Source organism: Bufo bufo, chromosome 7 (assembly GCF_905171765.1).
Source record: "Bufo bufo chromosome 7, aBufBuf1.1, whole genome shotgun sequence".
Taxonomy (NCBI): Eukaryota; Metazoa; Chordata; class Amphibia; order Anura; family Bufonidae; genus Bufo; species Bufo bufo.
Genome location: NC_053395.1, coordinates 126685556 through 126757255, shown reverse-complemented (window position 1 = coordinate 126757255; position 71700 = coordinate 126685556). Strand labels below are relative to the sequence as shown.

The 71700-nt window shown below is 47.6% G+C and overlaps 1 protein-coding gene across 5 annotated transcripts; it reads right to left on the bottom strand.

Moving 5' to 3' along the window:
• Positions 1-37784: 37784 nt before the first annotated feature.
• Positions 37785-44480, bottom strand: LOC121007639 (gamma-crystallin 1-like). 5 transcript variants are annotated; one of them, XM_040439717.1, is made up of 3 exons: positions 43164-43421; positions 41406-41663; positions 37785-37802 (listed from the first exon to the last, which is right to left on the bottom strand). In XM_040439717.1, exons 1-3 carry the CDS (start codon positions 43419-43421, stop codon positions 37785-37787), a joined length of 534 nt encoding a protein of 177 aa, XP_040295651.1. The 5 variants fall into 5 exon arrangements, with proteins under 5 accessions (XP_040295651.1, XP_040295654.1, XP_040295652.1 ...); XM_040439720.1 differs by lacking the exon at positions 37785-37802 and adding an exon at positions 44472-44480 and having other exon boundaries at positions 41388-41656; positions 43160-43406; XM_040439718.1 differs by lacking the exon at positions 37785-37802 and adding an exon at positions 44472-44480 and having other exon boundaries at positions 41388-41663; positions 43164-43406.
• Between the last annotated feature and the right edge of the window lie 27220 nt (positions 44481-71700).

Genomic DNA, 71700 nt, shown 5'->3' with positions numbered 1-71700 from the left:
GGAGGACATCTAGCTTAAACACCAAGTATGGCGGTACCCACTCAGCTGACACTGGCGACCATTAATGTCGCCAGCATTAAATCTGATGCGGCTCGTTACACAGCCTTTGATTTTTTGAGCCGAGTTGAAGCTGATGTTTTATTTTTGCAAGAGACCAGACTGTCAAACTTGGCAGAAGTCCATAAAGCGAACAGGAAGTGGAGATCTGGGCCCTCCTTCTGGTCTCTTGCGGCTGAGCCGTATAGCGGAGTGGCGGTTCTTTTTACCGTACCGGTAGAATGCCGACGGGTGGGGAGGTGTTTGATCTTGGATATCCTCAAGAAGGGACAGGAACTGCGCCTGATCAATATCTAGGGGCCCCAGTCCAGGTGGGGCAGGAAATGTCTCGTTATGAGGATTAAGCCTTTCCTTTTTACGAGCCGGCAAGTGGTCTTTGGTGGGGACTTTAACACTGTCATAAGGTCCCAGGATAGGGGAGGCACCAGAGACCGGCTGGCTTATGATAGTATAGCTCTAAACAGCATAGCTAGTGAGGCTCGTCTGGTGGATGTCCACATTAGGCACACCCCAGACCATGGTGGTTTCACTTACTACAGAGGTAATAAGATTAGGTCTAGAATACATAGTTTTTTTTTGAAGGAGGAGGCTACCTTCTCGCCCTTAAGGGTTGTAGAGGTAGAATTCTCCGACAACTGTCTGATTATGTTTTCTCTGAATATTTCAGAATCCCCCCAAATGGGAAGAGGTTACTGGAAGCTGAATGCGGGAGTCCTGGAGGAAGCAGAGGTGAGACAATCCTTTGAGGACTTTCTTCAGAGTCAGGTAGCTTTGCTGGATCTCTGTGACACTAAGTCAGAGTGGTGGGAGATATTCAAAGACCGGGCCGCAAAGTTCTTCCGCCAGCTCTCGAGCCTCAGGTCTCTGGACAGGTACCGCCTGTATCAGAGTCTGAGGAGGAAACTCGAAGGTCTGGTCTCGACTGGAGGTAGCCGCGAGGATGTCTCCAGAATGAAATCTTTGCTCAAGAGGTGCCAGTATGATAGGCACACATCTTTAGTTTTTGAGAGGGACTTCGAGAGGTACCGCTCGCCCGACCCCTACAGAAACTGTAAGATGTCGGTGAAGAGTAAGTTAATAACAGGACTGGTTGATAGTACAGGATCTCTGAACAGGTCCAGATCAGGGATCCTGGAAGTCGTCAGATCCTTTTACTCGTGCCTCTTGGGAGAGGGGGATCTGGATCGGGAAAAGATGTCGGCTTTCCTGGCTGAAATCACCCCTGAGTCAGAAGCTCACCTCTCTTTTGACGTTTTAGTAGAAGAGATCAGGAAGGAGGAAGTTATCCTGGCGGTGGAAGGGTTAGCTCTGAAGAAGTCGCCAGGCCCGGATGGCTTAACATCCGAGTTTTATAAGACCTTTAAGGACTCTTTATGTCCCCTCTTGACTGAGGTATTCAATGAGTGTCTATCCTCGGGCACTCTGCCTCGGTCAATGAGGAGGTCAGCCCTGATCCTTCTATCAAAGGGTAAAGATCCGAGCCGTATTGAGAACTAGCGTCCCATAGCACTTCTCAATACGGACAGAAAGATTCTGGCCAAAATACTGTTTAACAGGCTGGTGAAATTTGCGCCTCAACTCCTTTGGTGGCTACTCGACTGTTTAAGGAGGGTAGACAGGGACTGGGGGTTCCCTCCCCCCGCCTTTCCCTTTATAGTTCTTTTAGGGCATTTTGCTGGCCCCTGTTTGGGAGTTTAAGGGTTAGGAGTCAGGGAAGGGTTAATAGTTAGTGCGGCAGGAAGAGGAGGTGGGTAGTGGGAGGGTACTTATGTGCCAGTCCTGCCCATTCTCTCCCTCTTGATCGGAAGCGCAGTGCCTGGTGAGTCGCATCTGCGTTCTGTCCGCACAAGAGAGAGAGATGGCTGCGGGTGATGCCCGTCTGAAGGAGGTCTTGCAGGCGCGCATGGCAGAGGGAGGTGAGGGATGGCTGCGCTCGTTTTTATGCAGCCTGGGTTCTCCTGATCCCTCACCCCCTTCTGTTAGTGCTCTGGCTGATGATGTTTCTGTGCAGCCTGGTGTTGACTCGGTCACCCATGCGGGGGGCAGGCGGTCTTCCCGGCTCATCCGCCCCCCCGTGCGTCTCGGCCATAGCCCCCCTCCTTCCCCACTTACTTTTGCCGCTCATGTCAGCGCTGCAGCAGGGACGCTGGGGCTGCAGACTGTCAGCTCTGTGCAGAGGGCGGTAGCTCCGCCCCTTCCTCCCCCCCCACAGCCTCCGGCACTTCCCTGCTCACAGGAGGTCAGGGGAAGTTTAAGTGCACATGCTGGCAGCAGGATGGGGTCTCATGTTAGCAGCTCCTCTCCCCAGAGTTCCCCCCTCACCCCCCCTGCCACTCAACTCACTGTGCCCCCTGCCATTAATGAGTAGCAGGCAGAATCGATTTACACAGCTCCTGCTCTGGCCATGCAGCCTACAGTGACCCCTGGTGGTGCTGTGTTACATGTTTCCCCTATCCCTGAAATGGCTCAGCTAATTGCTCCCCCTCCCGCCCCCCGACGGTCACGTGCCCGCAGAGGGAGATCCAGCTCTTCATCCTCCTCAAAAGTGCCGGAGGCGCCACGGATCCCACAGGCGCCGGTCACGTCGCCGGTCCGGTGATTCAGCGTGGAGCAGACGATCCAGATCCTCTAGGTGGCGGTCCCCGTCGTCCTCGGAAGGGTCCGTTGCCGCGGCGGGGGAGTCTGGGCGACGTTCGCGGGTCCAGCGCAATAGACGGTCGTCTGGTCAGTCTTCCAGGGCTCTGAGCCTGGTTCCGGCGTCATCTCTCCAGCATGAGGTTCCTGTACCTGGTCCTCCGGTAGCGCCAATGCCGCCTCCGTCCGGTGAGTACCAATTTACGGGTGCATGGGGAGCGGGTGGTGGGGTTCCGGATATGGCTGCACTGTTAAAACTGCTAGTGGATCGTTTACAGCCTACCACTGACCAGTCCCATCTGCCTCCTCCTGCTAGGCCAGCTCCGGTGTTAGCGGGGGTGCATAAAGAGTCGTGTTTTTGTGGGGTTAGTTTTTTGGGTGCCCATTTAGACGAGGCCGTCCGGGAGAAGGTTTGGGCTAATCAATATGTGGATATTTGGTCTCTCATATCAGTGGACCAACATACCATTGACAAGGAGAGGCGTTTTACGGATAAACCGTATGAGCGCAGGCCCAAAGTCGCCAGAACCATGAACAATTGGTTGCAGGCTTTTTCGGTATTGGGTTGCATTATGGGTCAGCGTCACCCCGAGCGTTGTTCTGAGTTATTTGTTTATCAGGACATCATTTATAGTGCCTACAAATCCCATGGGGGCAGCGCTTGGTGGCAATATGATGAGGAATTTAGGCGCCGCCTTGCTTTGCAGCCGGAGATAGATTGGGGGGTAAAAGCCACAGATGTGTGGCTTAGGCTGATGGTGTCTCAGAGACCTTCCCCCTTTCCAGGGGCGGCCGCTGGTTCAGGGGGATCTCCTTCGCCGGGACCGGTGGCCGTCCGCCGACCCGGGTCATGCTGGTTATTTAATGAGGGTAACTGCAGGTTCGCATGGTTGTGCACATTCAAGCACGAGTGCTCGGCCTGCAGTGGTTCCCACTCGGCTAATAAATGCTCCCGCCCCCAGTTAAGCTTTCCAAGCATTTTGAGCATGGGGCTCAGAAGGATCCCGGGGAGCGTGGCAGAGATGGGCCCCTGGCTAGACAGGTACCCCAATAGGCAGGCGGCTGCTCAGCTCCGTGTTGGTTTTTCGTTTGGTTTTTTCATCCCTTTTATTCTGAACCGGTCCCCGTATTTTTCGGATAACCTGAAATCGGCCCGTGATCTCCCCGAGGTTCTCAGGGAGAAGGTCGGTAAGGGAGTTTCTCTGGGTAGGATCCGGGGCCCGTTTACTGAATTGCCATTTCATAATCTGAGGGTCTCCCCGTTGGGCGTGGTCCCCAAAAGAGAGCCAGGCAAGTTCCGGTTGATCCACCATCTCTCTTACCCTAAGGGTTTGTCAGTTAATGATGGCATCACTCCTGAGGATGCGTCCGTGTCTTATGTATCTTTTGACCGGGTGGTTTCGTTGGTCAGGGAGGCGGGTAGGGGGGCCCTGCTGGCCAAGTCAGATATCGAATCGGCTTTTAGGCTTCTTCCTGTTCACCCTGATTGTTTCCATTTGTTGGGTTGCTGCGTTGATGGCCTTTTTTATTATGACATGTGCCTCCCTATGGGTTGTTCTATTTCTTGCCATTATTTTGAAATGTTTGGGTCTTTCCTGGAATGGGTCGTTCGTTATGATTCAGGTTCTACGTCAGTTTTGCATTATTTGGATGATTTTCTTTTTGTTTCCCCTGGTGGTGGTGGTGGTTGCCTATCCCTATTAACTATTTTTCTGGAACGGATGTCGCAATTTGAGGTTCCCATTTCAGCCGTAAAGACTGAGGGCCCGGTCACACGACTGTCGTTCTTGGGCATTGAAATTGACACGTTGGATATGGTTTTCAGATTACCGCAGGAAAATTTGCAAAAGCTCATGGGGTTGATTGATGGTTTTTTGTCAGTTAGGAAGGTTACCTTGCTTCAGCTTCAGTCCTTGTTGGGTTTGTTATGTTTTGCATGCCGAGTTATGCCCATGGGCCGGGTTTTTGCCCGCCGCTTGTCGTTGGCCACACGGGGAGTTAAATCTCCGTGACACCGCATCCGGCTCTCCAAGTCCATGAAAGAAGACTTGGGGATCTGGAGGTCTTTTTTGTTGTCTTACAACGGCCACACGTGTTATATGTCCAAGATGATTTCTAACGCCGAGTTGGCTTTGTTTTCGGATGCGTCTGGGTCTTGTGGTTTTGGGACCATTCTGGGAAAGGACTGGTGCGCTGCTGAGTGGCCTGAGTCGTGGCGGTCGTCTGGGTTGTGTAAGAACCTTACTCTGCTCGAGTTGTTCCCCATTATTTTCCTTCAGGGACCCTTTGGACCCGGGATTTAAATATTTAAGGTTCAAATATAATATATAACATATATATCTATATACTTCAGTTTTCTAGGTTTCCTTTTTATATACAGATATAATTTGATGCTAGATGAATGCTGCGAATGAAAAACCTTCATTCAGTCCATAAGGACTCATAGTATTTAGTCTATCAATCCAACGAGCTTCATATTGTAACAGTTTTTTGTCTAGATTACCTCCTCTTGGTCCCATGGATACCTTTTCTATTCCCCAGAATCTTAATATAGAACTCTGGTTACCATGTATATATTTGACGTGTCTAGCCAGAGGGGTATCTTTGTCTGTTTCAATTGTGCTCAGATGACCTGACATACGACGTCTCAACTCCTGTATAGTCTTACCCACATACAGTTTTGGACATGGGCAGGCGGCTATATAGATAACTCCTTGTGTTCTGCATGTTATCAGTTGTCTAATTTCATATTCTTTCTTGTCTCCAGGGTTCGTAAATTTCTTGATACGAGGTATGTATTTACAAAAGGAACAGTTTCCACATGGTGATGACCCCCTATATTTATCCCTTTTCTCAGCAGGTTGAGTTTTTTCTTCTGCTAGATGACTATGGACCAATTTGTCCTTGAGATTTGGGCCTCTTCTGTAAGTTATAGATGGATATGGGGTGAGGACCATACCTAGGTCTCTATCAGATCGTATTATATGCCAGTATTTTTTTATTATCCGACATATCTCCCCTCATTATATCCATCATAAGTTCCAATACATCTGATGACTTCACTTTTTTTGTGGATTGTTGTTTTTAATAGTTCTTCTCTATTCAGGCTTTTGGCTCTATTATACGCCTTCTTTAAAGGTCTGGTCGGGTATCCTCTCTTTTTAAACCTTTGGAACAGTTGTTCACTTTCTTTTCCAAAGGAGATGTCATCCGAGCAGTTCCTACGTGCCCTTAGATATTGGCCAGTTGGTATTCCTCTTTTTAGGGGAGGTGGGTGCCAGCTGCTCCAATGTAGATAGCTATTTGTTGCGGTCACTTTTCTATGTACCTCTGTAATCAGCTGACCCTCTTCCGATTTCCTTATTTTTAGATCAAGAAATACTATCTCCTTATTTTGAATTTCAAAGTTGTATCTCATCCCTATATTATTATTATTAAGTCTCTGAGTGAATTCTTGAAATAGTATGTGACCACCATCCCATAGTATGAGAATGTCGTCAATATATCTGCCCCAGAAAACAATGTGGCAGACATATGACGACATCTCATCCGTGAAAACAAAATTATTTTCCCACCACCCTAAAAATAAATTTGCGTACGTGGGGGCACATGACGTATATAGATATATATGTAATATATAAAAAAAATAGAAAAAAAATAGAAAGGAAGAAAACTGAAAAAAGAATGGCCACTCACCATCTTGGATAGTATCATCTGCAGGAGCACCAGCAGTGCAGTGTGCGTCCTATGACCTATGGACTAAAGGCAAATGAATTAGACATCAAATATATTAATGTCCAAAAGAAAATATGGATTATCCATTGAATACATCATATATTAATGAATAGATAAAATATTAATGAATATATAAATAGGACAAGAATACATAAAATAATAAAAAAGATTATGAAGAAGATCAGTCGATGCAGGTCATTGATAAGAATATAAGACATAACAGCATTATATGTTTTATAAAAGGAAGAATCTGAATCTTCTGTGGAACACAAAGTATCGAAGTGACATTCCACTAGGCATAACAACATTATATATTTTATAAAAGGATGGAATTGAATCTCCTGTGGAATATGAAATGTCTATAGGGATTTCCTCTCCCCCCTCCCCCCCTCCTCTATCTAGAAAATCATATGAATTTTTATTCATGTGCTGGAGCTCTTTTAATCTCCCTTGATTAAAAATCGGAGAATACGTGCAATGTATCTGAAGTCCCCTAAAAGTAATATGGAGATAAGATCCAAGAACATATGTGGTGAAAAGTATATATTCAAAATATTTAAGCAGGGACATGTATGCACAAGTACATCGATCGGGGAGTACTTTGGAGGCTCAGAGACTAAGTCTGTGGGCATGCGCAGTAGGCACAACTCATGAGGTTTTGATCGGAGTGTGGACGCATGCGCCCAGACTTGGAATCTGTAGAGGAGGTGGAGAGCAGGATCGGAGATCATGGAAACCTTTAAGTATGGACACATGCGCATAAGCGCTTGGACCTTGGATTATTTTTGAGGTTCCTGAACTAAGTCAGTGAGCATGCGCAGTAGGGATAACCTATGAGGAGGTTGTTCAGAGGTGCGGGTGCATGCGCCCAGACTTAGAATTCGTACGGAGATTCGATCTTAGCGAGAGATGCAATTTTGAAAGGATGTCAGGACAAAGGTATAAGTTCTCACGCAGGCGCACGCCCCCTGCAAGCATTGGTAAGTCCACTGACTGACCTAAGCACTGGAAATGTTATCCATTGGCCTAATAATGTGACTATCAGTTGATCGCTGAATACCCATTGGCAAATAGGAAAGGAAAGATCCGCCTATATGATATTCCATCACCAACTCACATGGCGATCTGGTTGATAGTAGCTCCATTGCCCCTGAAGACGCCACAGCCGTGGTGAAACATGTTGGGGGAGCTACAAGTTAGGTTTTAAGCAAGTGCAGTTGTACCTAGTGTTCGGCTCCTGGTGTGCTGCAGACACGAGGCAAGCCGACACAAATAGCAAGGAGTAGATGATACCTTGATCCACAAAGATATAGGAAGGGATAGATTAATAGATACATATAGTTACTCTGGTATAGAGCTGACAGAGAGCAGTTATCTCGTCATACTCCTACAAAACCGGAGTAGGAAAATAGAATAGGATCGAATCCCTGAGGATAGATTAATAGTAAAATAAAGATAAGTGACTGCAAATATAAGCAGTAATTAATAAGAACATACTCCATTGCTGTAGAGCACAGCTGCACTTTAATTTTAAGACAATTTTTTTCTTTTTTCTTTATTGTCTTCCCGTATATTTTAATGTATGAAGTAAATGCTACGTTTTAAAATTAGTTCCCCATTATTGTGGCAGTGGAGCTGTGGGGGAACAGGTTGTCCAACAAACATGTGTCTTTCTGGACGGACAATATGGGTGTGGTGTATTGTGTCAACAGCTTATCCTCCTCTTCTCTTCCTGTTTTGTCTCTACTGCGTTACTTGGTGCTTTGATGTCTCGAATTAAATGTTTATTTTAGGGCCCGTCATGTTCCGGGGGTTGAGAATAAGGTTGCTGATGCTCTTTCTCGTTTTCGTTGGCAGGAATTTCGATCCTTTCTCCTGGAAGCGGAGCAGGAGGGCCAGGAATGCCCCTCGCACCTGTGGGATTTGGTGGACAGCAACTGATGTCGCTGGTCAGATCCTCGGTTTCCCCTGCTACTTGGCAGGCACACGGTAAGGCGTGGGATCAATGGTGGGGGATGGTGGGTGTGCGGGATGTTTGCGCGAGAGATGATCTGCGGTTGGAGGTGACGGTCGAATGGCTGTTGCCATTGCGATCTATGCGTGTTTCTGCAGCGGTTGCGCAGCGTCGACTGTCGGGCATTGCTTTTCACTTTAAGTTGCGGGGTTGGCCGGATGTTACCAAGCAATTCATTATCCGGCAGGCTTTGAGGGGTTGGAGGAAGGAGTATGTTTCCAGGGAGAGTCGACGGCCTGTCTCATTTAGCCTACTTGGCAGGCTTATTTCCCTGCTTCCCGAGGTTTGCTCATCTCCCTTTGAGGTTGCCCTGTTTTCTGGTAGTTTTAGTTTAGCCTTTTTTGCGGCCCTTAGGGTCGGCGAGCTGGTGGCTCCTTCCGGTCGTAAACCTGGGGGGCTTTCTGGTGATGATGTTGTCCTGGGGAACGATTCGCTCAGGGTCCGGGTTCGGCGTTCAAAGACGGATCAATTTGGTAGGGGTGCCTGGATTCCCCTCCACCCGGTTCCTGGCGTGTCATGCCCGGTTCATCTGATATCTCGGTATAGTTCTTTGCGTTCTCCTAGTTGCAATTTCTTTGCGCATGCGGATGGGTCCCCTCTTACCAAATTTCAGTTTGCCACGGTTTTCAAGGCTTGTTTAGCATTAAGTGGTGTTGATCCCAAGGAATTTGGGACACACTCTTTTCGTATTGGCGCTGCTACTGAGGCTGCAAGGGCGGGTTTACCTGAATCGGAGATTATGAGGATAGGTAGATGGAAATCGGCCTGCTTTGCGCGTTACATCAGGCCGGACCTTTTGTTCTAAAAAAAAAAAAAAGAAAAAAAGAGTTTTAATGTATAGTGTCGTGTTCTGTTCTAACAGTTTTTCTTGCAGGTTCGGGAAGGCCGGTGGTGTGGCTGACCGGCCATTCCTATGTTTTCTGGGCGGCGCAACGAGCCGAATGTAGGCCTGGCGGGAGATCACTCGGTTTCCGTGAGGTGGAGGTGTTATGGAGAGGGATTCGTGGCCTTCGATGGCCGTAGCTCCTCTCTCAGGTGGTGGAGATTGGCCTTCAGGCGGTTTATCCAGTGATCCTGGTGGTTCACGCCGGGGGCAACGACATTGGTTCCATCCCCTTGTTGGAGCTGTTGACCCTGATGCGCTCAGATTTGGAAAGGTTCCCGTCCTTCTTTAGAACAGTGGTTTTGGTGTGGTCGGAAATTGTTCTGCGGGTGGTTTGGCAAAGTGACAGGGATGGGGAGGCGTTAGAGAGATGCAGGCGGACAGTTAATTTGCGGGTTTCCCGTTTTATCAGATCCCGGGGGGTGTGGTGGTTCGGCACCGCCAGTTGGAAGGGGACAACCGTTCTTTAATGAGACCTGACGGTGTCCATCTGAATGATATTGGACTAGACATCTTCCTTTCGGGCCTTCAGGATGGGATTGAGTAAGCTATGTTCTTGTTGGGTGGTGGTCGGAGCCCTGTTTGAGGGCAGGTCTCCTCCGTGGCGGCAATTTACTGTTACCAAACAAGTTGTTAATGATGGGTTTGGCGGAACTGCCCGTTGGGAGTCCAGCGGTTGGCAGAGCGCGCGGTTTTATAATGTTTGCCGTTTATAAATAATAAATATAGCTGTGGCTGACTACCACCCTGCAATAAAGAAGTTAAAGGAAAGAATGTGGTCAGTGTCCTTATTTGGGGGATGGTTCTAAGTATGGGCCAGTGTGGGTAGGGGTGTCCCCTCCCCTCCTTCATCCCTTTGTTATTACCAACAGTCTGGTGGCTACCTGACTGTTTAGGAGGGTAGACAGGGACTGGGGGTCCCCCCCCCCCCCCTTCCCTTCATAGTTCTTTTAGGGCATTTTGCTGGCCCCTGTTTAGGAGTTTAAGGGTTAGGAGTCAGGGAAGGGTTAATAGTTAGTGCGGCAGGAAGAGGAGGTGGGTAGTGGGAGGGTACTTATGTGCCAGTCCCGCCCATTCTCTCCCTCTTGATCGGAAGCGCGGTGCCCCACCCTCCCTCCCTTTTGTTGGAGATGTTTTGAGGTTTCATGTTATTTAATATTTATTTTCATGTTATTTAATATTTATTTTGGCAATGTGTATGCCCCCAAGGGGAGCAGTATGCGGTTGTTTGAAGAATTTTTAAGTCACAGCTGGCGGCAATTTACTGTTACCAAACAAGTTGTTAATGATGGGTTTGGCGGAACTGCCCGTTGGGAGTCCAGCGGTTGGCAGATCGCGCGGATTTATAATGTTTGCCGTTTATAAATAATAAATATAGCTGTGGCCGACTACCACCCTGCAATAAAGAAGTTAAAGGAAAGAATGTGGTCAGTGTCCTTATTTGGGGGATGGTTCTAAGTATGTGCCAGTGTGGGTAGGGGTGTCCCCTCCCCTCCTTCATCCCTTTGTTATTACCAACAGTCTGGTGGCTACCTGACTGTTTAAGGAGGGTAGACAGGGACTGGGGGTCCCCTCCCCCCCCCTTTCCCTTCATAGTTCTTTTAGGGCATTTTGCTGGCCCCTGTTTAGGAGTTTAAGGGTTAGGAGTCAGGGAAGGGTTAATAGTTAGTGCGGCAGGAAGAGGAGGTGGGTAGTGGGAGGGTACTTATGTGCCGGTCCCGCCCATTCTCTCCCTCTTGATCGGAAGCGCGGTGCCCCACCCTCCCTCCCTTTTGTTGGAGATGTTTTGAGGTTTCATGTTATTTAATATTTATTTTCATGTTATTTAATATTTATTTTGGCAATGTGTATGCCCCCAAGGGGAGCAGTATGCGGTTGTTTGAAGAATTTTTAAGTCACAGCTGGCGGCAATTTACTGTTACCAAACAAGTTGTTAATGATGGGTTTGGCGGAACTGCCCGTTGGGAGTCCAGCGGTTGGCAGATCGCGCGGATTTATAATGTTTGCCGTTTATAAATAATAAATATAGCTGTGGCCGACTACCACCCTGCAATAAAGAAGTTAAAGGAAAGAATGTGGTCAGTGTCCTTATTTGGGGGATGGTTCTAAGTATGTGCCAGTGTGGGTAGGGGTGTCCCCTCCCCTCCTTCATCCCTTTGTTATTACCAACAGTCTCGGTGGCTCAGCATTGCTCAGTTCCAGGCCGCAGCACTTTTAGTGCTGTACTCGGTGTCTGAGAGGCAGTGGAACAGAGTAGAGCAGGCCACTGGAGGGGGTACATGCTGTCCTTAGATCAAGCAAAGGCGTTTGATCGGGTGAACCACGAGTACCTCTGATCGGTCCTTTTGAAGTATGGCCTGCCGGGGGGGTTTGTTGATTGGTTAAAGATCTTGTATGCAGGGGCAGAGAGTTTCCCGCTTGTGAACGGTTGGTCTGGCTGCTCTTTTGAGGTTGGGTCCAGCGTTTGCCAGGGTTGTCCTTTGAGCCCGCCTTTATACGTGTTCGCGATTGATCCCTTTCTTAGGAGGGTCAATCGTGGACCGTTGGCAGGAGTCGGGATGGATCGGGCGGCGCCGGAAGTCACTCTGAGGACAGTAGCGTACGCCGACGATGTCACGATTTTCGTGTCCTCGAAAGGGGAGGCGGAATACGTGATGTCTGAGGTGGATCGCTACTCGGAGGCATCCGGGTCCATGATCAACCGGGAAAAGTGTGAGAGTCTCTGGCTGGGAGGGGGTGATCCAGCTTTCGATCTCCCGGACACCCTCCCAGAGCCCCAGTCGTCAGCCAAAGTCCTAGGCATCCATTTCGGCCATGGGGATTATTCCACTCAAAATTGGGACGACAGGCTTAAGATCGCCGCTCAGAAGGTCGGCCAGTGGAAGGGCTGGTCTTTGACCCTCAGGGAAAGGGTGCACCTGATCAAAGCTTTTCTGCTCCCTTTGCTGATCTATTTGGGCAGTGTGTGTATCTTGCCAGAGCCCCTCTGGACTCAGGTTTACAGTCTGTTTTTCCAGCTCTTATGGGGGAATAGACTGAACCTGATCAAGAGGGAGGTGACTTACCGCGCAAGGAGACTAGGGGGGTTATCTATGGTCAACCCCGTGGTTTTTCTTGTGAACACATTTGTTAAGGTTAATTTGGCAAACCTCTGGATGGAGAGGGCTTCTCCGTGGGTAGTCTCCGGCCGGGGGTGGTTTCGGCCTTTCTTCCAGGAATGGGAGGCGGGAGGGCAAGTGAAGGACTTGCGTACGCCTCACGGATATCTTCCGGCTTACGTCACCCCGATTCTGAAGGTAATCCGCCGGTGGGGTTTGGAGGTAGGAGAGATCAGGACTCTGTCAAGGAGGTCCCTTGACGAGAGGGTCTTGTTGTCCCACTTCCAGAAGCCCTTGGCCCTCAAGGATTGCCCAAGCCGGGATCTAGACAAGGGGTTACAGTTGCTAAATTCTGCAAGGATCCCCTTGAAGTTTTGGGACTTGGCTTGGCGCTGCTTTCACGGGAGGCTGTATGTAAGGGACAATCTGAAGTACAGGAACTCTGATGAAAGCGGTTGTCCCCGGGAGGAGTGCGGCTCCATGCTGGAAAGTATGGAGCACTTCCTGCTTCAGTGTCCCTTTAATACAGAGGTGTACAAACGGGTGGGAGCTTCCATTGGCTGGCCTAGGCTAGCCAGCCTCTCCTATGCGGAGTGGGCCTATGGAGTGCTCAGAGACCTGGGAGGAAGGGACCTGTGCACATGTTTTTTAGTTAGCATAGTGGTTAGGTACTACACGTGGAACGCACGGTGTTTAGTTTCAACAAGGCAGAAAGTCCTCCCAGTGGATGAGGTGTGTAGGAACATTCTGGGGGACCTGGTGAAGGTACGTTCTCTCGAGTACTAAAGACTGGGTACCAGCAGGGCCTCTCTCCTCTGGAGAGGTTTTGCTTTTAGCGTACCATAGCCTAGTAGTACTCTTTCTGGTGGTGGGCTGATACTCTCACCCTAGATTTTTGTTTTGGATAAAGTGTATGGTTTTGAAAGGCTTGCAAAGGCTGAACTTGGTCCTTCGGGAGTGGTTATGTGTGGTTGTAGTAATGTTTATTGTATGGTATATTGTATATATTGTGTATATTATGTTGAAGGATAGGGTAAGCGGGGGTTAGTTAGTTAGGTTGGGTGGGTTAGGGTGAGGGGGGGGGACACTTACAAAGTGTGGGGAGACCTACATCCTGTCCTGGACTACGCGGACATGGGAGGACATGGGGCGAGGGCTGGATGTGGGTGGTGGAGGTAGGGCTGGCCTCGGACTATGCGGACATGCAGAGGGCATGAGGCGGAGGTCAGTCCTGGGTGTCTTAGTTTTAGTTTAGGATAGGGAATGGCTAGGGACAGGTTAGGTTAGGGTAAGTTTGTAGTTTGTATTGTTGTTTATATATTTAAAAAAAAAAGTTTGGAGTTAAGTTATGGCTAAGTAGCCATATTATTGTTTGAGTTTGATTTTTATCCTGTGTTTTATTTCAATTTCTTTGGGTTAGGTTATTTCGGCCGAACCGGCTGGGTAAGTTTTATTTATTTTAGGTTATTTATTGTAGATTGTAGGTTTGTAGTTTTATGTGTAGGTATGAATGTGTGTGTGAATGTGGCTGGGGCAGCTGGAATGCTGTCTATGTTTAAGTTTTGTTTGTCTGTACTTAATAATAAAAAAGAGCTCCCATAGCAGAGAATCAGGTTTCAAGTCATAGCAGAGAATCAGGCTTCACGTCACCCACTACTGGAACAGGCCATTGTCAGATATTTTTAGGCCCCGACACCCAGACAGAGGAGAGAGGTCCCATAGCAGAGAATCAGGCTTCATGTCACCCACCACTAGAACAGGCCACTGTCAGATATTTAGGCCCCGGCACCCAGACAGAGGAGAGAGGTCCCATAGCAGAGATTCAGGCTTGGGTGTGTCTGGTGTCTGCAGTTGAGGTGAAAGGGTGTGTCTGCTGCAGCTCCTGAACCTCCACAGCACAGGCCTCTCCGGGGAGTTTCCTACCATCTGCTCCCCAGGAGGAGTTCCAGGCTTGCGGGGGAGTGTGACACCTTTTCCCCCAGCCCAGGCCCTGCCTCTCCCTAGGGAGCTGGTGGGGTCCTGTGGCCATGAGCTCCCGGAAGGGTGCCCCTGCTCCCCGGCGTGGGTCGGAGGGGAGTATGGACGGGCGGCGACCGACTCTGAGCGATGGCGGCGAGGGGGTGAAAACATCTGGACGCGGTGGTAGCCAAGTCCCCCCTGAGGACCCGAGGAGATCAGGAGGAAAAAGACTACCAGCAGGAAGCCGAGAGGTGTCGTCCCAGGTAGGTTGGGGGTCTCGGTGGGAGGGAGAGAGTACCCTCACCTACAGCTCTCGTATAGCTGCCCACCTGCGAGAATACGATGAGCTGGGACGGCACCTCAAAGCCGTAAGAAAGGATCTAAAGGAGACGAGGGCCAGGTCCACTATCTCCTCCAGGTCAAAGAGGCCCCCCCTCAGGGAGAAAATTGGAGTACTTAAAGAGGACCTGGAGGCCTCCCTGAAGCGGCAAGACCAGTTGCTGGAGGGCAGTGGGCCCTTCAGAGAAAAGTTGCTAAATGGGGAGCGATTTAAGGAGATGGAGGCTGCGAGGAGAGGGGAGCCGTGCGGGGGTGCGGAGAGCGAGGTGGAGGAGTTGGAAGACTCCGAATCTCTGGCATCCCAGGCAGGGCCCCAAACCTCGCAGTCTGAACCAGCCCTCCCGGTAACCCCAGTAATGGAGGCATATAGTGGCATTCCGCCCGAACAGGAGCAAGTGCAGTTACCAGCGTTGCCATCTTCGGATGCGGAGTCAGCTATGGAGGGAAGCGATGAAGATGGTGGTCTACTGAGAGAGATCAAAATGTTGGAGTCGCCTGTGGTAGACTTTCAGGGTTTTTCGTTTGGAGAAGACCTGCTGGATGAGGACGAGAGCAGTGGCAAGAAAAAGAGGAAGAGCAAGAAGGAAAAAAAAAACATCCAGACACGTTATGTCTATACACGCTTGGTGGAGGCTGAAAAGTCTTCACCAGGCGTGTATCCCGCTAAACTCCCTGGCTCGGCATCTGAGGTGGTGCCTGAGCGGAGGAGCGGGGAGATTGTGCAGCCCAAAATGGCGCCGGACGCCGTCCCTGCATGCGGAGGCAGGGAGGAGGTGCCGGCAGAAAGCGGGATCCGGCAGTCATCTGTTGAAAGTGGAGGGGGCGGGCAAAAGCATCGGGAGGCCCCGCCCACCACTCTGCCAGCCGCTCCGTCCACTGCTCTGGCTACCGCCCTGCCTGCCGTTCAGGTATGTGGGGTGGTGCTGGAGCGGTGTGACGATGAGGTCACCGTCCCTCCTACCCACGGCGGTGATAGTTCTGGGTCCCCGCCTGCAGCTGCCAACGTGCAGCGGGGATCAAGGGAGGCGGCGGTGGTGAATGAAGAAAGAGGCGTGGCCAGGGGTGTGTCTGGACGCGCTCCCGAAGCTGGGAGTACAGATGCAGGCAGTAAGCGCCTGCGTATTGAAGAGCCGGGGGCCGGAGCTGCCGGGGAGGATATGACTACGGTGCTCCGGTCCACTAAGAAAGGTTGTGTTGCACCAGAACAGGTGGCCATGTACATTGCCACTGGACACGCCCCCTCTGTCTCGGCCTCCTCCTCCAGCGCTGAATTAAGTGCTGGGGAGGGGAGGAGTGTAATGATCACTGCCCAGGTCTCAAGGGCAGCAGGGGGGGGGCTTGACCAGTGGCAATGAGGGTGGCAAGGAGCATAGTAGAGGAAAAAATAAGGCAAATAATAATAAAAAAAATAAAGGTAAAATGACACCTGCTGCACCTGCTGCACCAGCTGTCCCAGCAGAGAGAAAGGGTGCATGTGAGCAGGGTAGTGGTAGGGGTGTTGGTGGAGGTGTTGCATCTGGTCCCAAAGGTGGGATGGATGCTGGGAGTCAGCGGACCGTCGCTGAGAAAGCGATGGCTGCGGCTCCTGGTGTCCGCCCTCCGGAGGGGTCCGGTGTGGTGTCTGGTGCTAGTGTAGTGGGGGGGGGGCCGGTTCGGTTGCCCCTCCTGCGGCCGTAACACCTGGCAGAAGTTATGCCAGTGTGGCTGCGGCCGTGGGGGGGGAGGGGCTATCCTCGTTGGCTTCCTCATTCCCAGGAGTCGCGGTTGGTGACTTGCAGCGGCGGCTCCTGGAGGCCCTGAAAAAGGGGGAGAGTTCAATGACAGTAGAGGGTGAGAAGGTGGACCTATCCTTATGGATAGACAGGCACGGCCTGCGAGCTTTCCGAGAGGAAAGGGGGGGCGAGACCACCTGGTCCCTGCCCACAACCGGCCCTGGGACCAGACGGAATGTAGTCTGTCTCAAGTGGAGAAGCAATGATGCCTGCCCTACGAGAAAGAGGGTGGTGGAGCTCCTGCTTGAGATGGGTTTCAGGGTGGCTGACATCTTCGCCCTGATACATCCCTATGGTTCCAGGGAGTTTGACATCAGCTTTGCCCGGCCGAAGGGCCTAGAGCTTTTCTAGTCCGGGTATGAGCTGGTGAAGAACTTACCGGATTGGAAGGGTTTTTTCGCTCAGGCGATAACCCGGCAGAACAACGTCAAGAAAGTGACCGTTTTGACCCGTAATGAATCGCTTTCTTGCGTTGATATTCTGACGTGGCTAAGTAGGTATGGGGACATCCAGGGTGTACCATCGAAAAACCTGGACGAATTTGGCATTTGGTCGGGAGCCTGGACGTTCAATGTGAAGTTGAAATGTCTAGGAAGCACGGTTTCCCACATTCCATCCTCTGCCTTCATCGGCCGGGATAGGATTCTCGTTTTCTACAGGGGGCAGCCTAAGCTCTGTCACAAGTGCGGCAGCCCTTCACACTTCAGCGCCAGCTGCCAAGTGCAGAAGTGCGCGTTGTGTGGAGGGACAGGTCACCTTGCCGCATCTTGTGTGGAAATTAGGTGCAACTTGTGTGGTGTGCTCGGACACCCATTTAGTCGCTGTCCCCTCTCAGAGGTCAATGCGGCCCGAGCTCACGCAGGAGTGGGCCGGGAGGTCTCTTCGGCTGAGGCGGGTGCTGGCGGAGACAGTCGAGTTAAGGGGTCAGTGAAGACCAAGAGCGGTCCGTCCCGGCAGAGGCGGAGGGAGAGGCGCCAGGCGGAGAGGGAACAGAAGGAACCCCACCAAAATGGGGTGATGTCTGCCCCTCCCCAAGTGGCGGGCTCCCGTAGTTCGGAGACCCTAGGGGACAGGGAGCTAAGTGTGGAGATCAGGAGACTAGACCGGGCCGATGAGACCCAGTCTTCAAACTACGAAAGTGCAGAGGGTAGTGAGACTGGGTCTAATATCAATAGACGGAAACGGTTCTCAAAAAAAAAGAGCCCGACCAAAGTAGCCAGGGAAGGCGTAACTGGCTCCCCTCTTGAGCTCTCCAACCGGTATCTCACTTTGGATGAGACCTCTGCCTCCTCTTCATGCGGGGAGGAGGTAAGAAGTGGGGTACCGGGGGCGAAGGTGCGAGGGCTTCCAGGAGGCCCCGTGCCCCTCTCTGGTGTGGATGTAAGGTCCCCAGAAGAGGAGGCAAATCTGATTCCTGGAACGGAGAAAGACAGGGGCGGTACGCAAGAGGGAGCGGTGGTGACAGATGGAATGGACACCACCGTCTCTCTCAAAAGAGGACGCGCCGCCTTAGAGGATAGCCCCGGGAGGGGTAAGAGGGTCGGGAAGGAAGGAGGACATTCAGCCTAAACACCAAGTATGGCGGTACCCACTCAGCTGACACTGGCGACCATTAATGTCGCCAGCGTTAAATCTGATGCGGCTCGCTACACAGCCTTTGATTTTTTCAGCCGAGTTGAAGCTGATGTTTTATTTTTGCAGGAGACCAGACTGTCAAACTTGGCAGAAGTCCACAAGGCGAAGAGGGAGTGGAGATCTGGGCCCTCCTTCTGGTCTCTTGCGGCTGAGTCGTATAGCGGAGTGGCGGTTCTTTTCACCGTACCGGTAGAATGCCGACGGGTGGTTGAGCTGGAAATGGGGAGGTATTTGATCTTGGATATCCTCATGAAGGGACAGGAACTGCGCCTGATCAATATCTATGGGCCCCAGTCCAGGTGGGACAGGAAATGTCTCTTTATGAGGATCAAGCCTTTCCTTTTTACAAGCCGGCAAGTGGTCTTTGGTGGGGACTTTAACACCATCATAAGGTCCCAAGATAGGGGAGGCACCAGAAACCCGCTGGCTTATGATAGTATAGCTTTAAATAGCATAGCTAGTGAGGCTTGTCTGGTGGATGTCCACATTAGGCACACCCCAGACCACGGGGGTTTCACTTTCTATAGAGGAGATAGGATTAGGTCTAGAATAGACAGGTTTTTTTTGAAGGAGGACGCTACTTTCTCGCCCTTGAGGGTTGTGGAAGTAGAATTCTCCGACCACTGTCTGATTATGTTCTCTCTGAACATTTCAGAATCCCCCCAAATGGGAAGAGGTTACTGGAAGCTGAATGCGGGAGTCCTGGAGGAAGCAGAGGTGAGACAATCCTTTGAGGACTTTCTTCAGAGTCAGGTAGCTTTGCTGGATCTCTGTGACACTAAGTCAGAGTGGTGGGAGGTATTCAAAGACCGGGCCGCAAAATTCTTCCGCCAGCTCTCGAGCCTCAGGTCCCTGGACAGGTACCGCCTGTATCAGGGTCTGAGGAGGAAACTCGAAGATCTGGTCTCGACTGGAGGTAGCCGCGAGGATATCTCCAGGGTGAAATCTTTGCTCAAGAGGTGCCAGTATGATAGGCACACATCTTTAGTTTTTGAGAGGGACTTCGGGAGGTACCGCTCGCCCGACCCCTACAGAAACTGTAAGATGTCAGTAAAGAGTAAGTTAGTGACAGAACTGGTTGACAGTACGGGTTCCCTGAACAGGTCCAGATCAGGGATCCTGGAAGTCGTCAGATCCTTTTACTCGTGCCTCTTGGGAAAGAGGGATCTGGATCGGGACAAGATGTCGGCTTTGCTGGCTGAAATCACCCCTGAGTCAGAAGCTCACCTCTCTTTTGGCGTTTTGGTAGAAGAGATCAGGAAGGAGGAAGTTATCCTGGCGGTGGAAGGGTTAGCTCTGAAGAAGTCGCCAGGCCCGGATGGCTTAACATCCGAGTTTTATAAGACCTTTAAGGACTCTTTATGTCCCCTCTTGACTGAGGTATTCAATGAGTGTCTATCCTCGGGCACTCTGCCTCAGTCAATGAGGAGGTCAGCCCTGATCCTCCTATCAAAGGGTAAAGATCCGAGCCGTATTGAGAACTGGCGTCCCATAGCACTTCTCAATACGGACAGAAAGATTCTGGCCAAGATACTGTTTAACAGGCTGGTGAAATTTGCGCCTCAACTCCTTTCGGTGGCTCAGCATTGCTCGGTTCCAGGCCGCAGCACTTTTAGTGCTGTGCTCGGTGTCCGAGAGGCAGTGGAACAGAGTAGAGCAGGCTACTGGAGGGGGTACATGCTGTCCTTAGATCAAGCAAAGGCATTTGATCGGGTGAACCATGAGTACCTCTGGTCGGTCCTTCTGAAGTATGGCCTGCCGGGGGGGTTTGTCGATTGGTTAAAGATCTTGTATGCGGGGGCGGAGAGTTTCCCGCTTGTGAACGGTTGGTCTGGCTGCCCTTTTGAGGTTGGGTCTGGCGTTCGCCAGGGTTGTCCTTTGAGCCCGCTTTTATACGTGTTCGCGATTGATCCCTTTCTTAAGAGGGTCAATCGTGGACCGTTGGCGGGAGTCGGGATGGATCCGGCAGCTCCGGAAGCCACTCTGAGGACAGTAGCGTATGCCGACGATGTCACCATTTTCGTGTCCTCGAAAGGGGAGGCGGAATACGTGATGTCTGAGGTGGACCGCTACTCGGAGGCATCTGGGTCCATGATTAACCGGGATAAGTGTGAGAGTCTCTGGCTGGGAGGGGGCGATCCAGCTTTCGATCTCCCGGACACCCTCCCAGAGCCCCAGTCGTCAGCCAAAGTCCTAGGCATCCATTTCAGCCATGGGGATTATCCCACCCAAAATTGGGACGACAGGCTTAAGATCGCCGCTCAGAAGGTCGACCAGTGGAAGGGCTGGTCTTTGACCCTCAGGGAAAGGGTGCACCTATTCAAAGCTTTTCTGCTCCCTTTGCTGATCTATTTGGGCAGTGTGTGTATCTTGCCAGAGCCTCTCTGGACTCAGGTTTACAGTCTGTTTTTCCAGCTCTTATGGGGGAATAGACTGAACCTGATCAAGAGGGAGGTGACTTACCGCACGAGGAGACTAGGGGGGTTATCTATGGTCAACCCCGTGGTGTTTCTTGTGAACACATTTGTTAAGGTCAATCTGGCAAACCTCTGGATGGAGAGGGCTTCTCCGTGGGTAGTCTCCTGCCGGGGGTGGTTTCGGCCTTTCTTCCAGGAATGGGAGACAGGAGGACAAGTGAAGGACTTGCGTATGCCTCACGGATATCTTCCGGCTTACGTCACCGCGATTCTGAAGGTAATCCGCCGGTGGGGTTTGGAGGTAGGGGAGATCAGGACTCTGTCAAGGAGGTCCCTTGATGAGAGGGTCTTGTTGTCCCACTTTCAGAAGCCCCTGGCCCTCAAGGATTGCCCAAGCCGGGATCTAGACAAGGGGTTACAGTTGCTAAATTCTGCAAGGATCCCCTTGAAGTTTTGGGACTTGACTTGGCGCTGCTTTTACGGGAGGCTGTATGTAAGGGACAATCTGAAGTACAGGAACTCTGATGAAAGGGGTTGTCCCCGGGAGGAGTGCGGCTCCATACTGGAAAGTATGGAGCACTTCCTGCTCAGTGTCCCTTTAATACAGAGGTATACAAACGGGTGGGAGCTTCCATTGGCTGGCCTAGGCTAGCCAGCCTCTCCTATGCGGAGTGGGCCTATGGAGTGCTCAGAGACCTGGGCAGAAGGGACCTGTGCACATGTTTTTTAGTTAGCATAGTGGTTAGGTACTACACGTGGAACGCACGGTGTTTAGTTTCAACAAGGCAGAAAGTCCTCCCAGTGGATGAGGTGTGTAGGAACATTCTGGGGGACCTGGTGAAGGTACGTTCTCTCGAGTACGAAAGACTGGGTACCAGCAGGGCCTCTCTCCTCTGGAGAGGTTTTGCTTTTAGTGTACCCTAGCCTAGTAATACTCTTCCTGGTGGTGGGCTGATATTCTCACCCTAGATTTTTGTTTTGGATAAAGTGTATGGTTTTGAAAGGCTTGCAAAGGCTGAACTTGGTCCTTCGGGAGTGGTTATGTGTGGTTATAGTAATGTTTATTGTATGTTTATTATATGGTATATTGTATATATTGTGTATATTATGTTGAAGGATAGGGTAAGTGGGGGTTAGTTAGTTAGGTTGGGTGGGTTAGGGTGAGGGGGGGGACACTTGCAAAATGTGGGGAGGCCTACATCCAGTCCTGGACTACGCGGACATGGGAGGACATGGGGCGAGGGCTGGATGTGGGTGGTGGAGGTAGGGCTGGCCCCGGACTATGCGGACATGCAGAGGACATGAGGCGGAGGTCAGTCCTGGGGGTTTTAGTTTATGATAGGGAATAGCTAGGGACAGGTTAGGTTAGGATAAGTTAGTAGTTTGTAGTTTGTAGTGATGTTTTTATATATATATAAAAAAAAAATAAAAAAAATTTATGTATTAAAAAATTGTTTTTTTGTTTAGGGGCAGGTTGCCTGGAGTTAAGTTGCGGCGAAGTAGCCATATTTTTGTTTGAGGTTGTTTTTTATTCTGTGTTTTATTTTAATTTCTTTGGGTTAGGTTATTTCGGCCGAACCGGCTGGGTTAGTTTTATTTATTTTAGGTTATTTATTGTAGGTTATTTATTGTAGATTGTAGGTTTGTAGTTTTATGTGTAGGTATAAATGTGTGTGTGAATGTGGCTGGGGCAGCTGGAATGCTGTCTATGTTTAAGTTTTGTATGTCTGTACTTGTAATTATTTATGTAACGTTTTGTAATTTTATAATAAAAAAGAGTTCCCATAGCAGAGATTCAGGCTTGGGTGTGTCTGGTGTCTGCAGATGCTGTAAGAGGTTGTGTGATTCAGAGCTCTCCACAACTTCCAAGCACAGGCCTCTCTGGGGAGTTTCTTAACACCTGCTCCCCAGGAGGAGTTCCAGACTTGCGGGGAGTTCCTCAACATCTCTCCCCAGCCCAGGCCCTGCCTCTCCCTAGGGAGCTGGTGGGGTCCTGAGGCCATGGCTTCCCAGAGGAACACTCCTGCTCCCCGGCTTGGGTCGGAGGGGAGTAAGGAGCTACAGAGACCGGCCAGGAGTGATGGCAGCGAGGGGGCAACCACTCGGGTCATGCTGGGCGTCCCCTTCAGCCCCTGGGAGCGGGGCTGTGAAGACCACCAGCAAGTCCGGGAGGGTGGACGGTAACCCTGCAGGTGAGCGGAGTGTTCCTTGGGGTGGGTCAGGGAGGATGGAGACTGACTGGGGCATCAAAAGGCCCCAGGAATCGGTCTCCATGTACAGCTCCCGTATTGCGGCCTACCTCAGGGAATATGAAGACGCCGGCAAAGCCTTAAAAAAGCTCAGAAGCGAGATAAAGCTGGAAAGAGTAAAGGCGGACAAGGCTTCAAGAAATAAAAGACCTGAGATATCAGAGAGGATAAAGGTCCTAAAAGAAAAGATAAAAGAAATGGAAGCAAGGAGGGCAATTATACTGAAAAGTAGTGGCCCCTTCCAAGAAAAACTTAAAAACGAGGAGAAATTTTTCATCATGGCCCAGGGAAGTCTGCAAATGGCCGACCTCTCAGACGATGAGGAAGAACCAGAGGCAGAGAAAAAGACAGAGAAAGAGGAGCAGGCCATGGACACTGGGATCACCGCTGAACAGGTGTGCCTGCCCCTCACAAGTTCAGAAGATGAAATTGAAAGTGGAAGTAGTGTAGTCGTGGAGGGCTCATGGCTGAGATTAAACGCCTGGAGTCAGCCCGGCTCCATGAAGGCAGTTTTTTGTTTGGAGAAGAGCTTACAGATGAAGATGAAGATATTGAAAAGAAAAAAAGGAAGGAAAAAAAGAAGAAAGAAAAAAGCAGAGTGGAGGTGAGATATGTGTATGTTTCTCACCCCCAGCAATCCGGGCAGGCTGAAAAGTCTGCTTGGATTGCAACCCCCACCATCCTCCCAGCCCCGGTCTCTGCTGTGGGACCGGGTGGCGGGAGTGGGGAGAAAAAACACGAGGTGTCCAAGATGGCGGAGGACGCCGTCCTCACTTGCAGTAGTGGGGGCGGCCCGAGGGAAGGAGGGACTGAAAAGTCCAACACGCAGGCATTGAGGGCGGCGAGTTCGGAGGGTGGGGGGGGGGGGCTTTCCGGTGACGCGGCTAACCCCGTCCGTCCCCGCCGCGTTCCTAAACACGCTGAATGAGTGTGTGGTGGACCTGCGGCGGAGTGACGTGGTGGGGGCGGCTGCCGTGGCCGGCGCTCCTCCCCTCTCTCCTATAAAGATGGCTCCAAGTTTCCCTGGTTTCTCCTCCGATCCCGCTGCTCCGCCCTCCTGCGCCACAGTGTTGGTGACGGGGAGCGGTGCTGCGGGAGTGGTGGGCGGGCCGGGTGGCGTGTCTGTCGGTGTGTCCCTGGATGAGGCTGAGAGCGCTCCTAAAGGACAATTTAGGAGTGGAAAGCATCGGCTTGCTGAGCGCAGTGGTGCCACGGCACGGCGCTTCTCAAGAAGAAAAACTGTTAGGAGGAGGGGATGTGTCTCCCCCTCCTCCATGGCCGCCTATGTGGCCACCGGTGTCATTCCCTCCGCTTCTGCCTCTGCCCCCAGCGCTGAATCAAGCGTAGGGGAGGTGGGGGTAGTGACCACCAGTGCCCAGGTCCTGAGTGGGGCAGGTGGTAGCGGAGGGAAGGAGAAAAAGGATAAAAGTGACGATATAAATAAAAGCAATGTAAATAAAAGCAATGTAAATGATGTAAATAAAGTGTCAGCTGGCCCAGCAGTGTGTATGGGGTCCGATGTGATTAAGGTAGTCCCTGTAAAGGTGACTACTGAAAAAGTGGTCACCCAAAAGGGTTGTGGAGGGGGTGTTAGTTTAGGGGTCGCTCCGGGTCCCGATGGGGGGGTGAATGCGGGGGGTTTCCCTGCTGCTAGAAAAGTGGCGGGGTCCCACCGTGTGGCCCCCTCAGAGGGATCCGGTGCGACAGTTGAGGCAGGTAGAAGGGGGGAAGCCGGTTCGGTTGCCCCTCCTGCATCCGTGGCGCCTGGCAGGAGTTATGCCAGTGTGGCCGCGGCCGTGGGGGGGGAGGGGCTGGCTTCGTTGGCTTCCTCGCTCTCAGGGTCTGGTAATGGTGACTTGCAGCGGCGACTGCTGGAGGCCCTCAAAAAGGGGGAGAGCTCCATTATCGTAGAGGGGAAGAAGGTGGACCTGTCTTTCTGGTTCAACAGACATGGCGTCCGGACCTTCCGAGAACAGAACGGGGGCGAGACCACCTGGTCTTCACCCACAACTGGCCCTGGAGCCAAACGGAATGTGGTCTGTCTCAGGTGGAGTAGCGATGAAGCCTGCCCTACTAGAAAGAGGGTAGTGGAGCACCTGCTTGGGATGGATTTCAAGGCAACCGACATCTTTGCCTTGATCCATCCTTTTGGTTCCAAGGAGTTTGACATCAGCTTTGTCCGGCCAGAGGGGCTTGAGCTCTTCTGGTCAGGATATGAGCTGGTGAAGAACATGCCGGACTGGCGTGGTTTCGCTGCAAAAGCAATAACCCGCCAGAGTGAGGTCAAGAGAGTGACCGTTTTAACCCGTAACGAGTCGCTCTCTTGTGTTGACATCATGACCTGGCTGGGTAGGTATGGAGAGGTCCAGGGAGTACCAGCTAAAAACTTGGACGAGTTTGGCATTTGGTCGGGTGCCTGGACGTTTGATATCAAACTCAAACGTCTGGGGAGTACAGTTTCCCACATTCCATCATCTGCCTTTATCGGCCGAGACAGGATCTTAGTCTTTTACAGAGGGCAGCCTAAGCTCTGTCACAAGTGCGGCAGCCCCACACACTTCAGCGCCAGCTGCCAAGTGCAGAAGTGCGCGTTGTGTGGGGGGACAGGTCATCTAGCCGCATCTTGTGAGGAGATTAGATGCAATCTGTGTGGTGAGCTCGGGGACCCCTTCAGTCGCTGCCCTCTCTCTGAGGCCAATGCGGCCCGAGCTCATGCAGGAGCGGGCCGGGAGGTCCCTTCGGCTGAGGCAGGTACTGGCAAAGGCAGTGGAGTTAAGGGGTCAATGAGGAACCGGAACAACCCGTCCCGGCAGAGGCGGAGAGAGAGGCGTCAGGCGGAGAGGGAGGGGGAGGAACCCCGTCCTGGGGTGATGCCCGCTCCCTCCCAAACGACTGCCCCTCCTGAATCCGAGACCCTAGGGGGCAGGGAGCTGGAGGAGGAGATTGAGAGACTGGATCGGACCGAAGAGACTCTGTCCTCGCACTACGAAAGTGCTGCAGAGGGTAGTGGGGCAGAGTCCCAAAGTAGACGGAAACGGCGTACTAAGAAAAGATCTAGCCCAACCAAGGTTGCCAGGGAAGGTGTAACCGGCTCCCCTCTGGAGCTCTCCAACCGGTACCTCACTTTGGATGAGACCTCTGCCTCCTCTGCTGAGGAGGGGGTTGAAGGTGAGAGGCCGGGGGCGAAGGAGGGAGGACCTTCAGGGGGCCCCGCGCCCCCTCTGGTGGGGATGCAAGGTCCTCAGGAGGGGTGGTAAAACCGGGCCTTGAGACTGAGAAAGCCAGGAGTGGTGCGCAGAGGGAGGTGGTGGTGGCAGAGATGGATACCACTATCTCCCTCAAGAGAAGTCACGCTGCTCTAGAAGACAGCCCCGGGAGGGGGGAGAAGGATGGGAAGAAGGCCATCTAATTTAACTACTCTTTATGGCGGTACCTGCTCTGCTGACTCTGGCGACCATTAATGTCGCCAGCATTAAAGTCGGATGCGGCTCGTTTCACAGCCTTCGATTTTCTCAGCCGTGTTGAAGCTGACATTTTGTTTTTGCAAGAGACCAGGCTGCCAGATTTGGCAGCGATTTATAAAGCCAAGAGGGAGTGGAGACCAGGGCCCTCCTACTGGTCTCTTGCGGCTGAGCCGTACAGCGGAGTGGCGGTCCTTTTTACCGCACCGGTAGAATGCCGACGAGTAATTGAATTAGAAATGGGGAGGTGTTTGATCTTGGATATCCTCATGAGGGGACAGGAACTGCGCCTGATCAATATATACGGGCCCCAGTCCAGGTGGGACAGGAAATGTCTCTTTATGAGGATTAAGCCTTTCCTTTTTACAAGTCGGCAGGTGGTTTTTGGTGGGGACTTTAATACTGTCACAAGGCCCCAAGACAGGGGAGGCACCAGAAACCGGCTGACTTATGATAGTATTTTTCTGAATAGAGTAGCTAGTGAGGCTCGTCTGGAGGATGTCCACATTAGGCATACCCCAGGCCACGGGGGTTTCACTTTCTATAGAGGTAGTCAGACCAGGTCTAGAATAGATAGGTTTTATTTGAAGGAGGAGGCTACCTTTTCGCCCTTAAGGGTTGTGGAGGTGGAATTCTCTGATCACTGTTTGATTATGTTTTCTCTGAATATTTCAGAATCCCCCCAAATGGGAAGAGGTTATTGGAAGCTGAATTCGGGTGTCTTGGAGGAAGCAGAGGTGAGACAATCCTTTGAGGACTTCCTTCAGAGTCAGGTACCTTTACTGGATCTCTGTGATACTAAGTCAGAGTGGTGGGAGATATTCAAAGATCGGGCTGCAAAGTTCTTCCGCCGACTCTCGAGCCTCAGGTCTCTGGACAGGTACCGCCCGTATCAGGGTCTGAGGAGGAAACTCAAGCATCTGGTCTCGACTGGTGGTAGCCGCGAGGATATCTCCAGGGTGAAATCTTTGCTCAAGAGGTGCCAGTATGATAGACACACATCTTTAGTTTTTGAGAGGGACTTCGGGAGGTACCGCTCGCCCGACCCCTACAGAAATTGTAAGATGTCAGTGAAGAGTAAGTTAGTGATGGGACTGGTCGATAGTACGGGGTCTCTGAACAGGTCCAGATCAGGGATCCTGGAAGTCATCAGATCCTTTTACTCGTGCCTCTTGGGGAGGAGGGATCTGGATCGGGACATGATGTCGGCTTTCCTGGCTGGAGTCACCCCTGAGTCAGGAGCTCACCTCTCTTTTGACGGTTTGGTAGAAGAGATCAGGAAGGAGGAAGTTATCCTGGCGGTGGAAGGGTTAGCTCTGAAGAAGTCGCCAGGCCCGGATGGCTTAACATCCGAGTTTTATAAGACCTTTAAGGACTCTTTATGTCCCCTCTTGACTGAGGTATTCAATGAGTGTTTATCCTCGGGCACTCTGCCTCGTTCAATGAGGAGGTCAGCTCTGATCCTTCTATCAAAGGGTAAGGATCCGAGCCGTATTGAGAACTGGCGTCCCATAGCACTTCTTAATACGGACAGAAAGATTCTGGCCAAGATACTTTTTAATAGGCTGGTGAAATTTGCACCCCAACTCCTTTCGGTGGCTCTGCATTGCTCGGTTCCAGGCCGCAGCACTTTGAGTGCTGTACTCGGTGTCCGAGAGGCAGTGGAGCAGAGTAGAGCAGGCTACTGGAGGGGGTACATGCTGTCCTTAGATCAAGCAAAGGCGTTTGATCGGGTGAACCATGAGTACCTCTGGTCGGTCCTTCTGAAGTATGGCCTGCCGGGGGGGTTTGTCGATTGGTTAAAGATTCTGTATGCAGGGGCAGAGAGTTTCCCGCTTGTGAACGGTTGGTCTGGCTGCTCTTTTGAGGTTGGGTCTGGAGTCCGCCAGGGTTGTCCTTTGAGCCCGCTTTTATACGTGTTTGCGATTGATCCCTTTCTTAAGCGGATCGATCGTGGACCGTTGGCGGGAGTCGGGATTCATCGGGCGGCGCCGGAAGCCACTCTGAGGGTAGTGGCGTACGCTGACGATGTCACCATTTTCGTATCCTCAAGAGGGGAGGCGGAGTACGTGATGTCTGAAGTGGATCGCTACTCGGAGGCATCCGGGTCCATGATCAATCGGGATAAGTGTGAGAGTCTCTGGCTGGGAGGGGGTGATCCAGCTTTTGAACTCCCGGACACCCTCCCAGGGCCCAAGTCGTCAGCCAAAGTCCTAGGCATCCATTTTTGCCATGGGGATTATCCCACTCAAAATTGGGACGACAGGCTTAAGATCGCCGCTCAGAAGGTCGACCAGTGGAAGGGTTGGTCTTTGACCCTCAGGGAAAGGGTAAACCTGACCAAGGCCTACTTACTCCCTTTGCTTATCTATTTGGGTAGCGTGTGTATCTTGCCAGAGCCTCTCTGGACTCAGGTTTATAGTCTGTTCTTCCAGCTCTTATGGGGGAATAGACTGAACCTCATCAAGAGAGAAGTGACTTACCGCACGAGGAGACTAGGGGGGGTTATCTATGGTCAACCCCGTGGTTTTTCTTGTAAACACCTTTGTTAAAGCGAATCTGGCGAACCTCTGGATGGAGAGGGCTTCTCCGTGGGTAGTCTCCTGCCGGGGGTGGTTTCGGCCTTTCTTCCAGGAATGGGAGACAGGAGGGCAAGTGAAGGACTTACGTACGCCTCACGGATATCTTCCGACTTACGTCACCCCGATTCTGAAGGTGATCCACCGGTGGGGTTTGGAGGTGAGGGAGATCAGGACTCTGTCAAGGAGGTCCCTTGACGAGAGGGTCTTGTTGTCCCACTTCCAGAAGCCCCTGGCCCTCAGGGATTGCCCAAGCCGGGATCTAGACAAGGGGTTACAGTTGCTAAATTCTGCAAGGATCCCCTTGAAGTTTTGGGACTTGGCTTGGCGCTGCTTTCACGGGAGGCTGTATGTGAGGGACAACTTGAAGTACAGGAACTCTGATGAAAGGGGTTGTCCCCGGGAGGAGTGTGGCTCCATACTGGAAAATATGGACCACTTCCTGCTTCAGTGTCCCTTTAATACAGAGGTATACCACCGGGTGGGAGCTTCCATTGGCTGGCCTAGGCTAGCCAGCCTCTCCTACGCGGAGTGGGCCTATGGAGTGCTCAGAGACATTGGTAGAAGGGCCATGTGCACATGTTTTTTAGTTAGTATAGTGGTTAGGTTCTACACGTGGAATGCACGGTGCTTAGTTTCAACGCAGCAGAAAGTCCTCCCAGTGGATGTGGTATGTAGGAACATTCTGGGTGACCTGGTGAAGGTGCGTTCTATGGAGTATGAGAGACTGGGTACCAGTAGGGCCTCTCTCCTCTGGAGAGGCTTTGCTTTTAGCGTACCCTAGCCTAGTCATACGTTTCCTGGTGGTGGGCTGATGCTTTCACCATAGATTTTTGTTTTGTGGAGCCTTGTTGAGCCTTGAAGAAAGGCTTACAGAGACCGAACTTGGGCCTTCGGGTAGTCTTGTATATTTTGCAGTGTGTGTTAAGTAGTTATGTTGTTTATTAAGATAGGATGAGTTGGGGCTAGGTAGGTTGGGTGGGTGAGGGAAGGGGTCTTTTATTTGTGCCTTTATGTGTTTTATGTGTGTTTTGAAGTGGGGAGGCCTGCATCTAGCCCTGGACTATGCGGACATGGGAGGACATGGGGCGAGGGGCTAGATGTGGGTGGTGGAGGTAGGGCTGGCCTCGGACTATGCGGACACGAAAGAGACGTGAGGCGGAGGTCAGCCTTGGGTGATGGGTGAGGGGTGATGGAGTAGGTAGTGGGGGTTAGGGCTAGATTAGGGAAGTTAAAAGGTTGTCTTGTTTTGTGTGGAAAGAAGAGAAAAAAAATAAATAGAAAATAAATAAATAAAAAAAATAAAAAAATAAAAAGATTGGGTGATTTTTGTAAAAAAAAGAGTTCCCATAGCAGAGAATCAGACTTCATGTCATAGCAGAGAATCAGGCTTCACGTCACCCACCACTGGAACAGGCCATTGTCAGATATTTTTAGGCCCCGACCCTTACAGAGGAGAGAGGTCCCATAGCAGAAATTCAGGCTTCATGTCATAGCAGAGAATCAGGCTTCATGTCATAGCAGAGAATCAGGCTTCACGTCACCCACCACTGGAACAGGCCATTGTCAGATATTTTTAGGCCCTGGCACCCAGACAGAGGAGAGAGGTCCCATAGCAGAGATTCAGGCTTCATGTCATAGCAGAGAATGAGGCTTCATGTCACCCACCACTGGAACAGGCCATTGTCAGATATTTTTAGGCCCGGCACCCAGACAGAGGAGTGAGGTCCCATAGCAGAGATTCAAGCTTCATGTCATAGCAGAGAATCAGGCTTCATGTCACCCACCACTGGAACAGGCCATTGTCAGATATTTTTAGGCCCCGGCACCCAGACAGAGGAGAGAGGCCCCATAGCAGAGATTCAGGCTTCATGTTATAGCAGAGAATCAGGCTTCATGTCACCCACCAATGGAACTGGCCATTGTCAGATATTTTTAGGCCCCGGCACCCAGACAGAGGAGAGGTTCATTCAACTTTGGGTTGCCCCGCAATATAATGGTAAAATTGAAAAAAGAGGATTGAATGAGGAAGTGCCCTGGAGTACAAGAATATATGGTTAAGGGGAGGTAGTTATAAATGTCTAAACTGCACAAGGGATGGACAGGTCCTGTGGGATCCATGCCTGGTTCATTTTTATGAACGTCAGCTTGTCCACATTGGCTGTAGACAGGCGGCTGCGTTTGTCTGTAATGACACCCCCTGCCGTGCTGAATACACGTTCAGACAAAACGCTGGCCGCCGGGCAGGCCAGCACCTCCAAGGCTTAAAAGGCTAGCTCTGGCCACGTGGACAATTTGGAGACCCAGAAGTTGAATGGGGCCGAACCATCAGTCAGTACGTGGAAGGGTGTGCACACGTACTGTTCCACCATGTTAGTGAAATGTTGCCTCCTGCTAACACGTTCCGTATCAGGTTGTGGTGCAGTTAGCTGTGGCGTGGTGACAAAACTTTTCCACATCTCTGCCATGCTAACCCTGCCCTCAGAGGAGCTGGCCGTGACACAGCTGCGTTGGCGACCTCTTGCTCCTCCTCTGCCTTCGCCTTCCACTTGTTCCCCTGTGACATTTGGGAATGCTCTCAATAGTGCGTCTACCAACGTGTGCTTGTACCCGCGCATCTTCCTATCACGCTCGAGTGCAGGAAGTAAGGTGGGCACATTGTCTTTGTACCGTGGATCCAGCAGGGTGGCAACCTAGTAGTCCGCACACGTTAAAATGTGGGCAACTCTGCTGTCGTTGCACAGGCACTGCAGCATGTAGTCGCTCATGTGTACCAGGCTGCCCAGAGGTAAGGACAAGCTGTCCTCTGTAGGAGGTGTATCATCATCGTCCTGCGTTTCCCCCCAGCCACGCACCAGTGATGGGTCCGAGCTGCAATGGATGCCACCCCGCTGTGAACATGCTTCATCCTCCTCCACCTCCTCCTCATCCTCGTCCTCCTCGTCCTCCAGTAGTGGGCCCTGTCTGGCCACATTTGTACCTGGCCTCTGCTGTTGCAAAAAACCTCCCTCTGAGTCACTTCTATGAGACTGGCCTGAAAGTGCTAAAAATTACCCCTCTTCCTCCTCCTGGGCCACCTCCTCTTCCATCATCGCCCTAAATGTTTTCTCAAGGAGACATAGAAGTGGTATTGTAACGCTGATAACGGCATCATCGCCACTGGCCATGTTGGTGGAGTACTCGAAACAGCGCTACAGGGCACACAGGTCTCGCATGGAGGCCCAGTCATTGGTGGTGAAGTGGTGCTGTTCCGCAGTGCGACTGACCCGTGCGTGCTGCAGCTGAAACTCCACTATGGCCTGCTGCTGCTCGCTCAGTCTGTCCAGCATGTGCAAGGTGGAGTTCCACCTGGTGGGCACGTTGCATATGAGGCGGTGAGCGGGAAGGCCGAAGTTATACTGTAGCGCAGACAGGCGAGCAGCGGCAGGATATGAACACCGGAAGCGCGCACAGACGGCCCGCACTTTATGCAGCAGTTCAGACATGTCGGGGTAGTTGTGAATGAACTTCTACACCACCAAATTCAGCACATGCGCCAGGCAAGGGATGTGCGTCAAACCGGCTAGTCCTAGAGCTGCAACGAGATTTCGCCCATTATCGCACACCCCCAGGCCGGGCTTGAGGCTCACCGGCAGCAACCACTCGTCGGTCTGTTGTTCAATACCCCGCCACAACTCCTGCGTGGTGTGGGGCCTGTCCCCCAAACATATGAGTATCCGAATGGCCTGCTGAGGTTTACCCCGGGCTGTGCTGAAGGTGATGGCGAAGGTGTGTGGCTGAATGGATGAGCAGGTGGAAGAAGAGGAGGAGGAAGCCGAGTAGGAGGAGGAGGCTACAGGAGGCAAAGAATGTTGCCCTGCGATCCTTCGCGGCGGAAGGACGTGCGCCAAAGAGCTCTCCACCTGGGGCCCAACCGCCACTACATTTACCCAGCGTGCAGTTAGGGAGATATAGCGTCCCTGGCCGTGCTTACTGGTCCACATATCTGGTTAGGTGGACCTTGCCACAGATGGTGTTGCGCAGTGCACACTTGATTTTATCGGATACTTGGTTGTGCAGGGAAGGCACGGCTCTCTTAGAGAAGTAGTGGCGGCTGGGAACAACATACTGTGGGACAGCAAGCGACATGAGCTGTTTGAAGCTGTCTGTGTCCACCAGCCTGAATGACAGCATTTCATAGGCCAGTAGTTTAGAAATGCTGGAATTCAGGGCCAGGGATCGAGGGTGGCTAGGTGGGAATTTACGCTTTCTCTCAAATGTTTGTGAGATGGAGAGCTGAACGCTGCCGTGTGACATGGTGGAGATGCTTGGTGACGGAGGTGGTGGTGTTGGTGGAACATCCTCTGTTTGCTGGGTTGGCAGGTGCCAACGTTCCTCCCGAGGCGGAGGAAGAGGCCGAGGCGGCAGCAGCAGAAGAGGTAGCAGGGGGAGCCTGAGTGAGTTCCTTGTTTTTAAGGTGTTTACTCCACTGCAGTTCATGCTTTGCATGCAGATGCCTGGTCATGCAGGTTGTGCTAAGGTTCAGAACGTTAATGCCTCGCTTTAGGCTCTGATGGCACAGCGTGCAAACCACTCGGGTCTTGCCGTCAGCACATTGTTTGAAGAACTGCCACACCAAGGAACTCCTTGAAGCTGCCTTTGGGGTGCTCGGTCCCAGGTGTCGGTGGCCAGTAGCAGGCGAACTCTCTTGGTAGCGGGTGTTCTGCTTTTGCCCCCTGCTCCCTCTTTTGCTACGCTGTTGGCTCGTTCTCACCACTGCCTCTTCCTCTGAACTCTGAAAGTCAGTTGCACGACCTTCATTCCATGTGGGGTCTATGACCTCATCGTCCCCTGCATCGTCTTCATCCAGTCTTCCTCCCTGACCTCCTGTTCAGTCTGCACACTGCAGAAAGACGCAGCAGTTGGCACCTGTGTTTCGTCATCATCAGAGACGTGCTGAGGTGGTATTCCCATGTCCTCATCATCAGGAAACATGTGGTTGTGCGTCAGTGCATTCTATGTCTTCCACCGCTGGGGAAGGGCTAGGTGGATGCCCTTGGGAAACCCTGCCAGCAGAGTCTTCAAACAGCATAAGAGACTGCTGCATAACTTGAGGCTCAGACAGTTTCCCTGATATGCATGGGGGTAATGTGACAGACTGATGGGCTTGGTTTTCAGGCGCCATCTGTGCGCTTTCTGCAGAAGACTGGGTGGGAGATAATGTGAACGTGCTGGATCCACTGTCAGCCACCCAAGTGACTAATGCCTGTACCTGCTCAGGCCTAACCATCCTTAGAACGGCATTGGGCCGGCTACTGGGACCTGAGGTAGTTGGTTCACTAGGACTTGTGGCTGTGGCAGAACGGCCACGTCCTCTCCCAGCACCAGAGGGTCCACTAACACCACCACGACCATGTCCGCGTCCGCGTCCCTTACTAGATGTTTTCCTCATTGTTACCGTTCACCAGAATAAGAAAAAGATTATTTGGCCCAATGTATTGAATTCAAATTCAGACCTTTTTTTTACAGGCACCTAACATTATCTGGCTATCTATTTAGGTACCGTATTACACTAATACACAGCAGTAACCACAGATTTAGCTGAATATAAATTGTGTTTAGGCCCTGGATGGATGACAGGTATCCCTTTTACGGACAGTATTAGACTTGGAAATGCACGGTAGCGTGTGAAGTTATTGAGGATGACCCTATCAGCACCTTTAATGTAATATACCTTTTTATGGATAGATTTAAACTTGGCCTGCTACAGCAGAAACCACTGATTTAGGGAATTGCTAATTTGGGAATTGAAATTCAACCCAGAACAAAAACTGTGCTTTGACGGACACTAAATAACTTTACCAGCCACAGCAGTAATCACAGATTTAGCTGAATATAAATTGTAGGCCTAGTATTTAGGCCCTGGATGGATGACAGGTATCCCTTTAGGGACAGAATTACACTTGGAGATGCACAGTAGCATTTGAAGTTATTGAGAATGACCCTACCAGCACCTTCAATGTAATATACCCTTTTATTGATAGATTTAAACTTGGCCTGATACAGCAGAAACCACTGATTTATGGAATCGCTAATTTGGGAATTGAAATTCAACCCAGAACAAAAACTGTGCTTTGACGGACACTAAATAACTTTACCAGCCACAGCAGTAATCACAGATTTAGCTGAATATAAATTGTAGGCCAAGTATTTAGGCCCTGGATGGATGACAGGTATCCCTTTACGGACAGAATTACACTTGGAGATGCACGGTAGCGTGTGAAGTTATTGAGAATGACCCTATCAGCACCTTCAATGTAATATACCCTTTTATGGATAGATTTAAACTTGGCCTGATACAGCAGAAACCACTGATTTAGGAAATTGCTAATTTGGGAATTGTATTTCAACCCAGAACAAAAACTGTGCTTTGACAGACACTAAATAACTTGACCAGCCACAGCAGTAACCTCGGATTTAGCTGAATATAAATTGTAGGCCTAGTATTTAGGCCCTGGATGGATGACAAGTATCCCTTTACGGACAGAATTACACTTGGAGATGCACGGTAGCGTGTGAAGTTATTGAGAATGACCCTATCAGCACCTTCAATGTAATATACCCTTTTATGGATAGATTTAAACTTGGCCTGCTACAGCAGAAACCACTGATTTAGGGAATTGCTAATTTGGGAATTGTATTTCAACCCAGAAAAAAATATATCCTTTGCCAGACAGCAGACAGTATTACAATTGGCTAGCCACAGCTCAAACACCAGATTTAGGGTACTGCTATTTTGGCAATTGAATTTCACCCTCAATAAAATAGCAAGCACAGCCAAGCCACTGATGTATGATATAGCAAAAAAAAAAAACACACTATTGATGGCTAAATGGACTTGAGGGCAGCTTGTGCTGGCGCACCACAAGACACAAAATGGCCGCCGATCACCCCAGAAAAAATTGACAGAAAAACGCTCTGGGCAGCCTAAAAACAGTGAGCAATTAACTAGCAGAAGTTGAATGATACACAGCTGTAGATCGATCACTTCAATAAGTGTTTTTGATGAGTAAATCCCTGCCTAATCTGGCCCTAACAGCAGCAGCTGCATCCTCTCCCTACACTGATCAGAGCAGAGTGAAGTGCGGCGCTACGTGACTCCAGCTTAAATAGAGGCTGGGTCACATGCTGCACTGGCCAATAACAGCCATGCCAATAGTAGGCATGGCTGTGATGGCCTCTTGGGGCAAGTAGTATGACGCTTGTTGATTGGCTGCTTTGCAGCCTTTCAAAAAGTGCCAAGAAAGAGCCGAACACCGAACCCGAACCCGGACTTTTACATAAATGTTCGGGTTCGGGTCCGTGTCACGAACACCCCAAAATTCGGTACGAACCCGAACTATACAGTTTGGATTCGCTCATCCCTAATCCTAACATAGGAAGTTGCGACTCCCTCATCCCAGCTGCGGCATAGTGTCTGGTGAAGGCCTGCGAGCCGAAAACGTTCATGTACCGAGCAAACTGAGTAATAAAAGACAAACTCAAAGAAACAGAATTCTGCTGTGATTTATATTTACTAGTGACATATCATTGTTATTAGATGATGTGGAAAAAAGTGGAAAAGCAGATGGCATAAGTTGAATTCTTCGACCTGTAGGGCGAGAGCAGTTAGGGTTGGAGAAGTGGATTTGTATATAGGGTGTGTGGGTGTGTGTGGGGGCGCTTTCTTCTTGTGTCACTCCGGGAATGCCTCATGACCTTTTTTCTCTCCTCTTCCAATGGTTCATGGATCCAACTGCCGGTCATTCGCTCTGGTAGTCAGGACAAGCTGACGCAGTATAGAGTGTTTTATTCACACTTATGGAAGCAAAACAGTATGACAGTCCATTTGCAGTTTTGGTGTTCGTTCACACCTAGACAGTTCATACAGCAAAAGAGTCACCTGTTATCCTAGGTGTTAGTTCACACCCGATCGGCATTGCTCAGGACAGAGCAGACCTCCCAAACTCAGGCCTCCAGGGTAGCACATGGCTCAGATCCCAATCCAGCGATTGCCAGGCTCCTCTGTCAGAGAGAGAGGTAATTATTACCAGCTGACACTGCTGGCTGGGCTTTTTATATAGGCCAGTCACCTACCCAGCACTTTGACTACTCTCAGTAAGAGCCGTTCTGGATCAGCTATTACAGCTACACTAAATAGCAAGGTGTCAAACAGCAACTGCTGCTGACACATTATAACTGGCTCTTACTCCACCGAGGCCAGGAAACTCGGTGACACATACCTACCGTCAACAACGGTCCCTTGCGCCTTCTTACAAACCTCCCCCTTTGTTCAACCCTGAGGGGGTGAATACTTGCCAGACAAGGTACCCAGGACAAGGCATCCGCGTTTCCCTGCAAGCGGCCTGCCCTGTGTTCCACTGAGAACTTGAAGTTCTGTAATGACAAGAACCATCTGGTGACCCGAGCATTCCTCTCTTTTGCCTGGCTCTTCCACTTGAGAGGGGAGTGGTCGGTCGCCAGAAGGAACTTTCTTCCCAACAGATAATAGCGAAGAGACTCGAGTGCCCACTTGATGGCCAGGCTACTCTCTCTCCACTATACTGTACTAGTCTTGGCTGGGGTGAGTTTGCGGCTCAGGAAAACAATGGGATGTTCCTCCCCATTGATTTCCTGAGAGAGTACAGCTCCGAGGCCTACTTCAGAGGCATCGGTCTGTACCACAAACTCCCTCTTGAAGTCGGGCGTCAACAAAACCGGTGACCTGCACAGGACCGACTCAAAAGCCTCTTCCGCCTGGTCATTCCAGCGGACCATCACGGACTTCCGTCCCTTCAAGAGCCCTGTCAACGGAGTTCCTAAAGTGGCCAAATGGGTTACAAACCTCATATAATAGCCCACCATTCCCAGGAATGACTTTACTTGCCTCGTGGTAACAGGTTGGGGCCAATTACCGAATCAGCAATATTTTATTCACTTGGGGTTTGATAACTCTACGTCCAATGACGTACCCCAGGTACTTAGTCTCCTCTAACTCTATCGCACATTTTTTGGGGTTTGCGGACAGTCCAGCCTTCCTAAGGGAGTCCACTCTAGCCTGCACTTTGGGTAGATGACTTTCCCAGTCGGTACTGTGGATGAAAATATCAACCAGGTAAGCTGAAGCGTATCGATGATGTGGACGCAGCACAATGTCCATGAGCCGTTAAAAAGTGGCAGGGGTGCCATACAGACCAAAGGGTAACACCTTATATTGGTACAGCCCCTCTGGTGTGATGAAGGCAGTTCTCTCTTTGGCAGCCTCTTTCAAGGGTACCTGCCAGTACCCTTTGGTGAGGTCCAAAACAAAAAAATACCGGGCTTGGCCTAACCTCTCAATAAGTTCATCCACCCAAGGCATGGGATATGCATCAAACTTAGAGATCTCGTTTAGTTTTCAAAAATCGTTACAAAACCGGAGTGTCCCATCCGGCTTGGGTATTAGAACTATAGGACTAGCCCACTCACTTTTAGACTCCTCAATGACGTCTAGTCTCAGAATCATCTGCACTTCCTCTGAGATAGCGTGTCGCCGAGCCTCAGGTACCTGGTAGGGTTTTAGCTGGACTTTCGCCTGAGGCTCAATGACAATGTCATTCCGAATTGTGGAAGTGCATCCAGGGAGATCTGAAAACACATCCGTGTTCCGGCTAATAAACTCCATGGCCTCCTGAGCCTGCTTAGGCCTGCAATTTTTACTGTGGCAGCCGCTTCCCTTGCTTCAGACAGAGGGGCCGAAACCGCTTCCCTTAAAAAACCTGGCCGCGGGCTGTCTTCAGTACAGGTTTCCCTATCTTGCCATGGTTTGAATAGATTCACATGGTACACCTGCTCTGGCTTTTGCCTGCCTGGCTGGTGTACCTTGTAATTTACCTCTCCAATTTTTTCAAGTACTTCGTAGGGCCCCTGCCACCTGGCCAGGAACTTACTGTGCACGGTCGGCACTAGAACCAAAACCCGATCACCAGGGTTAAAGATCCGGATGCGAGCCTGCAGATTATACACTCGACTCCCTGACAAAAGGCAAAATGGTCTCTATCTGCTGTTGCATCTTGGTAACATACTCAAGGACACTTTTATGCGGAGTGGGTTGCTTTTCCCACACCTATTTGGCTATGTCCAACAAACCACAAGGATGTCTGCCATATAGCAATTCGAAGGGCGAGAACCCAGTAGAGGCCTGGGGTACCTCTCGCACAGCAAACATGAGATAGGGCAGAAGAAGGTCCATGTCCTTCCCATCTTTAGACACTACCCTTTTTAACATGTTTTTAGTGTTTTGTTAAACCTTACATCCAGATCATCCGTTTGCGGATGGTACACGGACGTCCGTAACTGTTTGATATGCAGCAACTTACAGAGTTCCCTCATTACCTTGGACATAAAAGGGGTCCCCTGGTCAGTCAGAACCTCTTTAGGTAGCCCCACTCGGGAGAACATGTCCAATACCTCCTTAGCTATAAGTTTAGCTGATGTATGTCGCAGTTGCACCGCCTCCGGGTACCGAGTGGCATAGTCTAGGATGACCAAGATGTGTTGGTGTCCTCTAGCGGACTTCAGTACTGGGCCTATGAGGTCCATATCGATTCGCTCAAACGGTACCTGGATGATCGGGAGAGGTACCAAGGGACTGCGGAAAAGGTGCTGGGGGCTAGTTGCCTGGCAGGTCGGGCAAGACTTACAGAATTCGTCCACCTCCCTAAACACACTAGGCCAGTAAAACCGTTGTAGTATCCGGTCCTGTGTTTTCTACATTCCCAGATGACCCCCGAGAACATGTTGGTGGGCTAACTCTAACACAAATAAATTCTCATTGTGGGCGCTATAGTTAGTGGTGGGTAGGTGGTTAGGAGTTCTGAGAGCCTTTTTTGAGTTGATGGTTAACAATAAATCACCAATCCATTAGAAACACGCAAAAAAGGTCAGATCTTGTTAGCTGGTTAAGTTCCTGCAATTGTGAGATACTGGCCACCTGGTCTCTCAGACTCGCTTATTTATTTATACGTATACCACCTACCCAGTTCTTTTTGTTGCACTATCTATCCGACTTGGGCAGACACAAAATCCAGTCGGTGTATCAGGCAACAATGTCTGATTGTGCAATTTTTTACTTTTTTTTTTTTTTAAAGTGTGCTGTAATACAATCCCCAGTTTTTAACTAGTATTAATAACGTTTGTTAGTTTTAGCACCTCTAATTGTCCGTAATAGAGGTTTCTCTAATCCCTGCCATTAGTGCAGGAACCTACTTGTCATTAGATTACTCCTACTCCATTCAGCCTGCTACCAAAGACATATTTGCAGCTTCAAGGCCCCTTAGTGATCACTTTAAAAAGATGTATGGGCAGTCAGTCAAAGGTTAAAGTAATTCAACTTTGGAGAGTTGTAATGTGGCATTCAAGTTGACACAATAACAGAATGCTAAACAGAACCCTTATCTCTTGAATTCCTAGTTTCCACTAATACAAAAGTAGAGATAAGGTAGATTTAGATGAACCAATAATTGTCCCGATAATCTGGCCATCTAAATATGCTGCCGATCACCCGAGAAACAAGCAAAATGCATGTTCATAGGGTAATCCTGTCATTCATGCAGGCACCACCAATTATAATTTTTGGGCAGCAGATTGTGCTTTCTAAACAGCGATCTACTGCCCAGAAACAATAATTCTGTATGGGGACAAGGGATTGCTATAGTGATCCCTTGTCCTCATACTGTAAAGGACTCCAGCGGTCTCCTTCACTGTGTAATGTAAGCAGTCAACTGCCTGGAAAGAATGCTTCCTTCTTGACAATTGGCCGCTCCATCAACCTGTCTAAAGCCACCCTAAGGCTTCATGTACTGTACACAGGTCCATTATGGGTCAGGGCAACCTCAGACTGTACTGCCATATGCCTCCAATATAATATGAAGGCAGAGATTTCCCATAAGATTCCATAGTAGAGATTGTATATATGCACTATATGGAAAATCAATGTTTGCCCTCTCTCTCTACATATTCATACTGTAGAGCACAGTTTGCCTCATTAAATCTTAAAAAAGCTCCTAGAAATATGTATTCTGTTTAATCTAAATATGACTGATTATGTCTACAGTTAAATACAGTAAATCTGACAATAGAGATGAATTAATTGATTCTAAATTATTCAAAACTTTTGAAAATTGTTTTGAACAAATCACTTAAAACCATTTTAAAGATCAGAAGACAGATTCATCTGCCACCACAAAGGAATATTTTTTGTTTGTTACTACCTGCTACCATCCATTTAACCATAGACATATACTGATTGTTGCTGTCACTTTGACATTACTAATCAAATCTCGGCATTCAAGAGCTTCAAAAGAGTTGGATACAGTCTTGAGAGATGACAGAATGTCATGCCCGCTACTACCTGCTACCATGTGTTTAACCATAGCCATATACTGATTACTGAAGCATATACCATATCATGTAATAAATCGAGAACTGAAAATATAAAACACATGTTGTAGTGAACATTATTTAATGAGGAATTTTTAGAAGGACCATTTTTATCAACTAATATAGATGCTGGACACGCCTGAATGATCCTACTCTTGAGCTGTTGGCTCCCCAGTTGGTGTATCTCCTGTACTCTCCAGGTTTCAGGTAATATTGACGTCCTTTGTAATTAGGCTCCTCATAGAACATCCAGTGACCATCAATGACATTGCATGAGTGGATATCATGATGATGGAACTTCTCATAGACACATTGACAGTCCTCAGTAAACTCTATCATTTGTCCCCTGAAGTCTTCTTTTTCATAAATCTTAATGATGAAAGGACCTCGGTGCTATAATAGAAAGCAAATTATGTAGGTAAACTTGGCAAAATCATGCTGCTAAACTGTAATGCATAACAAGTATCAACAACCTCCAACACTGTAGCTATGGCTAAACAACAATTCCCAGCATGCTCACCTGCTTGAATTGAGCATGCTGAGAGTTATAGTTTCATAAAAGCTGAAGTACTGGAGGCTACTGATCCATGATTTATAATGAATCATTGAATAATTTATTTGTATATAATATTGTAATTAACAGTTACAGTGGCTCAAAACCAATGGTAAATGTCAAACTTAACTAATGTATGGGGAGGTGCTTTATACTTTAAAACTTCTGGGCCCCAGTGCAAAATTTGTAATAGATGGCACCATCTACCATTCCCTCTCAGGTACAAAGATCCAAGTGCTGCCACTGCACCTCTTTTAGATATATCCCTTCCAAATAATTACAAGTACAACACCAGTCAAAAGTTTGGACATATTTTTTCTTGGTTTTTTTTTATGTTTTAGTTTTTACATTCAGGTTCAAATTGAAGACATTAAAACAATGAAGAAGCAGATATGGAATAAAGCAGTAAACAAAAATGTGTTAAACAAACCAGAATATGTTATTTTATATTCTTCAAAGTAGCCCTCTTTCGCTATGATGATAACTTTGTACACTCCGCATTCTTTTAATCAATTCAGTAAGTTGTTACCTGGAATGGTTTTTAGTTGACACATATGCCTTGTTAAAGGTCCATTTGTTGAATTTCTTGCCTTCATAATCAGTGATGAGCGACAGGGGCAATATTCAAATTTGTGATATATTGCGAATATTTGGGCGAATATTCATCATATATTTGCGAATTCGAGAATTCGGGATCTCCAGTCATTATTTTCTTGATTGCGAAAATCTGCAATCGGAAAATTTGCGATACGAAAATTTGCGATCAACACTACTCACATAGGCAACTTTCCTATTGGTTGCTAGGGATTTTGCTAAGTGCCGATTTTTGTGATAAATTCGCAATAAATTCGCAATAAATTCGTGATTAGAATATTCGTGAATATGAATATATAGTACTATATTCTAAATATTTGCAAATTTTCGAAGTGGTGATATTCGCGATTAAAATTCGCGATTTTAATATTAATGCTCAACACTATTACTAATGTGTTTGAGACCGTTAGTTGTGTTGTTTACAAAGCTGTCATTAAAGCAAATGGGGGCTACATTGAAGAATCTAACATTTAAAACATATTTGTTTCACACTTTTTGTTTACTTTTTAATTCCATATGTGTCTGTTCATCGTTTTCATGTCTTTAATATGAATCTACAATGAAAAAATGACAAAGGAAAACAAAACTATAGAATGAAAAGATGCGTCCACACTTTTGACTGATACTACATACAACAGTGCTTACCGTAATTTCCCTCTACATTCTATAAATTTATAAAATCCAATAATATCTGCAACTTTCTGTGCATAGCTTTATTTTCTCAAATGAAAACCAAAATTGCATACCTGAGCAGTTAGGTGACAGGATCTAACTGAGTCATTAAAGCCCAACCATTGCTGGAAATCAGGATATTCTCCTCTCCTCAGATAATATTGATATCCCTTGAAGTTGGAATGCTCATAGAGGATCCAGTTTCCACTCTCCACTCGGATCGAGTTACAATGGCTAAAATATGAGGACAGGTCAGAGCAGTCAGAACTGCACTCATAGGAGCGGCCCTGGAAGTTTTTGTCCTCGTAGAAGATAATCTGAAAAGTTTTCATGAAACATTCAAACTTATTTTTAACTTATTGTTTTTAATAAAAACACAAAAGATGCAATCTTTTTAAAGTATACCTCCAGTTATGTAGAAACGTACAGAATAATATGTTAATAATATGTCGTTTGAACATTTAATACATGATCGTAAAATTTTAGAAGCTGTCTTACATTTAGAACTGGTGGAGGATCCGCCAATGTTATGAAGAGCCCGGCGCCTCTTCATAACTTCAGCGAAGCCACTGCCAGCTTAGGACTTTATTAAGACTGGCGTCTAAAACGCTGGTCTTAATAAATATGCCCCAAAATGTCTACTGGATGCAGAGGCCTAGGAGATAGCACAGGTGACTCTGTCTCCCAATGCACAATTATAAGCAATCTGACCTCATTGGTCTGTGTTGCTATTTAAGCCAGTTTCACACAAACATAAGACTGATACATTTTTGTACCTAATATATGGCTGTAGGCCCTGGTCTAACCACAGTTGAAATGACCGAAATGATCCTTATGATACTATCAACTCGGGTCATTAGATCAGAGGTTGGTGAGAGTCAAAATTGCTTGATTCATTACAGATTTTGATATGGTGGTGGACACATCTGCATTTTTTAATACAATACAAATTGTGACATATACTTAGCATTTTTGTGCAGATAATGTGAGTATTTCATAATAATGAAATAAAGTGGCAAACAGAGCAAAAGAAGATCAATAGCAAAACATTAAAATAAGACACCTAGTGGTTTATGTCATTGTGGCAAAACAAAAGAGACTTGTTCTTGTTGCCCCTTCCTCAACCTCATTGCCACCCTATGGTGATGTTTCATTGACTGAATATTATTGTATGTACAGTCTTAGTGAAACGTTATTCTTGCTGCTACTACACATCACGCTGTTTCCAGTTACAATGATACAGGTGTTATTAATCAAATGTAATATAGAAATGCATTTTAAAAAAGCGTATTATTGTGTAATGCAGTCTTAATTCTAAAACGAAACAAACAAGCAAATACAAATGTCAAAATATACTCTCTAACATTGTAGACAATACTTACCTTTCCCATGATGGATGAAGAGCTGAGAGAGAGGTACTGATGAAAGAAATAATTTTGTCCTTTTATATACACTGACCATTGCTGCATTCAGCAGAACATCAAAGAAACTACCATTTCTGTTTACTAAGTTAAACGAACAGTATAGCTTTATCCATTGGTGTTCTTTTTGTGTTTCCCTTTGTATGCTCACTGGGAGTAGTTGCTAGAGCTTTACACAATTCTATTCGCCTTGGCTTTATTTGACAGATAACATTACAATTTGTTCACATGTTCAAAAATGTATAGTGCGACCAATCCACTTTGCATATAATACCTTACATAAAACTCTTGAAATCATGTAGAATATTAACCATTAAAGGACAAAGCGATAATTTTTTTTCTTTATTGCCATATTCTAATCCCTATAACCTTTTGATATTTAAGTTAATGGAGCTGTGTTAAGGCTTATTTCTTGCAGGGTGATATATGCTTTTTAATGATACTATTTTGTAGTGTGTGACTTTTCGATCACTTTTTATTCCGCTTTTTTGGGGAGTTGAAGTGACAAAAATGGTGAATTGGCCATTTTGTTTTTGTTTTTCCGTTACACCATTCGCAGTATGGAATAAATATTTTATTAGTATGGGCATTTTGGGATGCAGCAATACCTAGGTGACTATAACCAGCAATCATTAGATTGTCAATTGTATTATGTGATGGATATTTATCCATCAGAGAACATACCATTCACTGTATTCCAATACAGTGCTGCCACCTGCAGGCGTGTATTAAAATATACTACACTGCTCAAAAAAATAAAGGGAACACAAAAATAACACATCCTAGATCTGAATTAATTAAATATTTTTCTGAAATACTTTGTTCTTTACATAGTTTAATGTGCTGACAACAAAATCACACAAAAATTAAAAACTGGAAATCAAATTTTTTAACCCATGGAGGTCTGGATTTGGAGTCACCCTCAAAATTAAAGTAGAAAAACACACTACAGGCTGATCCAACTTTGATGTAATGTCCTTAAAACAAGTCAAAATTAGGCTCAGTAGTGTGTGTGGCCTCCACGTGCCTGTATGACCTCCCTACAACGCCTGTGCATGCTCCTGATGAGGTGGCGGACGGTCTCCTGAGGGATCTCCTCCCAGACCTGGACTAAAGCATCTGCCAACTCCTGGACAGTCTGTGGTGCAACGTGACGTTGGTGGATAGAGCGAGACATGATGTCCCAGATAATTGGATTCAGGTCTGGGGAACGGGCGGGCCAGTCCATAGCATCAATGCCTACGTCTTGCAGGAACTGCTGACACACTTCAGCCACATGAGGTCTAGCATTGTCTTGCATTAGGAGGAACCCAGGGCCAACCGCACCAGCATGTGGTCTCACAAGGGGTCTGAGGATCTCATCTCGGTACCTAATGGCAGTCAGGCTACCTCTGGCGAGCACATGGAGGGCTGTGCGGCCCTCCAAAGAAATGCCACCCCACACCATTACTGACCCAATGCCAAACCGGTCATGCTGGAGGATGTTGCAGGCAGCAGAACGTTCTCCACGGCGTCTCCAGACTCTGTCACATCTGTCACATGTGCTCAGTATGAACCTGCTTTCATCTGTGAAGAGCACAGGGCGCCAGTGGCGAATTTGCCAATCTTGGTGTTCTCTGGCAAATGCCAAACGTCCTGCACAGTGTTGGGCTGTAAGCACAACCCCCACCTGTGGACGTCGGGCCCTCATATCACCCTCATGGAGTCTGTTTCTGACCGTTTGAGCAGACACATGCACATTGGTGGCCTGCTGGAGGTCATTTTGCAGGGCTCTTGCAGTGCTCCTCCTGTTCCTCCTTGCACAAAGGAGGAGGTAGCGGTCCTGCTGCTGGGTTGTTGCCCTCTTACGGCCTCCTCCACGTCTCCTGATGTACTGGCCTGTATCCTGGTAGTGCCTCCATGCTCTGGACACTATGCTGACAGACACAGCAAACCTTCTTGCCACAGCTCGCATTGATGTGCCATCCTGGATAAGCTGCACTACCTGAGCCACTTGTGTGGGTTGTAGACTCCGTCTCATGCTACCACTAGAGTGAAAGCACCGCCAGCATTCAAAAGTGACCAAAACATCAGCCAGGAAGCATAGGAACTGAGAAGAGGTCTGTGGTTACCACCTGCAGAACCACTCCTTTATTGGGGGTGTCTTGCTAATTGCCTATAATTTCCACCTGTTGTCTATCCCATTTGCACAACAGCATGTGAAATTGATTGTCACTCAGTGTTGCTTCCTAAGTGGACAGTTTGATTTCACAGAAGTGTGATTGACTTGGAGTTACATTGTGTTGTTTAACCACTTCCCATCTGGGCCCTTTGCCCCCTTCCTGACCAGGCCAAATTTTGCAAAACGGACATATCTCACTTTATGTGGTAATAACTTTGGAACGCCTTTATTTATCCAAGTCATTCAGAGATTGTTTTCTCGTGACACATTGTACTTCATGATAGTCATAAATTTGAGTCAAAATATTTCACCTTTATTTATGAAAAAATCCCAAATTTACCCAAAAATTAAAAAAAATCGCAATTTTCTAAATTTCAATTTCTCTGCTTTTAAAACAGAAAGTGATACCTCATAAAATATTTATTATTTAACATTCCCCATATGTCTACTTTATGTTGGCATCATTTTGGAAATGTCATTTTATTTTTTTAGGACGTTAGAAGGCTTAGAAGTTTAGAAGCAATTCTTCAAATTTTTAGGAAAATTGCCAAAACCCACTTTATAAGGACCAGTTCAGGTCTGAAGTCACTTTGTGGGGCCTACATAGTGGATACCCCCATAAATGACCCCATTGTAGAAACTACACCCCTCAAGGTATTCAAAACCGATTTTACAAACTTTGTTAACCCTTTAGGCGTTCCACAAGAATTAAAGGAAAATGGAGATCAAATTTTTAAATTTCACTTTTTTGGCAGATTTTCCATTTTAATCAATTTTTTTCTCTAACACATCGATGGTTAACAGCCAAACAAAACTCAATATTTATTACCCAGATTCTGCGGTTTACAGAAACACCCCACATGTGGTCGTAAACTGCTGTATGGGCACACGGCAGGGCGCAGAAGGAAAGGAACTCCACATGGTTTTTAGATGCCATGTCCCATTTGAAGCCCCCTGATGCACCCTTACAGTAGAAACTCCCAAGAAGTGACCCCATTTTGGAAACTAGGGGATAAGGTGCCAGTTTTATTAGTACTATTTTTGGGTACATATGATTTTTTGATCATTCAATATAACACTTTATGGGGCAAGGTGACCAAAAAATTGGTTGTTTTAGCACAGTTTCTATTTATTTATTTTTACAGCGTTCACCTTAGGGGTTCAGTCAAGTGACATTTTTATAGAGCAGATTGTTACGGACGTGGCGATACCTAATATGTATACTTTTTCTCATTTATTAAAGTTTTACACAATAATAGCATTTTTGAAACCAAAAAATTATGTTTTAATGTGTCCATGTTCTGAGAGCTATAGTTTTTTTATTTTTTGAGAGATTTTCTTATGTAGGGGCTCATTTTTTGCGGGATGAGGTGACGGTTTTATTGGTACCATTTTGTGGGACATACGCTTTTTTGATCACTTGGTGTTGCACCTTTTGTGATGCAAGGTGACAAAAATTGCTTGTTTTGACACAGTTTTTTTTTTTTTTTTTTACGGTGTTCACCCGAGGGGTTAGGTCATGTGATATTTTTATAGAGCTGGTTTTTACGGACGCGGCAATACCTAATATGTATACTTTTTTTTATTTGTTTCACTTTAACACAATAATAGCATTTTTGAAACCAAAAAAATTATGTTTTAGTGTCTCCATGTTCTAAGAGCTATAGTTTTTTTATTTTTTGAGAGATTTTCTTATGTAGGGGCTCATTTTTTGCGGGATGAGGTGACGGTTTTATTGGTACCATTTTGTGGGACATACGCGTTTTTGATCACTTGGTGTTGCACCTTTTGTGATGCAAGGTGACAAAAATTGCTTGTTTTGACACAGTTTTTTTTATTTATTTTTTACGGTGTTCATCTGAGGGGTTAGGTCATGTGATATTTTTATAGAGCTGGTTTTTACGGACGCGGCAATACTAAATATGTCTATTTTACTTTATTTTTTCTATTTTAATTTTTTTTTTTTATTCCTAACTTGGGAACTTTTTTTTTTTTTACATGTGAAACTTTATTTTATTTTATTTTTTCAACCCTTTATTTTTTTTATTTTTTTTTACACTTTTCGTCCCCCATAAGGTCATACAAGACCTCTGGGGGACATTTGCTTCACTTTTTCTTTTTTTTTTCACAGTTGATTTCTCCTGTAACTGGGGCTGAGATAGTAGCCCCAGTTACAGGACAAATGCACCCCTATAGAGGCTGTACAGCAGCAATCCTGCGCTGCACAGCCTCACAGCAGGGCTGATCGCGGTCTCTGAGAGACCTCACACAGCTCCTGCACTCTCCGGTCCCGGCGGTCACATGACCGCCGGGCCGGAACAGGAAGCGCACAGCGCTTCCTGCTCTGCAGACACAGCGCTCGGTGAGCGCTGTGTCTGCAGCGATCGTGAAGGCAGGGACACCTGGGCACTGTCCCTGCCTTGTCTTAGGGTTGCCCTGCTGTCACTGACAGCGAGCAACCCGATCAGCAGCTGCACGATTAGCGTGCAGCTGCTATTTCTGACAGGACGTTTTAAAACGTGCTGTCAGAAATAGACGTCCACCCATAGGACGTTTATATCCTATGGGCGGACGTGAGGCGGTTAAGTGTTCCCTTTATTTTTTTGAGCAGTGTATTATACTCCGGACTATCACTATAATGTGACAGCTTCCTCTATCTCAGCCAAGGGAAAGCTGTTACGGGCATAAAAGCATGTGGCTCTCGCATCTTCACTGCTCAGATATCAAATGTGACCAGAGCATCTTAAGGGTTAAATGTCTGCATTAAATGTTTATTTGAAACAGCAGAAACCCAGCGGCTATGACTAGATTTGAGCAAAGCAAGCTTTGGATGCTTAATCTGAAGTCTTATTTTTTTCTTCTTTTCACATCAGGGATAGAGATGTCCCGAACTATTCGCCCGCGAACATCGCTTGTTCGCGTTCGCCGCGGCGGGCGAACATATGCGATGTTCGGTCCGCCCCCTATACGTCATCATTGAGCAAACTTTGACCCTGTACATCACAGTCAGCAGACACATTCCAGCCAATCAGCATACCCTCCCTCCCAGACCCTCCCACCTCCTATCAAAAAGCAAGGACAGCATCCATCTTAGATTCATTCTGAAGCTGCAGTGTTAGTGAGAGCAGGGAGAGTGCTGCTGCTGCTGAATTAATAGGGAAATCATTAGCTAGGCCAGTGTTCTGTGTCCACTGCAGTCCTCAAAGACTCATCTGATCTGCTGTGAGGACCTTTTTAGGGCTAGTACATCAGTCTGCTTTTTATATATATATATATATATATATATATATATATATATATATTGCAGTTGCCTGCCAGTGTGAGTCAGGGCCACAGAGTGTACTGTGCCCACTGCCAGTGCCCACCACTCATATCTGGTGGCACAGTAGCTTGCAGATAAAAAAGTAATATTTTTTTTTCTCTGTAATATAATTGCAGTTGCCTGCCAGTGTGTGTCAGGCCCACAGAGTGTACTGTGCCCACTGCCAGTGTCCACCACTCATATCTGGTGGCACAGTAGCTTGCAGATAAAAAAGTAATATTTTTTTTTCTCTGTAATATAATTGCAGTTGCCTGCCAGTGTGTGTCAGGCCCACAGAGTGTACAGTGCCCACTGCCAGTGTCCACCACTCATATCTGGTGGCACAGTAGCTTGCAGATAAAAAAGTAATACAATTTTTTCTCTGTAATATAATTGCAGTTGCCTGCCAGTAAGTGTCAGGCACACAGACTGTACTGTGCCCACTGCCCACCACTCATATCTGGTGGCACAGTAGCTTGCAGATAAAAAAGTAATACCATTTTTTCTCTGTAATATAATTGCAGTTGCCTGCCAGTGAGTGTCAGGCACACAGACTGTACTGTGCCCACTGCCCACCACTCATATCTGGTGGCACAGTAGCTTGCAGATAAAAAAGTAATACCATTTTTTCTCTGTAATATAATTGCAGTTGCCTGCCAGTGTGTGTCAGGCCCACAGAGTGTACTGTGCCCACTGCCAGTGCCCACCACTCATATCTGGTGGCACAGTAGCTTGCAGATAAAAAAGTAATAATTTTTTTTCTCTGTAATATAATTGCAGTTGCCTGCCAGTGTGTGTCAGGCCCACAGAGTGTACTGTGCCCACTGCCAGTGTCCACCACTCATATCTGGTGGCACAGTAGCTTGCAGATAAAAAAGTAATACAATTTTTCTCTGTAATATATATTGCAGTTGCCTGCCAGTGTGAGTCAGGGCCACAGAGTGTACTGTGCCCACTGCCAGTGCCCACCACTCATATCTGGTGGCACAGTAGCTTGCAGATAAAAAAGTAATATTTTTTTTTCTCTGTAATATAATTGCAGTTGCCTGCCAGTGTGTGTCAGGCCCACAGAGTGTACTGTGCCCACTGCCAGGGCCACCCACTCATATCTGGTGGCACAGTAGCTTGCAGATAAAAAAGTAATAAAATTTTTTCTCTGTAATATAATTGCAGTTGCCTGCCAGTGTGTGTCAGGCCCACAGAGTGTACTGTGCCCACTGCCAGTGTCCACCACTCATATCTGGTGGCACAGTAGCTTGCAGATAAAAAAGTAATATTTTTTTTTCTCTGTAATATAATTGCAGTTGCCTGCCAGTGTGTGTCAGGCCCACAGAGTGTACAGTGCCCACTGCCAGTGTCCACCACTCATATCTGGTGGCACAGTAGCTTGCAGATAAAAAAGTAATACAATTTTTTCTCTGTAATATAATTGCAGTTGCCTGCCAGTGAGTGTCAGGCACACAGACTGTACTGTGCCCACTGCCCACCACTCATATCTGGTGGCACAGTAGCTTGCAGATAAAAAAGTAATACCATTTTTTCTCTGTAATATAATTGCAGTTGCCTGCCAGTGTGTGTCAGGCCCACAGAGTGTACTGTGCCCACTGCCAGTGCCCACCACTCATATCTGGTGGCACAGTAGCTTGCAGATAAAAAAGTAATAATTTTTTTTCTCTGTAATATAATTGCAGTTGCCTGCCAGTGTGTGTCAGGCCCACAGAGTGTACTGTGCCCACTGCCAGTGTCCACCACTCATATCTGGTGGCACAGTAGCTTGCAGATAAAAAAGTAATACAATTTTTTCTCTGTAATATAATTGCAGTTGCCTGCCAGTGTGTGTCAGGCCCACAGAGTGTACTTGCCCCCTCTCAACCACCTGCCACTCCGCCTCTCACCTTCAGCAGTTCCTGCTCATCTGCACACAGTCAGGTGTCTGTCAAGGAAATGTTTGAGCGTAAGAAGCCAATGTCACAGAGTCACCCCCTTGCCCGGCGTCTGACAGCTGGCTTGTCGGAACTCTTAGCCAGCCAGCTTTTACCATACAAGCTGGTGGAGTCTGAGGCCTTCAAAAAATTTGTAGCTATTGGGACACCGCAGTGGAAGGTACCCGGCCGAATTTTTTTTTCACAAAAGGCAATCCCCAACCTGTACTCTATTGTGGAAAAGGAAGTCATGGCATGTCTGGCACACAGTGTTGGGGCAAGGGTCCATCTGACCACTGAAACCTGGTCTGCAAAGCACAGTCAGGGCAGGTATATCACGTACACTGCGCATTGGGTAAACCTGCTGACTGCTGCCAAGCATGGAATGCGTGGCTCTGCAGAGGAGTTGGTGACACCGCCACGACTTGCAGGCAGGCCTGCTGCCACCTCCTCTACTCCTCCTACTCCATCCTCTTCGCTAACCTCCTCGGCTGAATCCTCTTCTGCTGCTGTGTCTTGCTCCACATCAACTACACCCCCCCCAGCTCCCCAGGGGCTATTTCACATCCCGGATACGACAGTTTAACGCCGTCTTGGGGTTGACTTGCCTGAAAGCAGAGAGTCACACCGGACCAGCGCTCCTGTCCGCCCTGAACGCACAGGTGGATCAGTGGCTGACCCCGCACCAACTGTAGATCGGCAAAGTGGTGTGTGACAACGGAAGCAATTTGTTGGCGGCATTGAATTTGGGCAAGTTGACACATGTGCCGTGCATGGCACATGTGTTGAATCTGATCGTACAATGCTTTGTGCATAAGTACGCAGGCTTACAGGATGTCCTCAGGCAGGCCAGGAAGATGTGTGGACATTTTAGGCGTTCCTGTAACATCCTGGAGTATGTCACTAAACTCTTTCTCCCCGCTACAACATGTCAGGTGATATGTATTGCCATCTTGTGTAATCTAACAATGCATTTTCCATTATGTGTATTTTCCAAGCCTGTTATATACATATTTGATGTAATTCCAAATGTACACCAGCAGGTGGCAGTAATATATTTAGCAGAACCATAGCCAGTTTAGTATAGCTAGACTGGAATAGTTCATTCCAGTGTTTAGCTCCCCCTCTTCTAGGAGCAGAAGTGGGCTGGTCCCACGCCCTGCAGCAAGGGAGGGAAGAATCCAGTTAGATCCAGTGTGTACCAGCCACCCCGGCTAGGGGAAGGCTGTGTTAGTAGGAGCTCCCATAAACAAGACGGATCAAGTCTCAGTTGAGGCCAAGATCACTCTTCCCAGCCTGAGCCTGAGCCATCAGCCTCAGCTGGTTGACAAGAAAAGCAGCCATCTCCAGCCTCCAGGAAGAAGCATTCCCTGTGAGCCAAGCTGTGAGTACATATCCAGAGACCAGGAGAAGCCAAATCCCTCCTCAGCTAGTCAGGCCCATATCAAGCAGAAGACAGACAGAGCAGAAGATAAATACCTGCCAGATTCTCCAGGCATATAGTATAGGAGCAGAAGAGGCATTAACCCCTGTCATACATTGCCAATACCTGCTGGGACCTAAAGACTATTGCTGTACCTGTATGGATTTATGCTGCACCCATTAAGTAAAGACAAGTTGGATCATATTTCCTGTCTGGATTGCATTCATTCCTCAATTACTCCTATTAACCACACTCAATTTATTGCAAGTGAGCCAGGATCCAGGAGTCCAGCCGTACCCAGGTAGGAGACACCGTTGACACTATACCTACCAAACAGAGACATTATCCCCCTCTGGCATTCCTCACCAGGTACGTGAGTGGCAACATCTTAAAGGGCCCTGAGACTATAATCTGCACACATTGCAATTGGCGTCACGAACTACAAACCATTAATTTTGCGCCAGTTTGCATTGGTCATAATCCGGCTTACTGCATATTTTGGCGTCACGAACAGGATCGGATTGAATTGTGTGCCATCCCTGTCCAACAGAACTGGATCCAATTCTGTGTTAAAACGGATCCCATCGCATATTTCACAGTATTGCAAAAGCTGCAGTTTGTACAAAACCCTGAAAATTGACTTTATTGCCTTGTTGCTGTGCAAGAAAGCACCATGCGGTGCCCACGAGTACTCAGGGGGTTAATTCGCTGTATTCGCAAGATGGCGCCACCTCTCCATGCTTGTCGGAGGCGTGAAAAGACAAGAACGCCCCCTCACAGGAGCGCGAAGATGTCGAATACGCCCCGCTGGAAGCGGGAAAACTAAAGACTGCCCACTATGAACTTTGTATTGTGAACCAAGGGAGTACAGACTCCTCCCTCTGGGCTCCACCCTCACCTCCTGCATGCGCAATGACGGAAAAGAAGATGGCCGCAAACCCGGAAACCAAGATGGCCGCCGATGCTGAGCCTGCTCCCGCGGAGGATGCCGCTGATACAGTCGCCAAGGCTTTGGACCAGCCTGCACCGCAGACGGTGATTGGACCCCGCGATGACCACCAGGAGGCACTGGAACCGGCCGCGACATCAGGTAGGAGCAGACGCGCTCCCTGAGGCCCAGGCCCGGTCCGTACCTGCCCCTGCACCGCTCACTGAGGGTCCCGATACCATAAACAGGCCTAGGCCTGCTCCGCCAAGGACAGTTACTGGTGCGGCGGAGGCGGACTGAACTTCCAGTCCGCCGCCCAGTGCTGCTACTACTGCCAGAGCGGGACGTCTCAATCCTGAGGTCCCCATAGTGAGCCCTGAAATCCCTGCGGATCCAACTCTACAGGTGTCACGAGGGTGTCAAGAACCACGCCTGACGCCGTTATACCCGGGGTCAGGAAGTCGCAGCGGTTGGCTGCGCGCTCTATGTAAGATAGGGCTGTTTCCTTATGGTAGCTTTCTGGGTTTGCTTTGCAACCCTTTTTGGCTCACTCAGGGATCCGTAGCTCCTTCTCCTCAGCTGTTCCTTGTCCAGCACTCCCAACCTCCTTGTATTCCCCTCTCACACTTCTCTGGTTGCCAGATATAGAGCTTCCTGCCTGGACATCTATTCTGACCCTCTGGAGCTGTGTTGCTGCGTTCTCTGGTTGTTGGTCCAGAACGCTACCCTCCGGATCCCTGTTGGACCCTTGTGGTCTGCTGTGGTCGCCCACCTGGGTGTATGTGTTTGTCTGTATTGTCTGTCCTCTCCCTGGTGTTTCCCTCTTAGTGTCAGTGGTGCGGACTAGCGATCCCACCGGCCCGTTCACTATCTAGGGCTCATTTTAGGGAAAGCCAGGGTTTAGGCACGTGATCGCCGCACGGGTGAGGAACCCGTCTAGGGACGTCAGGGCAGTCAGGTGCCAGCCGCAAGGTGAGTCAGGGGTCACCACCTTTCCCTCTCCCTTGGGCAGGGCTTTCCCTTTTCCCTCCCTGTGCGTGACTCTGGTCATTACATTATATCTGGCCCTTATTTTGTGTAGGTAAAAAAAAATATATATAATAATTTTTTTTACCTACTTAGAATCCAGTATGGATCAAATTGCTGCTCTGTCCAAACAATTTCATGGCCTGTCTTTGGAGGTGGCAGGATTGATAGCATCGGTCCTCCAGCAACAGCAGCAATTACAACTGACCGCAAGCCCAGCGGTTGCTACTGGTAACCAGGTTGTTGCGGAACCCAAGGTCCCTCTCCCTGACAGATTTTCTGGGGGAAGGGACAAGTTTTTGACATTCCGTGAGGCCTGTAAATTATATTTTAAACTGCGCCCTTACTCCTCTGGTAATGAAGAACAGCGGGTGGGGGTTGTTATTTCCCTGCTGCAGGGGGACCCGCAGTCCTGGGCGTTCTCTTTACCTACTGATTCCCAGGCTCTTCGGTCAGTGGATGAGTTTTTCGGGGCCTTGGGTCTCATATATGACGACCCTGACCGAGTCGCACTGGCTGAATCAAGATTACGGAGACTCCTACAAGGAGAGCGGCCAGTAGAGGAGTATTGCTCTGACTTCCGTAGGTGGTCTACGGATACCCAATGGAACGACCCGGCTCTCAGGAGTCAGTTCTGCTCTGAGTTATCCGAAAGCAGACCCCCTTTTCCCTTGATGCGGTTATGTCCCTTTCTATCCGAATAGATAGACACCTTAGGGACAGGTTGAAAAAACCGGAGCAATTGGTAACCCCACCCAAGCAGCAGTTAGTCTGTACGGACTTAGACGAGCCTATGCAGCTAGGAGGAACTACTCATCAGGTCCGTCCTCCTGAGGCTCGCCGTAGGCGTGGGTTTTTTTTTTTTTTGTGGGGAGAGGGGTCATTTCATTAATGTCTGTCCTTCTTTCCTCAGAAGCAAAAGACCATCGGAAAACTACTAACCCCAGGCTGTGTGGAGGATGTCAGCCAGGGGGTATACGTTTCCTCCATATGTACATCGCAATTTGTGTTGCCAGCGGTTATTGTTTTTGGTGATAAGACGGAGACTATTTCTTTCTTTCTAGACAGTGGAGCAGGGGTAAATTTGATAGATGCCCATTTTGCCCGCACTATGGGTTTGTCTCTCTGTACGCTACAGAGACCTATTCCCATATTCGCTATTGATTCTGCTCCTCTGTCTCAGAGAAACCTCACCCACATTATTCATAATTTACACCTTCGGGTAGGGGACCACCATAACGAGATGCTTTCATGTTATGTTCTGGAGGGGCTTCCCACTCCGGTAGTGCTGGGTCTTCCCTGGTTGGTAGCGCACAATCCAGTGGTGGATTGGCAGGCCAGGGAGATATTGGAGTGGAGTGAGCAGTGCAGAGAAAATTGCTTAAATAGCAATTGCTTAGTCGCCTCCATAACTACCCTACCTACATTTATTTCGGATTTTGAGGACGTTTTTTCTGAAAAGGGTTGTCAGAAGTTACCACCTCATCGTCCTTATGATTGCCCGGTTAACCTTATTCCCGGCGCAAAATTACCCAAGACCAGGTTATATAATCTTTCGGGTCCAGAGAGACAAGCCATGAAAGATTATATCTCCGAGAGCTTGGCTAAGGGACACATCAGACCCTCTTCTTCACCCGTGGCTGCAGGGTTTTTCTTCGTTAAAAAGAAAGATGGGGGCCTGCGTCCTTGCCTAGATTTTCGCGAATTAAATCGGATAACCATCCGAGACCCATACCCTCTTCCTCTCATTCCTGACCTGTTTAACCAGATTGCGGGTGCTAGGTGGTTCTCCAAACTTGATCTTAGGGGGGCCTAAAATCTGATTCGTATCAAGGAGGGGGATGAGTGGAAGACAGCTTTTAACACCCCTGAGGGGCATTATGAAAATCTAGTTATGCCTTTCGGTCTGACCAATGCTCCTGCTGTCTTTCAACATTTCGTTAATGACAGGTTTCCGTATGGATCCTAGGAAGGTCCAGGCAATTTTAGATTGGGATCTTCCTGAGAACCTCAAAGCACTGCAACGGTTCTTGGGCTTCGCGAATTTCTATAGGAAATTCATTAAAAATTATTTACTTATTGTAAAACCCCTTACTGACATGACTAGGAAGGGGACTGATTTTTCTAAATGGTCTGACGCCGCTAAAGTTGCTTTTTCCTCTCTAAAAGAGAGGTTTACCTCGGCACCTGTACTAGTCCAACCTGATGTCTCTCAGCCTTTTATTGTTGAAGTCGATGCGTCAGAGGTGGGAGTGGGGGCGGTGCTGTCTCAGGGTCCGTCTCCTGGCAAATGGTGTCCTTGTGCTTTCTTTTCTAAAAAACTATCTGCTGCAGAAAAGAACTATGATATTGGCAATAGGGAACTATTAGCTATTAAACTAGCGTTTGAAGAATGGCGTCACTTTTTAGAGGGGGCAGTCCACCCCGTCACTGTGATTACGGACCACAAAAATCTTCTGTACCTCGAATCAGCTAAGCGTCTCACCCCTAGACAAGCTAGGTGGTCGCTATTTTTTACCAGGTTTAACTTTGTGATTACCTATCGTCCTGGGGCAAAGAATACCAAGGCTGATGCACTATCTCGTTGTTTCCCTGGAGGGGGTAATGTGAGTGATCCGGTGCCCATTCTTCAAAGAGGAGTGGTTGTTTCTGCGGTACACTCTGTTCTGGAGGGCCCAGGGGGACGCCTTGGTCTCTTGCCCCTCAGAGAAATTGTTTGTACCGTTGAACCTGCGTTTCGAATTATTAAAGGAACATCATAATTCGGCACTTTCTGGGCACCCGGGTAGTAAAGCAACCTTGGAGCTATTGTCTCGTCGTTTTTGGTGGCCAAGGTTGCGTCAGGATGTATTGGATTTTGTGTCTTCTTGTTCTACCTGTGCGCACGCAAAAGTTTCACATACATGTCCTGCAGGGTCTCTATTACCACTCGTCATTCCCAATAGACCATGGACACATCTGTCAATGGATTTTATCACTGACTTACCTTTGTCTGCGGGTAAAACAGTTATTTTGGTAGTAGTGGACAGGTTTAGCAAAATGGTACACTTCATTGCGTTACCCGCACTACCTAATGCTAAGACTCTTGCTCAGGTATTCGTCAGTGAAATCGTGAAGCTTCACGGGGTCCCCTCCGATGTTGTTTCGGATCGGGGTACCCAGTTTATTTCTAAATTTTGGAAAGCTTTTTTTTCCCGTTTGGGGGTACACTTGTCCTTTTCCTCAGCTTTCCATCCTCAGTCGAATGGACAGACTGAGCGTACCAACCAAAACCTGGAGACATATCTAAGATGTTTTGTGTCTGAAAACCAAGAGTTGTGGTCATCATATTTACCGTTAGCTGAGTTTGCCATAAATAATCGCCGTCAGGAATCTACTGGCAAGTCACCATTTCTTGGTGCATATGGTTTTCATCCCCAATTCTGTACTTTCAAAGAGGGGGGGTCTTCTGGGGTTCCCGAAGAGGAACGGTTTTCGTCATCTCTTTCATCGGTATGGCAGAAGGTGCAAGCTAACTTGAAAAATATGGGAGGTAAATACAAATGCATGGCTGATAAGAGACGGTCGCCAGGTCCGAACCTAGGAGTGAATGACTATGTGTGGTTGTCTACTAGGAATATTAGACAACCAGAATGTTTACCCAAGTCTGTTTTTGTGAGAAGGAGATGTCCCAAGGTCTAATGAAAAGTATTTACCTAGATAAGACAATGTATTAGAAATGTGCTGAGTTTTGATGATTTTCAGTGAATAGAAAGAGTATAATCTTTCTTTGTTTTTTTTTTATATTAATCAATGTATGAGTCGATTTAGATTTTTATATCATCAATTTAAATACGTGTGTTGTACTGTATATATATGAGTGTGGTCATTATAAATATATTTAGTTTTAAGGTTAGAATTGAGGTACAAATTCCTATGTCATTTTTAGAATCTCTCCCAGAGTAAAACACAAATTAATGATCTCTTTCCTTTAAGGTTTTCTTGAATGGAGAAATGTGGACACAGGTGATCATAAACAAACCTTGTTTTTTCCCCAGAACAATGACTTGAGTATGGTCATGTGTATCTTGATTTAACCACCTCCGGACCGCCTAACGCAGGATTGCGTTCCGGAGGTGGCAGCGCTGCGCAGAGTCACGCATATACGCGTCATCTCGCGAGACGCGAGATTTCGCTCAAAGCCGGCCCGCGCATGCGCATCGCGGGCCGGCAAAATTAAAAGAAGTATTTCGTCACCAGCCTGCCAGCAACGATCATTGGCTGGCAGGCTGGCGATTTTCAAAAAATCCAATCCAAAGTCATATAACAGATCATATTAGTAAATATGATCTGTTATATGGCTTGTCTGCTCCTGTGCTGGTCCTTTTCGTCGGTTGGATCCAGCACAGGAGCAGACTGAACTGTGAGTAGCACCAACACTACACCTTTAGCCCCAGATCACCCACCTGCACCCCAATTAACCGTTTGATCACCCCTTTGATCGCCCCTGTCAATCACTAGTGAAAGGAAAAAAAGTGATCAGTGTAAACTGTCACTTTTTTTTTTCACTGGTATTGGCTGTTAGGTTTTAGGGATAGTTTAGGCCCCTTGGTTAGGTAGTTAGCGTCAGTTAGCGCCCACCCCACCGCACCGCAGTCACTTTTATTCGCTGTTTAGCGTATCGCTAATCAGCATTTGTACTTTTATAGTATCTGTAAGTGATCAAAACTGATCACGGTCAGATCTATAATAGTATTAGTGTCACTTTAGTTCGCCCTCCACCCAAAACGCAGTGTTTGCCTGATCAGGCCTGATCGGTCGCCCACACGTGCGTTCACCCACGCCCGCCCCACCGCAGTGACAAAAAATATATATTTTTTGATCACTGCACATTCATTTTACACGCACTGCGGCGATAAAAAAATCAGTTTTGATATTTTTTATCAACCGCAGCGGCCTCCGGTACTTCGCTAGCCTCCCCTTTGTAAGACAGGTTTGCTTTTTTTCTTGGGTAGTCTCAGGGAATACCCCTAAATTTAGTAGTCCAAAATGTCAAACAGGGGGTATTCTTCTGAAGAGGCCTACAGGATTCTGACCCAGTCGGATGAGGAGTGGGAACCCTCATCTGACGAATCTAGCGGGTCAGAATATGAACCTGTGGAAAGCAGTGGCTCTCTGACCCAAAGTTCGGACGAGGAGGTGGAGGTCCCTGGCAGCACCAGGTGTACCCGGCCCCATGTCGCTAGACCACAGGTTACGCAGGATCCGCTTCAAGAGCAGCAGAGTGGGGCTGTCGCTGCCGGATCACGTGGTGAGGCATACACCAGCAGCGCAGCCCTTCCTGGACCTAGTACCAGCACTGCCGTACAACCTGGTGAAGTAGCGAGCACCAGAAGGGCAGTTGAAGCTGGTACGGTGGCACGTGCAATAGTTACCCCGTTGCAGCCACCGCACAGACAGGCCCGTAGAGCCCCTAGAGTCCCTGAGGTGCTGGCAAATCCTGATTGGCAGTCACCAACTTCAGCCGCACCAGTAGTTCCCCCTTTCACCGCCCAGTCTGGAGTTCGGGTTGAGACGGCTCAAATCGGTTCGGCCCTGGGATTTTTTGAGCTGTTCTTGACTGCGGAGCTCTTGGACTTAGTCGTGGCAGAGACCAACCAGTATGCCACACAATTTATAACCGCTAACCCGGGAAGCTATTATGCCCAGCCTTTCCGGTGGAAACCAGTCCAAGTTTCCGAACTTAAAATTTTTTTGGGCCTTCTCCTAAACATGGGCCTGACAAAAAAGCATGAATTGCGGTCATATTGGTCAACGCACCCAATTCATCACATGCCCATGTTCTCTGCTGCTATGTCCAGGACACGATTTGAGACCATCCTCCGTTTTCTGCATTTTAGCGACAACACCACCTCCCGTCCCAGAGGCCACCCTGCTTTTGACCGGCTCCACAAAATTCGGCCCCTCATAGACCATTTCAACCTGAAATTTGCAGATTTGTATACCCCTGAGCAAAACATCTGCGTAGACGAGTCCCTAATACATTTTACCGGGCGCCTTGGCTTCAAACAATACATCCCAAGCAAGCGTGCCCGGTATGGGGTCAAATTGTATAAGCTCTGTGAAAGGGCCACAGGCTATACCCACAAATTTCGGATCTATGAGGGAAAAGATCAGACCCTGGAGCCGGTCGGTTGCCCTGACTACCTGGGGAGCAGTGGGAAGACAGTCAGGGACTTGGTGTCACCCTTATTCGGCAAGGGGTACCATCTTTATGTGGACAATTTCTACACAAGTGTGGCCCTCTTTAGGCATTTGTTTCTAGAACGGATTTGCGCCTGTGGCCCCGCGCGAACTAGTCGCGTGGGCTTCCCCCAACGGCTTGTAACCACCCGTCTTGCAAGGGGGCAGAGGGCTGCCTTGTGTAACGAAGAACTGCTCGCGGTGAAATGGAGAGACAAGTGTGACGTTTACATGCTCTCCTCCATTCACGCAGACACGACAATCCAAATTGAGCGAGCAACCCGTGTCATTGAAAAGCCCCTCTGTGTCCACGACTATAATGCGCTCATGGGAGGGGTGGACTTCAATGACCAGATGTTGTCTCCGTATTTAGTTTCCCGCAGAACCAGACGCTGGTATAAGAAGGTGTCTGTATATTTAATTCAATTGGCGCTCTACAATAGTTTTGTTCTCTACAGTAAGGCTGGGAGAACAGGATCCTTCCTCAAATTCCAGGAAGAGATCATCGAGAACCTCCTTTACCCAGGAGGTTCCGTGGCCCCATCCACCAGTGTAGTTAGCCGTCTACACGAGCGACATTTCCCCAGTGTCGTTCCTGGTACCTCAACCCAACCGTCACCCCGAAAAAGATGTCGTGTCTGTAGCAGGAGTGGAATAAGGCGTGACACCCGCTATTTCTGTCCTGACTGTGCTGACCACCCTGCCCTATGCTATGGAGAGTGTTTCCGGAAGTACCACACACAGGTACACCTAGCATAGGGATCACATTTCACCAGGACAGGCACACAGGGCTATTAGGGCCCATTCACTCACAGCTGCTGCAAACCTCTCCTTTCACCTGGGATAAAGTGCATAACGTACTTCGCCACATCTTTGGGCGATTTGCGCTTTGCACATTGTCCCATGGGGAAGGAGAGGTTTGTTCTATAAAGGTAAAAAAAACTAAACAAAAAAAAAAATACCGGTAAGTAAAAAAGTTAAACGTTCAGTTAAAAAAGTTTAAAAAAAGTTTCTATGTTCTGTTCAACAGTTAATAAAGTTATTGCTTTGCGGCCTGGTTTTTTCTTTTTTGTTTTGTTTTTTTTACCTTTCAGGTGGACCAACCGATCGACCAGCTGCAGCACTGATGTGCATTCGGACAGAAGCATTGCGCTGCTGTCAGATTACACGCAAGTCGGTGTATGCGGCGCTGCAAGACGAGATTTCTCCTCTGCAGTAAAAGATACGTTTGCCGAGGCATATGAGCTGAGGAGGTGGCGGTGTTCATATACTTTGGCAAACACTTTGTATATATAAAAAAAAAAATCCCGGCAATGATTTATTCATCCACATCGATTGATGTGAATGGAGAAATCTGGTTTGCCAGGGCATACGAGCTGAAGTGGGTATGGATGTTGGGCGGAGCTCCTATGTCCTGGCAGACGCCTTTCCCCTCCTTTTTCTTTTTTTGGCAGAGATTTTTTCATCCACATTGATCGATGCGAATGAAGAAATCTGTGCCGTTCATTTTTTTCTTTCAGCCCAGAGGCTGAACGGAAAAAAAAAATCTCATTACCTGTATGCTCAATATAAGGAGAATAGCAGAAACTCCTAATGCTGGGCATACATGTAATGATTGCGGAGACCCTCAAATGCCAGGGCAGTACAAACACCCCACAAATAACACCATTTTGGAAAGAAGACACCCCAAGGTATTCGCTGAGGGGCTTATTGAGTCCATGAAAGATTGAAATTTTTGTCCCAAGTTAGCGGAAAGGGAGACTTTGTTAGAACAAAATCCAAAAAATCAATTTCCGCTAACTTGTGCCCAAAAATTTTTTTTTCAATGAACTCGCCATGCCCCTCATTGAATACCTTGGGGTGTCTTTTTTCCAAAATGGGGTCACATGTGGGGTATTTATACTGCCCTGGCATTTTAGGGGCCCCAAAGCGTGAGAAGAAGTCTGGTATCCAAATGTCTAAAAATGCCCTCCTAAAAGGAATTTGGGCACCTTTGCCCACCTAGGCTGCAAAAAAGTGTCACACATGTGGTATCTCCGTATTCAGCAGAAGTTGGGGAATATGTTTTGGGGTGTCATTTTACATATACCCATGCTGGGTGAGATAAATATCTTGGTCAAATGCCAACTTAGTATAAAAAAAATGGGAAAAGTTGTCTTTTGCCAAGATATTTCTCTCACCCAGCATGGGTATATGTAAAATGACACCCCAAAACACATTCCCCACCTTCTCCTGAGTACGGAGATACCAGATGTGTGACACTTTTTTGCAGCCTAGGTGGGCAAAGGGGCCCACATTCCAAAGAGCACCTTTCGGATTTCACAGGTCATTTACCTACTTACCAGACATTAGGGCCCCTGGAAAATGCCAGGGCAGTATAACTACCCCACAAGTGACCCCATTTTGGAAAGAAGACACCCCAAGGTATTCCATGAGGGGCATGGCGAGTTCCTCGAATTTTTTATTTTTTGTCACAAGTTAGTGGAAAATGATGATTTTTTTTATTTATTTTTTTTCATACAAAGTCTCATATTCCACTAACTTGTGACAAAAAATAAAAATTTCCATGAACTCACTATGCCCATCAGCGAATACCTTGGGGTCTCTTCTTTCCAAAATGGGGTCACTTGTGGGGTAGTTATACTGCCCTGGCATTCTAGGGGCCCAAATGTGTGGTAAGGAGTTTGAAATCAAATTCTGTAAAAAATGACCTGTGAAATCCGAAAGGTGCTCTTTGGAATATGGGCCCCTTTGCCCACCTAGGCTGCAAAAAAGGGTCACACATCTGGTATCTCCGTACTCAGGAGAAGGTGGGGAATGTGTTTTGGGGTGTCATTTTACATATACCCATGCTGGGTGAGAGAAATATCTTGGCAAAAGACAACTTTTCCAATTTTTTTATACAAAGTTGGCATTTGACCAAGATATTTCTCTCACCCAGCATGGGTATATGTAAAAAGACACCCCAAAACACATTCCTCAACTTCTCCTGAGTACGGGGATACCAGATGTGTGACACTTTTTTGCAGCCTAGGTGGGCAAAGGGGCCCACATTCCAAAGAGCACCTTTCGGATTTCACAGGTCATTTTTTACTGAATTTGATTTCAAACTCCTTACCACACATTTGGGCCCCTAGAATGCCAGGGCAGTATAACTACCCCACAAGTGACCCCATTTTGGAAAGAAGAGACTCCAAGGTATTCGCTGATGGGCATAGTGAGTTCATGGAAGTTTTTATTTTTTGTCACAAGTTAGTGGAATATGAGACTTTGTATGAAAAAAAAAACAAAAAAAAAAAACATCATTTTCCACTAACTTGTGACAAAAAATAAAAAATTCTAGGAACTCGCCATGCCCCTCACGGAATACCTTGGGGTGTCTTCTTTCCAAAATGGGGTCACTTGTGGGGTAGTTATACTGCCCTGGCATTCTAGGGGCCCAAATGTGTGGTAAGGAGTTTGAAATCAAATTCTGTAAAAAATGACCTGTGAAATCCGAAAGGTGCTCTTTGGAATATGGGCCCCTTTGCCCACCTAGGCTGCAAAAAAGTGTCACACATCTGGTATCTCCGTACTCAGGAGAAGGTGGGGAATGTGTTTTGGGGTGTCATTTTATATATACCCATACTGGGTGAGAGAAATATCTTGGCAAAAGACAACTTTTCCCATTTTTTTATACAAAGTTGGCATTTGACCAAGATATTTATCTCACCCAGCATGGGTATATGTAAAAAGACACCCCAAAACACATTCCTCAACTTCTCCTGAGTACGGGGATACCAGATGTGTGACACTTTTTTGCAGCCTAGGTGGGCAAAGGGGCCCACATTCCAAAGAGCACCTTTCGGATTTCACAGGTCATTTTTTACTGAATTTGATTTCAAACTCCTTACCACACATTTGGGCCCCTAGAATGCCAGGGCAGTATAACTACCCCACAAGTGACCCCATTTTGGAAAGAAGAGACCCCAAGGTATTCGCTGATGGGCATAGTGAGTTCATGGAAGCTTTTATTTTTTGTCACAAGTTAGTGGAATATGAGACTTTGTAAGAAAAAAAAAAAAAAAATCATCATTTTCCGCTAACTTGTGACAAAAAATAGTTCTATGAACTCACTATGCCCATCAGCGAATACCTTAGGGTGTGTACTTTCCGAAATGGGGTCATTTGTGGGGTGTTTGTACTGTCTGGGCATTGTAGAACCTCAGGAAACATGACAGGTGCTCAGAAAGTCAGAGCTGCTTCAAAAAGCGGAAATTCACATTTTTGTACCATAGTTTGTAAACGCTATAACTTTTACCCAAACCATTTTTTTTTTACCCAAACATTTTTTTTTTATCAAAGACATGTAGAACAATAAATTTAGAGCAAAATTTATATATGGATGTAGTTTTTTTTGCAAAATTTGACAACTGAAAGTGAAAAATGTCATTTTTTTGCAAAAAAATCGTTAAATTTCGATTAATAACAAAAAAAGTAAAAATGTCAGCAGCAATGAAATACCACCAAATGAAAGCTCTATTAGTGAGAAGAAAAGGAGGTAAAATTCATTTGGGTGGTAAGTTGCATGACCGAGCAATAAATGGTGAAAGTAGTGTAGGTCAGAAGTGTAAAAAGTGGCCTGGTCTTTCAGGGTGTTTAAGCACTGGGGGCTGAAGTGGTTAATTAAGTTTGGTCAAAAGATTTAACCGATGAGCGAGGTGTTTGACTAAATACAAAAGTCATTGTCTATTCAAGATCTCCTCAAGGTTTTGTCTGAAGCCTTAGTTAAAATTTATTGCTAGTAAATGAATAAGAGAAATAAGTGAGTGCCTCGACTTTTGTATTGAGTACTAGTGCCATCTAGTGTTAGGGTAACATAAAGGTTTAGGGTGTATTTTCCCTAAGGGAGGTTCTATTAATTATAAAGTGAGGTCACTAATTAATGATAAAACTTGGCCAAGCCCTTTCTAAGATAGGATAAAAAGATGGTATGACAGAAAGGATCTCTCTAACCATCTTCAGAGATCTCTAACTATCATCTTTAAGGGACGATCATCAAGGAAAAGACCAGATCCAGCCCCGACCACATTTTCAGTCATTGGAGGCAGCCATCTTAGAACCATTGAAACAGATTTCTGCTAGCTGACATTTTGGTATAGTATAACCTTCCATATATTTCATAGGATAATTAATTAATATAATACATATCTATATATATTCAGTTAACCATACTTGTGTATAGTATCTGTTTTGGAATAAGATTGGGGTGTACCTGCAGCATCATCCTGAAAATTAATCCAATACAGGGAGATTGAAAATATACTGGTGAAAACACGGTATTATCTCCAAGGAATTGACCGGTATGGTTGATTTTATATATATATATATATATATATATATATATATATATGTATTTCAAAAAAGAGGCAGCACTCCAGGATAAGGTGAAAAACGACTCGCTTTATTTCCCCTGTGCAACGTTTCAACTGCTCATTGTAGTCTTTCTCAAGCATAACAATTGGTGTCACAGCATCTACATTTATACCCATGATGCTTAGTGGGTCAATTAACAAACTAATTGGTAATAGCATAATTAACAATATACAAATAGTGGGTTTACATTAAAAAGTTTGTCATGATCATATGTGCATTTATTTATATATCATGTATCAAGATCACAATCTTTTCATACATAGTGACATCTCATAGGCAGTTTTCAAAATTCACAAATAAACAAACCAATACTGCCCAATATATAAAGTGCCTCGTGCTTTGTGTTTAATTATAGTGAACACCTGTAAGTGCTAATTGTGCGGTCAATAGCCACATGGTTAAAAAAACTTACATCGTGGAGTGTCAGGATGGCAGGCGTCTCGGCGTCCCTGGGGTCCCACAGCGCATGCCCGGTATCCCGGATACCGGCGTACACAAAGAGAAGACGCAACCGGAAGTGATGTCTATCCCGATGCGCACACCAGCATCTCGGCACCTCCCCCAAGGCATGACGAAATGGAGGGCGGCGTCTCCCCGTTCGGCCTCCCGATCATGTGACACAGTCACGTGAATCGTTGCCTGACAACCAGGAAGCGCTTACCCTCAACACTACGTCATCCCCAGGGTTAGTCAGAGCACGGCAATGAGACCTTTATTGGGAACAAACCAGCACAACAGGAGAATGATCGGATCAGAAACCCATTTACATGGTTATTGCAGATAATTAGAATATAAAAAAATAAAAATATATATAGATACATAAGGATGTCAAATCGTGGATATCGGAGGGTTGTAGTCCTTAAAGGGGACATAACATATATTGTATATTATGGAGAAAAGGGGGTATGGTCTAAAAGGATGCATCAATCAGGTGATCATCCCCATACACCCAAAGGATCATGGGGTATAGAGTGTTGTCCACACCCCGCATCCCCACATTCCTCTCCTACCCCCTATACATCTCCTGTAGCCATAATTTCCTCCATTCAAGACTTATCCGTTTTTCTTTCAATGTGAAGCCATGATTTAAGTGTGAATCCCATTCTCCTCTTCTGGACCTATACCGCCAAGGTGACCACCACCATCCTCCTCCACCATGATAATAACTTGAGGAATAGATGAATCCCTTTTGGATCCCAATGATCCTAAAAAGAAAAAGAAATATAATGGATGAAATATAGTTATTAAATTAGACACCAAAAGGTGGTCACATAACCAATTTGGTAAAAACAGAACCCCACAAAGGCATAAGAGAACCCAGCATTCTATATAATGTTCCACTTAAAGTCCACATTCAGACCCTTAGGTTTGAGTGACTGTAGGCGATGTATCCACCGCAGTTCCCGTTGTTTGAGGGTCACTGTACGGTCGCCACCTCGTCTACCCCTTTAAACCTGATCTATAATCATATATTTGAGGTCTTTCTCAGTATGGCCAAGCTCCACAAAGTGTTTAGGGACCGGTAAGTCCAATCTTTTGCGTCTTATCGAAAACCGGTGGTTATTCAAACGCGTTTTCATGTCACATGTGGTCTCCCCCACATAGAGGAGACCACATGGACATTTCAACACGTAAATAACAAACGTGCTATCACACGTCAAATAATGACGGATGTCATATTGTGCTCCAGTTTCCGGATGTGTAAACACATTCCCCCTAATCATGTAGGTGCAGTTTACACATGTAAGGCACGGGAAACATCCCGTCCTCCTTGCACCAAGAAATGTTTGCACCTTCTTTTTGATAGGGACGTCGGCCGTCACCAGCCTATCTCTCAGGTTGGTGGGCCGTCTATATGACAGGAGGGGAGGTCTAGTGAGTACTTCAATCTTAGGGAAATTACTCTGTAGAAAAGGCCAGTGTTTTTTCAATATACCGGCTATATCCTTACTTTGTTCAGAGTAGGTTGTTACAAAAGGGATCTGTTTAGATTTCGGTTTCTTTTCCTCCTCCCCCTGCGGATACTGAATTCTCTTCAGATGTCTTGCAAATTTTTTTTGCGGGTACCCCCTCTGTCTAAACTTGTTGACCATTTGTTCATATCTGACAGGTAGGTTTTTTGGATCCTGTACGATTCTCTTTACACGCAGTAGTTGACTGCGCGGTAGAGAGTCAATACAGGGTCTAGGATGGCAGCTTTCGTATCACCATAATGTATTGCAATCAGTAGATTTGGTGAAGATGTCTGTAGACAATCTATCACCAACGATGGACACCATAGTGTCAAGGAACTGGTCCTGCTTATTGGAGTGTGTTAATGTAAAAACAATCTCACTGTCCATATCATTCAGATAACAGTGGAACTGCTCCAAGGACTCAATGTCCCCTCGCCAAATGAGGAAGATGTCGTCTATGTACCGCCACCACCCCAGTACCTGACCGAAGTGGTGGGATACATAGACAAGATCCTCCTCAAGTGACGCCATAAACACATTTGCATACGTGGGGGCCACATTGGACCCCATTGCGGTCCCACGTAATTGCAGAAAAAACTGCTCCCCAAACATAAAATAATTATGTCTCAGGACCAGATTAAGAAGTTGAATGATAAAATCACAACACACTCCAGAATAGTCACTATGTTCCAAACATCTCCTGACCGCATTAACTCCCCGTTCGTCATCTATGGAGGTATAAAGACTGGTGACATCAAAATATGCCACCAAACATCCATAGGGTAATCTTACTGAGGAGATTTTCTCCAAAAAATCCTCAGTGTCCCTAATATAGGACTTTGTGTTAATCGCATAAGTGCGGAGTATGCGGTCCAGGAAGATTGAAACATGTGAACAGATCGAGTCAATACCCGACACGATGGGTCTCCCGGGAGGATTCGTCAGGGACTTGTGTATTTTTGGCAATACGTAAATCATTGGCGTACGTGGATTCTCAATCAGCAAGAAATTATATACACCCTCGTCAATGATCCCATGATCACGTGCCAAATCCAAAACATTTTTGATTTTTTTAATATATTCAAATTTTGGATCCCCTGGCAATCCCTTATACACATTCTGATCGTTCAGTTGCCTCCTAATTTCACCCATATACCAGGATGTGTCCATGACAACAACCGCACCGCCCTTATCGGCCGGTTTTATGGTGAGGCTGCTGTCATGGCACAATTCATCCAATAATCTGATGTCAGCTGAGGTCATATTTGGATGTTGCAGAGGTGTATCAAGGACCCTAGTTTTTAGTCCACTGATATCCAATGTCACAGCCTTAATGAATGTTTCAACTGTATGGTGGTTGATCTGTGGTATAAAGTCACTCTTGGGAGATAGATTAACCTGTCCCAGAGTGAGTTCAGACCCACCAATAGTCGGTCTAGGGTCAGCTGGAGGTGGATGCTCAGAAAACCAAATTTGTAGCTTGATATTCCTGAACAGGCGTTGCATATCCACCTCAAGCTGAAACCAATCGACCTTTGTGGAAGGGCAAAATGACAAACCCTTAGACAACAAGGCAATCTGGGCATCAGTGAAACTGAAGACATATTTACCACAGTTGGCTTGGAGATAAGAGACTCCTCCACCCCTACTGTTTGCCCCTTTGCGGTTTGTGTTTGCTTCTGTGATCTCTGGTTTTTTAAATTTTTGAAGTTTTCTCCATTTATGATGCTTCCTCCCTCCTCGTCTGGTTCTTTTTGTGTAGGTCCCTGGCTAGGGATGAGCGAACCCGAACTGTATAGTTCGGGTTCGTACCAAATTTTGGGGTGTCCGTGACACGGACCCGAACCCGAACATTTTCGTAAAAGTTCGGGTTCGGTGTTCGGCGCTTCTTTGGCGCTTTTTGAAAGGCTGCAAAGCAGCCAATCAACAAGCGTCATACTATTTGCCCCAAGAGGCCATCACAGCCTTGCCTACTATTAGCATGGCTGTGATTGGCCAGTGCAGCATGTGACCCAGCCTCTATATAAGCTTGGGTCACGTAGCGCTGCACGTCACTCTGCTGATTCAAGCATAGGGAGAGGTTGCTGCTGCGACGTTAGGGCGAGATTAGGCAGATTAACTCCTCCAAAAGACTTCATTCTGTGATCGATCTCCAGCTGTGGATCATTGAAGTGCTAATATCGAATTGCTCACTTTTTTTAGGCTGCCCAGAGCGTTTTTATATCACTTTTTTCTGGGGTGATCGGCGGCCATTTTGCGGCTTGCGCCAGCACAAGCTACCACCAAGTGCTTTTAACCATCAATAGTGTGGTTATTTTTTGCTATATCCTACATCAGGTGCAGGCTGAGCCTGTGTCACCGAAGTGCATTTAACCATCAACAGTCTGGTTATTTTTTGGCCATATACTACATCAGGTGCAGGCTGAGCCTGTGTCACCCAAGTGCATTTAACCATCAACAGTGTGGTTATTTTTTGGCCATATACTACATCAGGTGCAGGCTGAGCCTGTGTCACCCAAATGCATTTAACCATCAACAGTGTGGTTAATTTTTGGCCATATACTACATCAGGTGCCGGCTGAGCCTGTGTCACCCAAGTGCATTTAACCATCAACAGTGTGGTTAATTTTTGGCCATATACTACATCAGGTGCAGGCTGAGCCTGTGTCACCCAAGTGCATTTAACCATCAATAGTGTGGTTATTTTTTGGCCAAATACTATATCAGGGGCAAGTTGAGCCTGTCACCCAGCGCCTAAAAAATAGACCTGACATTTCTATTCAACCAAATTTGTACTGTTTTAGCTGGTCAAGTTATTTGTAGTGATCGTAAAAGCA

Bases quoted from the DNA above. Each gene is read 5' to 3' on its own strand.
- LOC121007639 (XM_040439717.1), bottom strand. From the start codon at position 43,421: ATGAAAACTTTTCAGATTATCTTCTACGAGGACAAAAACTTCCAGGGC. The intron at 41,664-43,163 runs GTATGCAATTTT...TTTCTATTATAG, and splicing joins CCTGTCACCTAACTGCTCAG to CACCGAGGTCCTTTCATCAT.